The sequence below is a fragment of the Vigna angularis genome, chromosome 5 (assembly GCF_016808095.1).
Source record: "Vigna angularis cultivar LongXiaoDou No.4 chromosome 5, ASM1680809v1, whole genome shotgun sequence".
Classification (NCBI taxonomy): Eukaryota; Viridiplantae; Streptophyta; class Magnoliopsida; order Fabales; family Fabaceae; genus Vigna; species Vigna angularis.
In genome coordinates this window covers 2,639,912-2,702,139 of record NC_068974.1, presented here as the reverse complement: position 1 = coordinate 2,702,139, position 62,228 = coordinate 2,639,912, and the positions used below count along the sequence as shown (strand labels likewise).

The 62,228-nt window shown below is 31.5% G+C and overlaps 4 protein-coding genes across 6 annotated transcripts; 2 read left to right on the top strand and 2 right to left on the bottom strand.

Annotated features, from left to right (window-relative positions):
* Positions 1 to 12,023: 12,023 nt before the first annotated feature.
* LOC108340065 (uncharacterized) lies at positions 12,024 to 12,821 on the bottom strand. The gene has a single exon (XM_017577292.2). It carries the CDS (start codon positions 12,590 to 12,592, stop codon positions 12,239 to 12,241), a length of 354 nt encoding a protein of 117 aa, XP_017432781.1. The 5' UTR covers positions 12,593 to 12,821; the 3' UTR covers positions 12,024 to 12,238.
* A 19,844-nt stretch (positions 12,822 to 32,665) lies between these two features.
* LOC108338971 (uncharacterized) lies at positions 32,666 to 37,428 on the top strand. Of its 2 annotated transcripts, XM_017576063.2 has the most exons (9): positions 32,666 to 32,763; positions 32,880 to 33,111; positions 35,788 to 35,931; positions 36,024 to 36,139; positions 36,239 to 36,330; positions 36,469 to 36,490; positions 36,571 to 36,639; positions 36,801 to 36,869; positions 36,956 to 37,428. In XM_017576063.2, the coding sequence occupies exons 2-9, from the start codon at positions 32,925 to 32,927 to the stop codon at positions 37,034 to 37,036; spliced, it is 780 nt and encodes a 259-aa protein (XP_017431552.1). In that variant the 5' UTR covers positions 32,666 to 32,763; positions 32,880 to 32,924; the 3' UTR covers positions 37,037 to 37,428. The 2 variants fall into 2 exon arrangements, with proteins under 2 accessions (XP_017431552.1, XP_052734399.1); XM_052878439.1 differs by lacking the exon at positions 32,666 to 32,763 and having other exon boundaries at positions 33,000 to 33,137.
* A 581-nt stretch (positions 37,429 to 38,009) lies between these two features.
* LOC108339067 (uncharacterized) lies at positions 38,010 to 39,966 on the bottom strand. Its single transcript, XM_052877588.1, has 4 exons — positions 39,688 to 39,966; positions 38,703 to 38,924; positions 38,374 to 38,483; positions 38,010 to 38,280 (listed from the first exon to the last, which is right to left on the bottom strand). Exons 1-4 carry the CDS (start codon positions 39,964 to 39,966, stop codon positions 38,190 to 38,192), a joined length of 702 nt encoding a protein of 233 aa, XP_052733548.1. The 3' UTR covers positions 38,010 to 38,189.
* Positions 39,967 to 59,149: 19,183 nt separating this feature from the next.
* On the top strand, positions 59,150 to 59,924 carry LOC108339741 (albumin-1). 2 transcript variants are annotated; one of them, XM_017576941.2, is made up of 2 exons: positions 59,150 to 59,267; positions 59,490 to 59,924. In XM_017576941.2, the coding sequence occupies exons 1-2, from the start codon at positions 59,216 to 59,218 to the stop codon at positions 59,711 to 59,713; spliced, it is 276 nt and encodes a 91-aa protein (XP_017432430.1). In that variant the 5' UTR covers positions 59,150 to 59,215; the 3' UTR covers positions 59,714 to 59,924. The 2 variants fall into 2 exon arrangements, with proteins under 2 accessions (XP_017432430.1, XP_017432429.1); XM_017576940.2 differs by having other exon boundaries at positions 59,151 to 59,267; positions 59,382 to 59,924.
* Positions 59,925 to 62,228: the final 2,304 nt, after the last annotated feature.

The following is a 62,228-nucleotide window of genomic DNA, read 5'->3' as shown; positions in this document are numbered from 1 at the left end:
ACGTATGATCATACTAACATCTATAAGTCTAAATGACTTATGAAATACCATATAATGTTGAAAAATATAATATTAACACATGTATATAACTTATGATATACTTTTTCATCAAACTTTTTTCACAATTTCATTCCTAATTGGTAGCTAGCATAACGTTTCTTTTTATAACTACATTTGTCAGGTTGCAATGATTTTTAACTCTTTGAATAAGAAATATGAACTGTAATTGATATTTCATCACCTGATATTTTCATCAATATAATTTAGGTAAGTCTACATGTCACATTTTAAACATTTCATACCTTAATGCTTATACTATATAGTTAACTAAGATCAAGTTACTCTCCTAGTACTCACCTCTAACATAATCATATCAATGTTTTTATCATATTCGAGTCTAAATTATTAATTCATCTACACTCCAAAAAAAAATGTACAATAAAAGATGTTAACATAAAAAGACGATTTTAAACTTTGTTTAATTTTAAAAACCTAAATTATGAAATGAAATTTATATATTCTTCATGTATTAATGTAATAAATATAACTATTGGATGTGAGAGTTGATCCAATTTTTTAACTAGTTGAAGTGAAATAAAAGACATTTAAGAGGTATGAAAGTAAATAACAAGCAACACCAATCTAATTAACATTGTGTTTGGATTTGGTGATTTAGTATTCACACGAATGGAAGAGCGAATGTCTCTTATGTTTGGATCTGCTGATTTGAAGTGATTTCAGAGCACCGATTTGCAAGTGAGTATCAATTCTTGGCACTCACTAAAGTAAGGAGATCCTTAGGGAAAACATCATCATTATAATGAATTTACATATTTGTCCTTCTGATGCAATGTTATTCTCTGGGTAAGTTTTATTTTCTTTTCATTGTCCATGCACATAACTTAATACAGATTCACTTGGAGGGATTCTTGACCACTGAAACTCAACAGTGGAGATTCTGGTGTGGTCAGTGAACATTTAATTGGGTGGGTGGGCTGTGTATTTATGGTGGTCATAGTGGAGTTAGAAGGATATGCAAAGATGAACTATGAAGGGAGGTATGAAGAGAGCTGAAATTGTGAAGGTTGCAATTGTGAAGATAGTTACAGAGTGCTATCATGAGGGTAGTAGCTGTCAATAGAGGTGGTTTGTGTGGTCTAAAGCAGGTCGTGAAAATGCCATTTTTGAGTGATGGAAGTTTGAGGTTTTTGTGGTTCATATTGGAACGGGTAGAGGTTTAGAAGGAGAGAAGGGATGAAGATGAGGCATGGGGATCAATTCTATGAAGGAGAGAATCGATTCTCTCGTGTATTTGCATCGCCGAATGATTCAGGCTAAGTATAGAATTGATTCTCGTTCAATCAAAATGATACTCAATCGATTCTCATTCAATAAAAGTCACACCAAAACGATTCCCACCTCATGAGAATAGACCTCATTCTCCCACATTTCTAGCCACAAAATGTTATCTTCCCTATGATTCAATACCCTATAACTTATTAACGATTTCATTTTGGATTGTTCATTTGTCTCCATTATTGATTTGTTTGATATGTTTGTGTTGTGTTATAGGTGGTGGCTGGTGGAGATGGTCGACGGTGGTGGTGGAATGATCGAGGTCGTATCCAAATTAAATTAATGTGCAATTACAAATGCAGTATACTAGGCAGTGATTTTTAGGTATATGGTTTAATCATTAGATCAAACACATAGTGGGGTGAGGGTTGTAATAGATTTGTAAATGAAAACCAACTGAACAATTAACGCAGATTAAACACGTAGAGATTAAAAACAACGCAGATTAAACACGTAGAGATTAAAAACAACGCAGATTAAACACGTAGAGATTAAAAACAGGTTGGCATTAGTTCTATTACAATTGTTTCCAATCACAGATTAACAACAATTACCCATTCCTCTAACCCTTCATCCAACACGAATTAAACAACCAAGTGAAGTATAAAACAGTTTTCATAAAATGCGAATTAAGCAAACACACTCATATATATTTATCCAGTTCTGCGCATCACAGATTAATCGAATAAGCGAAGATTAAACGCATACAATTTATACCACTAAACATGAACCAAATTGAACCGCACATAACAACTTTCATATGATGCAGGATACACAAGAACAAAATCACAATTAAGCTCCAATAATCTCAAAAAAACCTTAGCAACCTCACTAATCACCAACCCATAAAATTAAGCTTCCATTAATTACAAAACGAACAACACAATGCAGCAATACAAAGTACAAGATAGAAAATGAAACCCTAAACTAATTGAAACATAACTCAGTAAAACGAAATTCAAACCAGAAAACAAAATACAACTAGAATACGAATTTGAAATCAAGAACGAAATTGAAAGGGCAGAGACAAGAAAAATACAAGTACAAAACCAACAACTAAACTGCAGAAATCAAAAGGAAATGGAATTGGGACTGTAAAACGAAATTGAAACTGTAAAACAAAATTGAACTATAAAACGAAATCATCAAACTGGAATGGAAATGGGGAACAAAACAGAAACGAACATTGAAGAGAAACCCAAGTGCAGAAAAGGAAATCAAATATGGAATTACAATGAAAATTATAATATGAATTCAATACAGAGAAAGAGTGAAACGAAAAATGAAAGATAGGACATCATTCTTGACTTCCAAGAGCTTCCAAAATGAAAATAGAATGAATGAAATGTGTTGAGGGTGGCTGCTGCATGGGCACCAAAACCTAGGTCAATCCCACAATTGGGCTTCTTCCAAATAGACCAAAATTAGACCCAATGTTTCCAAGTCTGATCCAAAAGTCATAAAAATAAAATTACAGTTGAATTTAAACTAAAATGCTGATGTGGAGAGTAAAGGATGACATGACAACTCTCTTTATGTCCTAAAATATGATTCCAAAATTTGTCCTAAAAATAAGAATAAAAATAATTAAACTTAAATAATTCAAATTAATTAAAATAAGAATTACTGGTCGAATTAAGCACAAATAACAAAACTTAGGAATTATTGGACATTTAAGCACAATTCACTAATTAAATTTGGTACAAGAAGTTAAGTGAATGGGAGAAAATATTGATTCATCACGGAGCTACTATCATTTTTGAGAGGTTGGGATGCACTTATTGCAGTTGGAAGTGGTTGTCATGGGTGTGGTATTTCTTTTGGTGGTTCCCTTTCTTGAACAGGTAAGATCTCGTATTGTCTCTTCAATCCCAACAATGATAAGTGTGATAAATACTTATTATTCATGTTTATTGTTATCCTTAAAATTTGTATTTATGCATGATTTATGTGTTGTCTTCATGGAAAGATGTAATTTTTTTTTTGTTTTGTTCATGTTTTAGGATAGTTGACCCTTTTTTTGTGTGTAAGAAAGTAAAGATCTAATTACGATGGAAGTTTGCTGCCAAGATTTTCTCGCTCAGTCACAACTTGTTCACTCATCCAAGAAGAAAGATACTCACTCAACGAGTATATTGTCTTACTCAGCGAGCATGATAAATTAATAGCAAAATAGTTGATTTTTCACACAACGAATGCGTGTCTACTCGCCCAACGAAAGGTTAATTTCTGCAAGTGGTTATTTAATTGAGAAAGAAGGCTAATTTTATTGTGGAAACATGAAGAAACTGAGGAATTAATTAAAGGCTACTCCCAAGACATCAAGACGTCTTTCTTCCATTAATTTTCATCAAACTTGTATGTTCTAGATGACTAGGAGTAGTTAAACTTTATTTTCATTAGGACTGAATGTAATCTACTCAAACTAATATAAATTTCCTGTGCAATAGAATCTTTGTCTTCATATGTTTTTTTCTTAAATTTAATGTTTATGTTTAGAAATTTCATGCATTTGAGTGTTTCAAATTACTCGGAAATGATTTAGAACATGGACATAGATAAAGCACCAAAGAGAATTTGTTCTAGGAATGGTTTCAAGTTCTCTTGGTCATTCTAGATATCTGGACTTAATACAAAGGATGGAAGATGACCTATCCAATTTGACAATAATTGTGAACCAAGATTCAACAACTCAAACACGATAATGCAACATTTGAAAGATTGAATTGATGAACTCTATTAAATAATTTTCCAAAATTGTTTTGTATAGTATATTTATATTATTAGTAACTAAGTGTGTACTGTAAACTTATTTCTATTGTCAATTTATAACTTCTAAATTATTTACAATTGCTTTGGGATTCTTTTATATTATAGGTCACATACGAAAATATTTTAGTAATCTATTACTTACAAGTTGCATTTAATTAGATATTATTGTGGATGGATTGGGACACCTTATAGACTTGACACCATAAATGCCATCATTGCCAACTACCAAAAACCTAGATGGATGTCCTTATCAATGAATTGTGGGACACAAACAAGCAAATCAAAAAATTGAATTTCAATAACAATCGACTACATCATGCAAAAGAAAAAAACAAATAAACTCCTATAACAAAAGGTTGAACTGGGTGTTAAGACAAAATCGTCTATGCGCATGAACACTTTCATGTTTTGAAGTTTAATAAAATAACATTAAACGGAATAATATTCTGAAACCAACATAGGATGAAAACATAAGTCTTAGAACCAAAATCCCCAACATAGAAAAACCTTAGGAAAACACTTAGGATTTTAAAAAATAGAAAAACAACTAAGTCAAAACACATAGATGTAGTGCTAGACGATTGATAAGTCAAAAGCGTCAAAGAGAGTTGAAGCTAAATGTGTAAAGCTTATCATACCTAAAAGGTATTCAGTTTAGATCTCGGGAAAACAAAACAATGTCAAGATGATGTCATTGACAAAACACACTAAAAGACTAAAACTTAAAACACAGAAGATAACACAAACAATGTTAAACGTTGTTTGTCCAAACAGGAAAAATCACAAGAAGTATTTACATTATTTAAACGATACTATGAGCTAAAACATTATTTCGTCCAAACGATGAAGTTTTTACTCAACACTTGGTATCTTTAGAAAACAAAGCTTAATTGTCAAATGTTACCTCAATGGTAGGAAATAAAAAAGTACTTTGTTGTTCTAAGCAAGCATTAAATGTCATTAAATGCTTAACGTTCAAAAACAACAAAAGTCATAAGAAAAGACATATGTGTTGCATGTACAATCTACTTTATTCATTGTAGATGAGTTATTCTACATGCATCCACAAGCTTTAAATCAAAATATCAAAAGTGGACGTTAGAGACGAAAAAGATATTCACATAATGTTCTTCACTTGAAGCGGTGTCCAAAAGAATGTACAACGTACTTCAAGAAAAGTAATGAAAACACATGCCTACTCCGACAAGTTGACTTTATCCAACGACTGTTGTAAATAAAGAAAGAAAAAAATGCAAGAATCAAGGCCAAGAGCTTATTCTAACAGACATTTATCCAAAAAGCCTTTAAAGAAGAGCTTTCGAAAGAAAAATCAAGAGGATAACATACAACGAAATATTCATCCTAAGAAGCGCTCAAAAGAGAAGTAAAAGAAAGAGCTCAAGAAAAAGAAAATATCTGAGGAGAAAAAGAGAAGGAGAGAAGAAGAGAAAAGAAGAAAAGAAATAATCTTGAGCTTCACTGTCAAATTGCTTAGTGATTATAAGAAAGAGAGAAAACGAAAAGAGAGTGTTAAAATAGAATGGCTTAATTTCTCACACCAAGAGGGGGGGTGAATTGGTGAAGTATAAAATTTAAAACTTTCAAAATCTTTTTCCCCAAAAGAGATGCCTTTATACTTTTCTTAAACGCAAGTTAAAAGATTTTCAATGCAGCGGAAATTTAATCGAATGAGTATAAAGTATAATCGATTGAATGTAAAAGAGTAGGGATAAGAAAGATCAAACGCTGAGTTTTTATACTAGTTCGGCCAAGCCTTCATCCAGTGTCCTTCCAACCATAGGAAGCCAATGCACTATAATGATCAAGGTTTTTACAACAAGGTTTTTATAGAGACCTCACGTCAAAAATATAAAACACCTCTCTAACACTCTAATCAAAATATAGGCAGTATATAAACAGACTAGAAGCAAGAATCCCCTCCCTACAGTCTAACCCCTTTGAGGCACCCTCAAAGTCAAGAACGCATCACGTCCTTCTTCCTGTAATCACAACAGGGAACTCAACCCAATCTTTAGAACCTGATCTTGCAGTAGACACCCAAATGTGCACATATATCAGACTTTGAAACTCAGCAATCTTGCTCTTCAAGAAATCACAAGTAGTTGATCACCACGGTCAAACTAGTTTCTTGGAGCTTTTCCTCTTTCTGCAAGAATCAAACTTTTTGCAAAAGAATATGAAAATGTCAGAATCACAAAAGTTCTTACAGAAATCAAATTCGTGTCATATATAGATAAACTCGTATCAGACGCAATATAATCGACTTTGCTACTAATGCAGTCGAATACATCAATTCAGTTATAACAGTTAGTAGCAGTCAAAGCAATTAATTGAATTCACAATTAATGCAGTCGAATAACATTTAATGTTTGGTCAACACATTTAAAAATATAGTCGTTAGACAGTTATATCAAGTATTAACAGATTTCAAAACAGTAACAAACTTAATCGAATACATATCGCATGCAATCGATTATGCAACAATGTTAAGCAAAGTTTTGAAAACTTTTCTCTTTGAAAAACTCTCACAACACACTTGAAAAAAGTTTGTGCAAAGACACGAGTTTTAATCGATTCACCCCATAATGTAATCGACTTAAAACTATTGTTTTGCCACACAATTATAATTCAACATTAGTGCTTGTGGTTTTTCTCATCCAAAAACATTGTCATGAATTCATGTATAAAATCACATATATAACACAGTGAAATGCAAGGAAATGCAATGAACAACACAACAACAACACAATCATGTTCTCACATATAACATGTAAGCATAGAACATGTAGCACATAATTCACATGTGTTATTAATTATGCGTTGTCATCATCAAAAACTCATATATTACTGGGATTGTGGGTTCAGCTAAACCAGTGTTCCCCCTATCAACAATCTCAACAGAGAGAAACATCTACAAGTGTTTAGACTACATTGTATTGTAATCACATCCTCTCTACGAGAGTAATAGTCTAAATGACATGTAAGCAATCTTTGATTACAATTCTGAAGAGATTAAAACACTTGTTGAACTCAGTTGAGTTAAGGAAATCTAGACAAGGTTGCTTAGTACCAAAAGTGATGCGAATACTCATCAAGTCTAGGGTAACAAATGATTATTCATTGACTATAAACAAGGAATGGTGACAATACTCATCTAGCCTAGGGTAACAGGTAGTTATTCGCTGACTAAGGAGACTAGGAGTGGTGCGAATACTCAATTGTAATCTTGTTGAAAATTACAGTGGAACCCTCTGCGGAGGAGACTAGACATAGCTCACTTAGAGTGAACTAGTATAAAATATTTATGCATTTATCTCTTCTCTTGCCTAAATGTTTCTCTTACAAAACTTGTATTTGTGTTTTATTTCTAAATATAAGAATCTTCCAAGTTAAATGATTACTCTTTAACAAAAGAAGTTCTTACAAACTTTGTAGTGTACATTCTGAATAACACGACAAAAATAATTTGTTGCAATCTTTTATTAGGTTGAAGGTTTAAATATTTAAAAGAAAATCACAAACTTGACTATATGCTATATCATAACAAAAGGATTGTGAAAAAAAAAATCCTATTGAACACCCTTTTAGTGGTTTTGATATACTTCAGTAAGTTCAGAATGTAACTCATCCCTTCGATGTGCATAATACGACGTTATCAACATGTTACTTACATTGAATATTGAAGATGACAATGGGTGCATTAGATTTATTGTCAAATTTAATTATAATTTATGCATTTAAATTTTAATTTAATAAACCCAAATATTATTTTATTTCAATAGTGTATACAACGTTGATTTTCATTTTTATATTATCTAGAACGTAATTTTATAATAACACTCCAAATAAACCTTAATAATATTGTAATTATAAAATTAATAACAACAATAATAAAATGAATGATTTATCTCTCTCTCTCTCTCTCTCTCTCTCTCTCTCTCTATATATATATATATATATATATATATATATATATAAATGATATTTTTTATGTTAAAATTTATTTTCCAATTTTATCTTTTAATATTTTTTAAATTAAAATAATTATTTTATTAAGTTTATCCTTTAAGTAACTTATTTGTTTTTAATTTAACAGTTTTTCTCGACTTGACCATAACTTTTTAAAATTTAATCAATTTTTTATTTATAAAACTACTTACAAAATAAATAAAAACTGTTTATAATAAAATTATAAAAATTATTCATATTTAATTCTTTAATTCTAATAATAATAATAATAATTTTATTATTTTCTATTATCATAAAAAAGTAAATATACATACACATGTGCTATCATTATTATTATTAATAATAATAATAATAATAATAATAATAATAATAATAATAATAATAATAATAATAATAATAATAATAATAATAATAATGTGATAATAATAAGGGTTAAATATGTTTTTAGTCCCTCAACTATCAAGCGGTTTTGTTTTTAGTCCCTCTTTCAAAGTAAGGTACATTTTAGTCATCCTCCTTAGGAAAACTTAATTTTTGGTCCTCCAAAACTAACACTTTTAAAAACCAACTGATGTGGCTAACGGTGGTGTGCCACGTCGTTTTTTTTTTCTGACACCCGTTAATCTTTCTCAGCTCCTCTCCCTGCCTCTCCCTCCGACTCTTCCATAGCCACCTCTGACGTCACCTCGAACATCTCTGGTGTCACCATCAATCGCGAAACCCCCATGCGCAACCACCCTCCACCACACTCACCTCCATAGCCAACATAAAACATTCATCTCCACTACCCAGAAATCCAGTACCTGTTCTTGCAATTGACATTTGATATTCTTCCCCTAATTTTAATCCTATTTTAATTTCAGAATAAATAAGGTAATAATAAATTATCCTTCCCTTTTATTTATTTATCTCGGGAGGGGGGGGGGGCATGAGTGGAAATTGCAAAGAGGACCTTTCGTTTTAATTGTTGTTAGAGAGAGAAAGAGTGTGTGAGATTGGAGATGAGAGAGAGAGATGGGGGTGAAAGGTAAGGTGAGAATGTCAGTATCAGTGATGAAGGCGGCGATTTCGTGAGAGAATTGGGTTTTGATGTGTGCTTGCAGGTTGGTTGCGCGACATGGTGGCGATGGTTGAAGATCGATTCACCATTGTTGATGGTGTGACGACGAGTTGGTGGCGCGATGATTAATGATGGAGGTCGCGGCGTGGTTGCGACACGTTACTGGGTGGTGTGATTTGGCTGATAGGGTTTTTGGGTTTCCTCTGGTTTTTCTGAGTGCAGGTGGTGGCTCTCGCAGAGGAAGATGGCGATTCTGACTTAGGGTGGGTTCTGTAGCGGAGCGGCACGGCAGCGCGGTTTCATGGTGGCGGCACAGCATGGTGGTGACGAGGGTGGTTGCGCGAGAAGCGTGGTGATTCTTTTGGTTGCCTTTTGCGGCGCGGCGCTTCATGGTCTGGCGGAGGCGGTACGACATGGTGGTTGTGCTCTCGTAGATGGTGGCTTCGCGATGAAGAAGGGGAAGTGGTGACGTGATGAGCAGCGGTGGTGGTCTGGCGAGAAAGGAGGGAGAGGAGCTGAGAAAGTCGGAGGGAGATGAGCTGAGAAAGATTAACGGGTGTCAGAAAAAAAAAACGAAGTGACATACCACCGTTTCCACATCAGCTGATTTTTAACGGTGTTAGTTTTGGAGGACCAAAAATTAAGCTTTCCTAGGGAGGAGGACTAAAATGTACCTTTGAAAGAGCGACTAAAAACAAAATCGTTTGATAGTTGAAGGACTAAAAACATATTTAACCCTAATAATAATAATAAATCATATTTTTTATAATATTAAATAACAATTTCAATTCCATTTAACATTATTTACCTTATTTACATTTAAATTTATATTACATTTTTTATTAAAGATAAAATATAATCATAAAATTTTATTATATATCTATTACATTATATATAAATTTTTACAAATTTTTATCTCAAATTCGTTTAAATCACACTTTTTTTTTCTTAATCCAATCAATCTTAACTTCACCTCTAAATTCACTTAAATTGCAAGTCCATCCAAATCTACAAACAAAAATATGTGAATACAAACTATGCATCGTATATATACATATCAAGTGCAATTTCTTCGTTGTCAAGTTTTCTTCATTGCCAAGTTTTCTGTGGTGTGTCCTTGACTTAACCATCTAAATGGAAAACTAGTGCAACATTGATGTACGTTGTCAGCACGCAAACCCTATTCATAGGTTCATAAATCCACACTTTCTAGCCCTTCATTATTTGATGCTCACAAATGAAGGTTCTTCTCATCTTCATCAACAAAGAAACAAAACCCTATCTATTCATCATAGGCTTAATGCATAGGATTAACCTACTTCATAGTATCATTTTATATTTTAAGCATCTTAAATAATATATTCGTATTTTAAAAAAATATATTTTTATTTTTTAATTTTAGTTCTTATTTAGTTATTTTCATATATATATATATATATATATATATATATATATATATATATATATATATATAATAATTTGTACCTTCAATTAGTTCTTATAATACTTTTATTTTATTTTGAATTAATCCCTCTAAAATATATTTGATAAAAGCTAAAAGACAATAATCAACATAATACAAAGACAAAACAAAAAGAAACACATGTTTAGAGAAACAAATATAAAAAAAAATACTAAAATAAACAACAAAATATAGTGACTCATACAAATTTGCCCATATTTTTGAAGAAAAACATAAATAATTATGTAAGTACTTTGATAATTTGATTTTTAATTACTTTATTTATAAAATTACTTTTTAATTATTATTAATTATTAGTGAAATAAATAAATATTATAGTTATTCATGTTCAGTGAGTCAATAATTTTTATGGTACTATAACCAATATATAAAAATAAGTTAGGAGAACAAAATATATTTAAATGGGACAATTCATTCCACTTCTTAATTTTTTTTACTCAAAAAACAAATTAAATTAAATTGATTGATTCTAAAATTAACTTAGGCTAACTCACTTCATAGCCATCAGTGAGTGAGTAGAAATATATGCTTATTTGACAATAACTCACATATATTTAAGTAGCTTATGTAAAAAAATATAAAATTAAAATTGCTACAAATAGTTTTATGATGATATTGGATTGATACTTAAAACATTCATTTTAATAATTTTTGTATCTACTTCCATCATAAATTTTATTAAATAATGTTACAAAATCTTTAAACCAATTTTGGTGAGAAAAACGTCCTTGTCAATATTTAATAACATAAAAAAAATTACCTATGAACGGAAATCAGTCACATCTCGTTGTACATAACTATCCTATTTCTACATCAAACAAGTGTCGGCATTTAAGTATGAATTTGCAACAATTATTATTCCTTTGTACTTAAAGAAATCAATAATTTCATAAAATATATTATTGAAATATGTCTTCTTTATATATTTACACAATAACACTCGTATACTAAATTTACACACGTAGCTGATGATAAATTGGGAAAGCAGCATTCTGAATAGACACGTTGTCCTTTTTCCTTTTTTTTAAATAAAAAAATATTATTAGGATATTCAGATTTCCTCTTCCGCAAGGAAACATAGGAACTTGGTTATATTATTTAAGTCGATTTCGAATTCCGTAAGCTTAATTTCCAATAGAGTTTTGTAGGTAAAAATATATAATTAAGAACATAAGTCATTAAAATATTTTTTTTATTATTTACCTATAAACTTAGTCAAATTATATATTCGGAAGAAGTTTTGAAACACTTAAAGAAATCTTACAAATAATCTAAGTTTTGAAATACGCCGATGAAAAAAAAATCGTAACATGTGGCACTAATATCATTGCAAGAAATAAACAATTTTTAAAAAATAACATATTTTAAAAAATTGGTGTATTTATTTATTCATTCATCGTTCTCCATCCCACAATCTAAATAACTACAACTAAGAATCCGTATACATACACGAACCCCTTTTAATTTCTATTCACATAATCACTAATTCAACAATAGATCATAAACCAAGATCAAAATCAAACATAGAGGTTCATATATATATTATATATCAATGCATATGGTACAACAACCAAAACCTACGACATGTCGAAAGTCATCAAATCGTATTGAAGTTGTTGTTGGTTGAATGGCTCCATGAAGGATCTCGAGAGAAATTCATTATACTCAGGTCTGATCATGAAGTTGGTGCCGTCATCCACCCTCCATTGTTGAGGCTCACTTTGACGAGTTTTACGGTGAACGAGTCTCTCCAAGTGTTCATTTTCGTCTTCCATGGGCATGGAGGTTTCAGCAAGATTGGAGTATTGGCCAGTGAGTTCTTGCACGAGTGCCCTAAAATTAGAGGCACTAGTCTTCACCTTCACGGGGCTCGAAATATAAGTGACTTTGATCTCCTTTTTGTCCCTTCTACTTGCCCTTTTGTTCTTCATGGTCCAATTGGGGGTGTCAATGTGCTACTACGTACTAGACACAACACAAACAAGAACAAAACCAAAAAGTGGAGATGTGTGTTTATAATGTCTCTATGGTTCACAACACACAGCATTCGTTGAATATAAAATGAACAAGTTGATGAAGCCTTTTTATAGAGGTGGGTCATGGAGGATGTTGGTCAAGGAGGGAGCTTCCAGGAAAGAGGCTAAGGTTTGAAAAAGTTGGATGATGATTTTGACTATTGAAATCATGAAAGAAATAGTTTGGCATCAATTTTTATTATTAGTTTTTTAGTTTTTTTGTTTTAAATGCATAGATCTTTCATCCTTTCTTTTGTCTCCATCCGTACTCTAAAGAGAGATATTTTATTTTTTTATTTTATAAATCTACTTTTTCTTTTATGTAACCATGAATATTTTATGAACGAAGTTAAATTGAAATATAAAAGGGAACGTAAATATCATCTTATATATTATTTTTTTAAGATTAAATTTGATTTAAATTACATTTCTTAATGTAGTATTAAAATTAAATTACATGTGAATTTTATAGAATTGAATTAATATTAAAACTCACTTTTTAAATTTAGAAATTTTTAATATTGTTTTACATTAAGATTAAGATTCTAATTATATTTTTTGTAAGATATGATTAAGATTTTTATGAATTGATATTAATATTTTGGGGACATTGATTGATCTAGAGGATGAGATCTTGGGATGCTTACGTGACCCGCAAGTGCTGTGTGTATACCGAGACTTGTGACACCACTTTCTTAACGTTTGTTTAATGATTATTGTTCTTGTTCAATGAATGATTCTCGCACGTGCGCAGCCTTGTACGACCGGGATTCAGATAAACTTTGGAAACCCTAGAAACTAAGTGACGTTTGTTTGTTTTATTTTTCCTTTTGCTGAGATAAGATTTTAAGAAAGGAAACTCTGTTTTTAAATTTCTATGGAATTTACTAATGATAGAAAAGAAATCAACCTTGTCAATTTGTGGGCTCATTGGAAAAGTTTAAGTTTAGATACCCATTTATAGATTATTCCATATTATTTAATGTCTCTCTGTTTATAAATAGGATTGTTAACATTATTTTTAATCTTTTTCTGTAACACACTTTATAGTGTGAACTTCAATTTATTAAAATTATTACACTTTTTAGTTTCATTTTTAATTTGAGAACATTATATTTTTATAGTTTTTAATAAATGTTAACACATACTATGTATGAAAAAATAGAAAAATTATTTTTGGGGATTATTTTTAACCAAGTTTAGAAAATTTTCTTGATCTCGTGTGTTATAATCTATCCCTTTTTTTTATATTTATTTTCAAATTATTATGTTTAAGTCTTAAATGTTTTAGTACCTATAATACGTTATGGATTTTTGTTTTAGAATACAATTTTTAAACAAATATCACTTTGTTTTAATCCAACGATTTTATTTAGTAACACACTTTTTATAGTTAAATTAAGAGGACTATTGGTACCAAATGGTCCAAAATTATTTTAATTCATCGTCTCAAAATCAACGAATGTATTTTATGTTCAAAAGATAGGAATTTTTAAGTTTTTATGTACAATTGATGTCAAGTTATTCTTAAACTAAATTAGGAACTATTCTCTTTTTTTTCATTCTAGAAACATGTTCTGGATAAAGAGAGACTTTGGAAGTATGCATAAATATTAGTATACTTGGAGAAGAAGGACAAGAAAATTCTGGTAAATTTATAATTTTTATTTTCTCAAGACATGCATATCATAAAAAAGTATAGTAAGTTATTTTATTAGACAAAGAAAGAAGAACATCACATATTTTATAGGCATACACCAGTCTCCATTGTCGAAGAAATTCAAAGATTTGTTCATTAAGGATAAAAAAGGATGTTCATATTCTATTTTTATAAACTAATATATATCAAATCTTTTGTTTTTATCAAAAGTTAAGCTTTTTTTTAGAAGTTCTTCATGAATGATATATTTTTTCTTTATTTCTTTGAGTGTAAGTTGGATTGTTATTACGCTAAAAAGAATTAATTTATTGATAATTATAAAAATTTATTAATAAATCAAAATTATTAAAAGTGAAAAATTTTGTTAGTAAAAATCTTGTTGATATTAATGATTGATATTTGTCGATAATCAGTAAATATTTGTTAATAATTATCTATTAATAAATATTTGTTAAAAATTATCAACATATTTTTATTGTTCATAATTATATTTTAGTAAATAACATAAGATTATATTTTTCTTATCTTCTTTGTCTTCTTTTTTATTTTTTTTCTTATTATTTTTTATCTTTTTTCTCCTTTCCTCCTCCTTGGTTGTTTCATTGTTGCGTACTGCCTAAGTTGTTGGTAAAACCTTGTCATCAATAAAGAATATTATCATTTTTATCCCTAAGAATCACTCTATTAACAAATAAATAAATCAACATAAGGATACACACAAGAATATAACATGGAAACCTCAAAATTGGAGAAAAAACCATAATTATTGTCTAAAGACAACCAAAGAATAACACTATGAGAAAATTTATGCAACACATAGATCATTCTCTCATGCCCTTTGACCCTAGGTACACTCATACTCTCTAAAGCGAGAATTTAATCAAAACCTCAAAACACTCTATTACAACTATAAAAAAAGTCAAATACAAGCTTAAAGTGTTTTTGACTTCGAACAAAAAATACCATAGATTTAGACTCCATTATATAACTACTATCACTCACTCCCTTACTTATATTAAGAATATTATTTTCATCAGCCCAACAAGTTTTTCCTCCTCCATCGTTGTTGTCGTCTTCTATGGTTGTCTCCCCAACTGTTATCCTTTTTCTGTCTCCTCTTCCTTCTCCTCCTCTTTCTTCTTTTACTTTTTTTTCTCTCAACATATATGTTGTTGGATTTGGCAAGAAAGTTTACGTCTATTTTATCAATGGAATCATTGACGAATTTAAAAAAACACAATTACCAATAAATTTATCGATTTAGTAACAAATTTTGTTACAACATAGTTAAAGTTCAAACGAAAACTTTGACACATATTTTACTAACATAATTTACCGAGAAAATATATATATCGATGATAAAAATTATAAATTATCAACAAATCCGTTATTAATGGATATTTTTATTGGTAATAAAAAATTTAAATTACCTACGAGTTTTATTATGAATAAATTTTATCAACAAATTTATTATTAACAAATATTTTAGTTTGTAATAAAATATAAAAATTAATAACAGATTTTACGGAAGAATCTATTAAGGAGGAGAGATATTTTCTTTGATAATAAAAAATATAACAAATATTGATAAAATTTGCCGATAAATTTTATTTTAGTGACAATGTTTATCTATCATTAAAATTTTTTCGGTAATATGATAATTTCTTTTAGTGTTGTAGACATAACACCGAATAAATATTTTTCTGCAAATGATATATTTACTTTATCTATCAATCAATAAATAAATATTTAAATACGGTTTTTTATTCTCATTGATTTTATTCAATTCAATCTTAATAATTTTTTTTTTAATTTGGTCTCAATTTTCATCAATTTTGTTTAATTTGATTTTATTTTTCTAATTTTATTTAAATAATTAATGGACAATATGTTACGTATCAATTTGTAGCTTTTCTATTTTTTTTTTGTTAATTTAAGAAAAAATGTTCACATATAAGCCAACATCATACAACATGTCAGGGCCAATGACATTTGTCATTAATGTTTTATATTCAATTTCATCTTTATATTTTTTATTTTTATTCAATTTAATCTCATTTTTTTTAAATAGAACAAATTTTTCATTTTTATAAATTAAAATCAAATTTAAATTTTATATAAATGTTATGTTGATATTTTTATTAAAATTAACATTTTTATTAAATATTTTTGGTTTAGTGTTACAATTGATTTAAAATTAGAACAAAAATTTTAAAAATGAAGACTAACACTATTGATTAAAATTTTTGAGAGGGTAAAAATCATGTAATAGTGTTACTTATCACTTTTTAACCTCTTACCATTTTAAAAATTGCATGTGATTTTTAACCTTTTAAAATTTTAAACCAATTATGTTACTTCTCACTTTTAAGATTTTTATTCTAATTTTAAACTAAATATAATCCTAAACTAAAAATATTTAATTAAAATGTGAATTTTAATAAAAATATCATCATAAAAATTATATAAAAATTAAATTTGGTTTCAATTTAAAATGAAACAAAATTACTCAGATCTTTAAAAAAATCAGAGCTAAATTGAATAAAAATAATTAATATAAAAATCAAATTAAATATAAAACATTGACATTGATACGATACTAGCTTGATACATGAACTTTTTTAAATTAAAAAAAGTTAAAATTAAAAAAAACAAAAAAAAAATTATGAACTAATACATAATAGAAACGGTCTACTATTCGTTAATTATTTAAACCACATTAAAAAGATCAAATAAAATAAAATAAATAAAAATTGAAACTGTCGTATGAAATATTGACCAATCGGTTATTGAAAAAGGTCGATCGGTCTATCTGCCATTGGTCAACCTGGTTAAATGGTTTGGATCGTAATTGGACCTACAGTGTTAATAAATTACTTCAATGGTAATTCGGCCAGCACTTAAGTTGTTACTAGACCAATTATAGTCCAGTGATAATAAAATAATTAAAGATATTTGGTTAAAGATATTTGATAAACCAAATCCAAAATATTTGGTTGAAGATATTGATAAAGCTGTTTTTGGGTAACCAACCGGATCTCCAGGTAAGGTTGTTTTCATTTGATCTATGAAACACTTATAAATACATTGACAGGGCCAAAAGTCAGGTACGTTCCACTTACGCTCTACTTACACTTGATTCATTCTCCAATACTCTCAAATACTCAAACAATATCAACCATTCACTAAGTATTTCGTTAAGAGCTAAAGCTCTTCAACAACACGCCTAACTCGTCAGAGTGTCTTTTGCAGGTACATCCCCCTCGTCAAGAAGGAGACCAATCGGTTCACGCTAATACCGATCGGGCAACAGCAGGAGATTGAAGGTGGCCGAGCAGTCCAAGCTGAAGGAAGGCAGGCGATCCAGGCGTTCGGAAGCAGGAAAGACACGTCAGAAGGTTAGTCTCTCGATCCCGAAAATATTTACCTTCAATCTCTTGTTGTTGCCTAATTGGTCTCCTTCTTGACGAGGGGATGTATCTGCAAAAGACATTCTGACGCTCAAGTTAGGCGTGTTAGTTGAAGAGCTTTAGCTCTTAATGAAATACTTGGTGAATGATTGACACTGTTTGAGTATTTGAGAGTATTGGATAATGAATCAAGTGTAAGTAGAACGTAAGTGGAACATACTTGACTTTTGGCCCTGTCAATGTATTTATAAGTGTTTCATAAATCAAATAAAAACAACCTTACCTGGAGATCCGGTTGGTTACCCAAAAACGACTTTATCAATATCTTCAACCAAATATTTTGAATTTAGTTTATCAAATATCTTTAACCAGATATCTTTAATTATTTTATCATCCACTGGACTATTAGCCTAGTAACAACTTAAGTGTTGACCCAATTACCATTTAAAGTAGCTTATTAGCACTATAGATCCAATTACGGTCCAAACCATTTAACCAGGTTGACCAATGACGGATAGACCGATCGGTCTTATTCAATAACCGCTCGGTCAATATTTCATATTATACAGAAACCAAATTAATATTTAATTCATAAATAAATAAATGTAAATGTTGTCAGAGATGTAATAAATAAGTAAACGTAAATGTTGGGAATGAGTTGCAATTTAAGGGTTTTTTTTATGAATATATATAAAGTTTTTAAATTTATCTTTAACTATAAATGATATAATTATATTAGGTTACAAAATAATATATTAAAGATAATAACTTATGCATTCAATTCTATCTCTTGAGAATTATATAAATAAAAGATAAGTTATATTAATTGTTGAATTTTATCTCTTAAAATAACTAAGTATCTGAATCTATAAAATAATTAAGCAAGTATATTATTTGTGAGAAGATACACCAGTCACCAGTGAACAGTGAGGAAGGTTAGAAAGATTACAACAAAAGGTGGAAAGATTGGGCAATGAGAAGTATCTAGAATCATCTAGAAGCCGAATTGTTGGAGAATCCTATGCAATTGTTCGAGGTTGTGATGATGTTTAGGAATGGTGTATAGCAAAAGTTCAATTCTGAATCCCTAATTTTATGTCTTAAAGCACTTGGGACAGAGGGTACTGCTAAATTATTGAGATGGGTGGAAAGCATTACTTTGGTATAAGGGTAAAGGGAGACTATTACATTGAAGATATGTACATGTATTATTTATGAAGTATTTAAGAGAATTAATTAATCTTCTGTTGTACCAGTGTTTATAATTTGTTTTATATCATACTTTTTTTGCTAAAAAATAATATAACTCATATGTAAGTTAATTTAGGTTTGAAATCTACCTAAAATATGAATTAAGTAAGTGATGCTTTGTTTTAATTTACATTTTATAATAAAGATGACAAATTATTGAATGGTTTTAATAATCTTTTATGTAGATGTAATGTTTCAGCTCAATAAAAATTAGTACATGGCAAGTTCTTATTTTTCTTTATTAACATCATGAATGACTTTAAAAATATTTATGATTAGTGATGAACTTTGGATTGAGTTATTGTTATTGATATTATTATTTATAATAATTTTTTAAACTAATATATTAACATTTCTTAATAAATTTATGAATCCTAAAATGATAAGAATTTTAAAATGATTATATTTGATCTTTAATTTTTCAAAGAGTCGTTTTAAAACATTGTGTTTTTGAATAAATCTAATTAACGGAAAGTAATCCAAATTGAATAATGTACAATAAAAAACATAAAAAAGTTTATGTATCAATAATGACAAACAGTTGAAAAATCAAGTTTATAATAAATTTGTCATTTGAACTACATTTACGATATTCACATAGCATAAAAATTAAGTTTGAGAATTAAATATCTCAATTTAAATTTTAAAATATAATCTCAATATATTTTTAAGTCATAAATAAAATTAGAGATTCGTTCACATAAGTATGAAAACACTCCTTAGTATAACGATTGCGTTAAAGGTTTGTCCACTTAGTTGTAATTCGGATTATATGAATGTTAAAGGTACGAATGAATCACATCAAAGGTTTGACTCCAATAATATAAGGGTATCCAGATGGGTGTGAGAGACATTTTACCATATAAATTGTTTCAGAAATTCAACCACATGCATGTGAGAGGTCCCCTAAAAAGAGAAAAAAATGTAAAAAAATTCACTCATGAAAATGTGACTATAATTACATGAGTGTGAGAACCATTAGTATATAAATTATATTACAAATATATCCAAAGGATGTGAGAGGCAAAACTTTAAGAGCAAATTGCATCAAAATCTTTTTACATTAATATGTTTTTGGTCATACTAATACGAAAGGTATGGTAATATAAGTTGTGTAAGATTTATTTAGGTGAGTGTAGTTTTTTTTTTATATGTTTACAAAAATTGTATATTACTGATAATCACTATCATATTTATTGATGGACTATCAATAAATAAAAATTCATTGAAAAAGAAGTTGTCAGTAAAATTTATCGACATATACAACTAAATTGATAATCACCTATGATCCTAAATAATTGATAATAATATTCGTTTGTAAAATAGTGATATTATTTTCTTCTTCTTTTTTTGTTTCGTTTATTTTTTTCAATAAGTACTGTCAACTGGTATTACTATCACTAATTCAGGTCATTTTCATCATTTCGGTTTCACTCCCCCTATTTGTCTTTCTTTTCCTCCACTTCCTCTCGCTCCACCACCACATTTCCAACTTCCTTCTCCAACTCAGGTCATCATCATTAACAACCTTAATTTCTCATCATCAACATCATCAATGCGAGCCACTGACAAGCTCTGTCAGTTACCAACTTTCACCACTTGTCCAACCATCTCTTCATTCTCCTTCTCCTTCTCATCCTCCTCTTCTTTTTCTTCTCTTCTTCTTTTCCTTCTTTCCACTTATATATCCTTAATATAATAGAAAATTTTATACATTAGGTGAAAAATTTGTTGTCCAAAATATTGATGAATTTAAGGACATAAGTATTCGTCACTAACTATGAAGATAAGTTATTGAATGAGTAAAATGTTAGAATTTTGTGACTCAAAGAACATTTGGTTGAAGGAGTCAAATAAATATATTCTTATCCTATTTTTTTAAGAGGATTTTATGTATTTTTTAATTAATTAAGTTTAGTAGATATTTCTGAAAGTCGATTACAAATTTTGTAGTATAAATATTTAATACTTATGCTCAATAAAAAAAATTAGTTTTCCTTTCATTCTTTTATCTCTTATATTTTAAAACCCAACATAAAATTGTTGGTAATTGTAATGATAATTTACAGACTTATTTCTTTTCAACAACAAAATCCATAATAAATTAAAATATGAAATTCGTATCCATCAATGAATTAGAGTTTATCAACAAAATATAAGCCCTCAATAATATTTCATTGGAAATAATTGAAATTTTTACTATAATGAGTTTGAAGTGGAATTATACTATTATATTATAATTTTAATATTATTTAAATATTTATATTGATTATAACATTCGAGTCTCCTTTCATATATTTAGCAGAAATTGTTCACATACCCAATTTTATAAAATTTCCTAGGTGACAAATTAGATTTGATCTTTGTGTGCTCCCATCATTATAATATTTGTCAAATGCACATTATAAGAAAAAGGTAGGATCTTCATAATTAATTTAAAAGAGAACAAATGTTTTTCTTTATTTCTATGGTCAAGAAAACTTTTATCTCACGATCCACAATAGATATCAAATGGTCTTTTTGAAATTAAACACTCTTGGGTCAAGTACGAGAGATGAGAAATGTTCTTTGTATTAGAGTTGAAAAATTAATACAACATAATACCCAAGTCCATAAGTGAATAAAAATAAATTAAATAAAATTATACATATAAATATTGAAATTCAAATCTTTCGTTTTTTCCTTTATATAAACTTATAACCTTAATTCTTAATTAGAAATATGATTATCATATATATATATATATATATAAAATAAATTATAGTATTGAATTTTGTCTTTTATAAAAATAATAGATTATTTAAATGTATAAGCTAATTATTTAAATTTATTTATTTATTATTTGTTGAAACCGTGAGCATCTCATGATGATATGATTGATGATGTATCTGGTCTTGAATTTTGAGAAGAACAAAGTTGCTGGAAAGCCTAAAAGGTTCTAGATCGATTAATAAAAATGTAAAGTTACAGGGAGTTTGTTTGAATATTATTTCTACCATTTCTTCTATATTGTTTAGTTACATGTGAACGCCAAAATATACTTGTTAGTACTGTAAACTGCATATTTGATAAAGTATTATTATTGCAATACCTTTATTTTATTTAGTCTTTCGTTTCCTGCGTACCAAATGAATGACTCTAATATTAACTCCATCCTGACAAATAAAATTGTTCGTATATAAATGAAGAGAAGTGATAGTAATTGCTAGAAAAATAATGGAAAATTAGTGTTGTTGATTGTTTGAAAATTTAAGTGAGTTTAGAGAAATATATTGGGTAAAAAAATTCCATGATTGTTATATTAATATTTCAACCATAACAATGAATACTTGACTTATTCTTTTAATTTAATTTTATCAATGATATATAGGATGAGGACATATTCATTATTATAGAAAAATAGTTATAATAATTTATAACTGATGCATATTTTAAAAGAAAATATATGGAAACTCATCAAGTTAGTAACTCCCAAACTTTTTCATCAACCACTTAAATAGTATACATTGAACAATCTCAATCTAAAGTTTCGTAGAGTAGAAGAAAATGAAATTATATCTCTTTACTAGAGAAAGATCCAGAAAAAAAAATATTTTTATTTGACAATATCATGTTAACCAATATGACAGAGCTTATATAAAAGGTCATATCAACCTTCCAATATAATATTGAGCGTTGTTTCCTCCATCACCACACCATGCTTCCTGCACCTCTTTAAATTCTTTTATTTTCAAAACTATCCTTAAGTTAAAAGATAAAACTTTTTTACTTTTGTCACGAATTTTTAATTTATTTCTCAAATCCTAATGTTACCTTATTCATATTCCCTAAAGACGAAAAGTGCACCCCCACCTCCATATAAACTCAATCTTCTTCTACTTACTTGTATCCACTTCATATATGAATTTTTAATTATCTTTTGTTGATGAAGTATATAAAACTATTATGTATTCGATTTTACCTAATAATTATTATTGAATTTTGGTTAATTAATCTTTTAAATTTGAATGATGAAAATTCATATCTGACGTGAATACAAGTAGGTAGAAGAAGATTGAGTTGACATGAGATGGAGGTGCAACTACTGCATTCAGGGAATATGAATTAGGTAAAATTAGAGTTTGAAAAATAAATTAAAAATTCATGATAAAAGTAAAAAAAATTTAACCTTTAACCTAAAGATAGTTTTGAAAATAAAAGAATTGAGGAGGTGCAAAGAACATGTGGTGGTGGTGGAGGGAGCAACACTCTATAATGTTTCTACCTTTTTAATATTGGAATTCATCATTGACACTTTCAACTTTCTTAACTTAAAAAGTTTCCTCGTTACAATATTCACCCCAATGTTGCATTTTGTTTACCTTACTACTTGTTTGATATGTTAAGACAAAATCGTATAGAAAAGATACTAGATCATTTAAAAGTATCTCATGTTTTAAAATTTAATAAACAACATTAAATGAAATAATCATAGGTAATCAGATGTCTAACAAAATGGAAAGAACATAGATATATCTCGCAAAAGAACAAAATTTCATTGTGTTAGCATAAAGCTGAAAAGCAGAAATTTTGATGATGTCTTAAAGTCAAGTCTCAAGTGTACTTATTGCAGGAATATCTTCATGAAAACTTCGTTTTATGTTAAAGCTTTTTTAATTTAGTAGATTTATGTATAGGATGTGGTTTATTTTTGATTCTATGTATTGTTTGTCTTAAGTTGCGTTAAAATTTATTTTGAATCAGAAAACCCCATTTTATATTCAAGATAATTAATTATCAACTTATAATAATCGATTATCAATAATCAATTATGACTTGCTATAATTCATTATCACGAGCAATTATGAGAATTTTTAAGCAAGTTTTTTTTATTGTTGTGTATTCATTAAATGCATAATCAATTACCATAATTAGATAATTGATTATCACACGTTAATTAGTTGACAATGAATTTTTGGAGTATCCTTGAGTGAGATCTCTATAAATTAGATTAACATTCTCATTCCAAAATACGAAACATACAAAAAGGTGTATTTTCGAAAATATTATCTGCAGGTTGTGGTGATAAGTGTTCTAGGGTTTGCTAAACCCTTGTGTTGTGGCTTTGGGAACTTGGTATGTTGGCATAGAGTGAGAACTTTCACAGGGAGTGTGATTGAGTGTTGTTGCTGTTGGCATAAAGCAAAAAATTTCACAGGGAGTATGATTGAGTATTGTTGTTGTTGCTGAGTTAAAAGCCTATCATCCTTCGTGGAGCATTCGAAGGAGGTGTTCATCCTTTGTGAAGATTCAGAGGAGGTGTTCATCCCTTGTGGGTTACAGGGGAAGTGACTTTCATCTCTTGGGATAATAAAAGAGGTGTTCTAACCTTCAACTTGTTTATTTTCTTTGTGATTGCAACAATTTGTTGGTTTGTGCTAGAGAAGCGTTAATTGTTAGTTGAGATTAACAACTGGATGTAGGATCTTTGTGATCCGAACCAGGATAAAAATTATCTGTGCAATTTTCTCTCTTCCTTACTCTTTAAATTTGTTTAAAGGAATTTTTATTTACGAGAAAATTTATTAAAAGAACGATTTGCGATAAGAAACCAATTCACTCCCCTCTTGGTTTGTTGAATGTGTTAACCATTCCGTTGCGCCACTCTAACATTATGAAGTAGTCATAAGGAAATAGGATCATCTAAGAGCAAAGCCAAATCAGAGTGAGAATTAAAGGATTTATACTGGGCCACACAAAGCACATAAATATTAAAAAGCGAAAGAGATAAGCTAAAAAGACTTAAGATATCCCCGAGCAAAAACATCTGATCAATAAGAAAAACCTACATAGGTTTGTCAAGACACTATGCTTAAAAGATACATACACACTCACAAAGTGATAGGTGTAAAAGTGTTTAAGTGAATCTCACTATGCAAGAGGCGCAAAAATCTGTCAAATAAAACAAGTGTTACAACATCACCTAAAGAACATATGCAAAAAATGAAAGAATATAACTTTAAGTCTAAAGGACAACACTTCATTCCTAAGAAGAGATTTAATACAAAACGTTGTTATCACACAATTAATCAGTGTTATAAGAACAGAGGAAGACTAGTATTGTCATATGTTTTGTTTTGAGGTTTAACGAACAACGATAAGCAAAATAGACATTTGACAAAGTATTATCTTTGTGAAAAATAGTATCGTTGAAAGAGAAGAGTCTTATGAAAAAACATTGTGAGATGTGAATGCTTAAAGAAAAGCCTTAGCAAACACATTGATATCTTAATAAACGCACTAATCAAATGATATTTCAATAAACGCGTCAATATGTCATATGAGAGTTTTGCTAAACGCACTAGTGTTGTATCTTGCTAAACAATGCTAAAACAAGATCTCATTATATCTTCCAAAGTGTTGTTTTTGGTATACGCGCTAAAAGCTATAAACAACGCTCCAAAAATAAATGTGTTGAGCAACATTGTTCTAAACGCCCTCTTGAATCATATAGAAATCACTAAACAAAGTGTTGATTAGTAAACACTTTGTATAGCCTAAATGATACATTGTTACAAAATGATATTTTCATGCAACAATGAAACCTTTATTAATTGCTTGGTATTCTTTTAGAAATGCTTAAACAATCAAATCTTTTTTGAACGATAGAAAATTTTGAAAAACACTTAGTTGTTCTGGACATGCATTAAAGAGCATTAAATGCACAACGTCTCAAAACAACAAAAGTAATAAAAAAGGACATATTTTCCTGCATGCATATCTACTCTACCCTTTATAGTTGCTTATGTCAAATATCCACCTACTATATCATATACAAGTCAGAAGTGGACGTTAGAGACAAAGAAGACATTCACGAAATGTTCTCACCATCCTGAAAAGTTCATACAACCAACTTTTGATAAAGTACTAAAATATCATGACTGCTCTGACAAATTAACTTCAACCTATGGCTGCCACCTATGAAAAAGACTACGAAATTTTGAAGATCAAGACAAGCATCGTCTAACCGATAAATTCTTAAGAAGCCTATAAGTAGAAGATCATTGCATGAGAAGATTAAAAGGATAGGCACACAAGGAACATAAAGTAAAAATTATCCTCGTGTAAGAACAAAAATTCTTGTTAATACACTCCGAGCTATATAGAGTCATAAGCTTACATTTGTAAGAATAGTGAAAAACCTACAAGGTTACTAGATTGAGTTGTATTGTAAACACATCCTCTTTGCGAGAGTTATCATCTAGAACTTGTAAGCAATTAAATTGATTACACATTCTGAAGATAATACAAACACTTATTGTTTAACTTGTTGGAATTAAATGATAGTTAGGCAATGTATCGGGTAAATACAAGGATTATCTTGTGGAAACCATGAGTGAGTGCAACTCAACTAGAAGCGTATCAAGAAGGTACCAAGATTGTCTAAGAATACCAGGAGTGGTGAAGAATACTGCACAACCAGGAGTGGATGATACTTGGTTCTAGTCAGTGTAACAAGTGTTACTAGGATTGACTAGGGAAACCATAAGTGATGCTAATACTCAGCTAGTCAACATAATAGGTGTTACTAAGATTAATTAGGAATACCATGAGTGGTGAAGAATACTACACAACCAGGAATGAGTGAAACTTAGTTTTAGGCAGTGTATCAGGTCGATACTAGGATCGTCTAGTGAAAACCAATAATGATGTCAATACTCAAGTGTAACCTTATTGAAAATATAGTGAAACCTTGTAAAAGGTTTTTAGACGAAAATTGTACATAACTCAATTGAGTGAACCAGTATAAAACAAGATTGTGAATATTGTCTTAGCTTTACAAACGTCTTACTTATAAATGCTACAGTTGCTCACACGAGTCAACCATTGTCAAATGCTCATGCTGTCAAACACCATTATCTTCAAGAGCTATCTGTTTTGAACAGTGAAGTAGATTTGCTAAGTGCCTAGAAAACCTTAAGCTTTGAACGCTTTGATTTAAATATTGTGTTATAAATCAAACGTCTAACAACTTGTATAAATCGTCCAACCATCACCAAAGTTGTCAAGCATCACATGCGAATGTTATCTAAAAACACTATTTTACTCCCTTATAGTATTTTTCTGCAATTTGACTATAATAATCATGGTGATCACACGTAAGAAATTCTTTTGCTGAAGTGGGATTTAGGAATTGGAAAAAAAAAATCAATGATGGGAAGAATTGTGCATTTTTTATGTCATGAAGGAGTTGACCCTAATTCACTATATAAACGATGTTTAAAATTTTGTGATGATTTAATGGTTCAATCTCATCATATTATCCCACCTCATATTAAAAAAGAAAAACTATATATTTTTGCTAGAAGGGTATGTGTTGCAATAGGTGAAGAGATTGGTGATTCTAAGAAGTATATATATATATATATATATATATATATATATATATATATATATATATATATATATATATATATTGTTTCTGCGGAATTGGACCGGGGAAGTTTCCAGCCGCCTCCGTCCTGAAACACTCCTTCTCCTGCGTTCTGAGCTCCTTCCTTCGCCTCTGTGCTCCTCCTCCTGTTGCCGATATCAGTGAAATGGGGGGACCTGCAATAAAAACTCCGACGCTCAAGTCAGAATGGTTTTTCAGCAGTGTATCATTATATCAGAAAAAGATTACTTTACCTTCTCCGTTTACCCCTTATTTATACTAGTTTAAGGAATATTCCCCAATCATTTCTGAAAGATGAAAGTAAAGACGGGATTTCCCGTAATAGCTGGAGAAATAAAGGTGGAGGGTCCCTCCACTGTCTCCTTCAATTATTTGCTAATTACACATTCATTGTGCATTAACTGTCAAGACCGACCGTAGAAGACCGACCGAAGAAGACCGACCGCAGAAGACCGACCGCAGAAGACCGACCGCGAAGGCTATGTCGAGACCGACCGCGGAAGCTGTCGAGACCGATCGGAAGCTGTCGAGACCGATCGGAAGCTGTCGGGACCGATCGGCGAACTGTTGAGAATGTATTCCGATCGGTTGTCCAAGCATGCTGGGTATTCCGGGCGGTTGTCCGTCCATGGTAGTAACATATATATATATATATATATATATATATATATATATATATATATATATATATATATATATATATATATATATATAAACTTTGCGTAATAAGAAGTATAAAATTTACATGTTTGTAAATTTTATACGTGAAATTGAATTTTTATTTTTATTTGAAATTTTGATATTTAAATTTTACAAAAAAATTAATGTAATTTTTTTTAATTAATTCATATTCTATTTTGTTAAATAACATTTTAAATTAATATTTAAGTTAAAATTTATCCAACATTAAAATAATTCAATCGTGAATTTAAAATACTGTCCAAAAAATTTAACTAAATTTGATTAGAAAGATTATATTTGTTTAGTTTCAAAATTAGGAGACAAAACTATTATAAGATTTCAATTTCACCTTAAATATTAAAAATTAAATATATATTTAATTTAACTTTTTATAGTTTCGATGATAAATATGTTTATTTACTGTCTAATTTTCACATATAGTAATATATTTTGTAAAAGAAAAATACGACATATCACTTTTCTCTGTCTTGAAGAGGGTAGTGTTAGTCAAAGGCATGACTTGGAAAGTAATCGGATTTGAAAACATAAAGGGAAGTTTGACGGAGAAGACAATAATAAGATGAAAGAAAAAGTAATAAAAAACACATTAATATAACAACATTAGGTTTAGGTGAAGACTCACGTTAAATTGTTGAGCCACATATGTATCCTGTGACCCCACAAGACAACTGCAACCTTTAATTGGCTTTTGGATTTTGAGGTTTCCATTCAATGTAACAAACAACTTGGCGGCCACGACTAAAACTGACTTTTTTAAGCACGGTTGAAACTAAACACAAAAAAGTTTAGATTTTCTTTTATATAATCTTTAATACTTTCAAATATTATTGGTTTAATCATCCTTATTTTTTGTGACTCTATTTTTTTTACTGTATTAACATTGTTAAAAAATGTCACTGTTCGTGATTTTTATATATTTTAAATATTTTTAATTATTACTTTTCATTTTTTTTTAAAAAAGAAAAAATTATCACATCTCAAATCACAATTGTGTCATGTGGTAATAAGAGTGTAACGTGACACTAACGTGTCATTGTTAGACCACGTGTCATTGCATCCATCTCCATTTGGTCATGTAATAAAAATATTAATTTTAATCAAAATATTTATATATAAATTAAATTTTATTTAAATTTGGAGAGGGACAAAATTGTTTAATTTTTAAAAAATTAGCACTAAATTGAGATAAAATAAAAATACAGGAACCAAATTGGAACAAAATAAAAATAGATGACTAAATTGAGACTAATACAGTGATATGTAGCCTGAAAGTGACATGTTACATTGTTTGTATCACGCCATACTGTTATTGTCATGTGACAAGTCAATTTGACATGTGACAATTTTTAAAATTTTAAAAAATAAAAATAAAAAATATATTTTTTTTAAATCACGAACTAACAGTGTTAGTAAAAACTAATGACAATGATCTAATTACTTTAATTTTTTTAAAAACAGAGACCCAATTGAAAAAAAAGAGAGTAAGAAACGTATTTTAAAAAAAGTCACCTAAAATAAAAGACTATATGATTAACCCTAAAATTTAAGGTAGAAGTTTTCATATAACTAAGATCTTTCTTAACAACCATTACGATTAATTAATTATATTTAAGGGAACAACTATTTCATATTAATCACCTTGGAGATTTAATTTATCTGACGTATTTTTTTTATGTTTAATACACAAGCACAATGACTTAATAACTATAACAATTATATTATATTATATTAAAATTAAAAAAAATTCTTAAAAGTGTAATTCTATTTAGATTAATATATTAACAAAATTCTTAAAGAAAACTTTTTATTTTAATTTTGTTGACTGAAAATAATGTTTTTGGACAATACTGACAATGCATTCTATGATAAATTCTCTAACATACCATTTTACTAGTATAAAACTACTAAAATCAGTGTTACAATTATGATAACCGACAAGAATCTTTAGATTTCTAAAGTTGAAGACTTATACTTGGCGAACCAAAATCTAATTATGTCATTGCTTCACTCGCACCCCACATTGAATTAACTAAAAGGACTTCCCCTTAAGCTCACACTATTTAGGTGATCATTGCAAAAAAAAAAACAAATACACAAACAAACGAAAATAGTAAGGATAAACTGATATTGTAAACTAATCAAATCAAACAATTATAATTCAACATAGAACATATTTACTTTAAAATCAAACAAGAACCTAAACATGTATCTAGACTTGACAAATCCAGATATAATATATTGATGTTGAGCTATGACAGATGATGCACTTGTGGTGATGGAACAGTTGTTCCCCTCCCCCTCTGAAGCTACCACACAAAGTTAGTCTCTCAACCACCTATAGACAAAGAACACCATATCATAGACTAGGACTTCCTACTACTCATCACCACGTAATTCCCTTCTCTATTTGAGATGGAACGATTATTAGAGTGTCAGGATAACCCCTAAGATTGAGTTCCCTACATCAACACCTACACTATAGGGCACCACCATGGAATCTTCCCATGAGAGTTATGGAATTAATTGATTATCATACCTGATAATCGATTATTCTAGAAAGTTTTGAAGAAAAAACAACATTCTAATTGAGATAATTGATTATTAAGTAAGACAATAGATTATCCTTATTAGTTTTGACATTTAACATGATGTTTCTAATTTGGTTGCACCTAAGACTCATCCAAATGATACAAATTAGCATCCCTGACCCTAAAATTGATTCCAAAACATGTTTATACTCAAAAGAAGATACCATTTTGATCTTTTGGCCATAACTTAATTGCACTAACCCATACCAACATACCAAAAACTAAGATATCATATTTTTACACATTACCAAACTTATTTCTTGAATTAAGAGTCCAAACAAGTTTTAAATAACCTAGAAATAGACCTTATGCTGCAGGTTTTTCCATTCAACCCCTATCTCAAAATCTCACATATCAAAAGCTCATTTTTAGATAAAAATTAACCTATAGCTCTACCTATTTGTTACTTCCGAATTTAAGATTATATTATTGTTATTTGAAGTTCTAGACAAGTTTAAAATGATCTAAAACCAACTCACTAACCTCAATTTTCGTTCCAAAATCACTCTTATAAAAATGCACCTACCAAAACCCCAATTTAGACCAAAACAAACCCAATAACACTCCCTTTTTACTACTTTCAACTCCACAACAAATGTATACTTCATAAAACTCCAAAACATCAACATCACATGTCCAAGCAAGCATTATTTTATAAGCATACACCATAATATTCATCAATAGGCAAACATTCACTCATCAAGATACAAAATTCATACAAATTGCAATAGATTCCACCAAGTATACATATCAAACTGTATCAAACATGATTACATACTTCTTAATATGAAATTAAAGCAAATATTAGCTTCCCTGACCTGTTAAAAGACCAAACGATCCTAAAGAATCCCAAACAATTCTCATATATCAAAGAATACTAACTGTGTCTACAAACAACAAAATGATGATCAGGGTATGCCGTTAGGACTACTGATTGACAAAGAACTAACAAGAAAGGTTGAATGACACATGCGAGAAATCCCCTTTTGCATGTGTCTTAAATTGAAAACTAAAGAAAAAGAGTAAAAATTGGCTTATTCTATATGGAAGACTGGTCGGTAGAGAATGGAGGACTCATTGTCGTGATCTCCTAGGCATCTCTTGATCTTCGAACAAATGTCTCAGAAGTTAGAAATCTTAGAGAGAATGGAGAGAGAACTTAGAGAATGAGTTTTAGGTAGATGACGAATGTTTTAGATGATGAGACGTGTTTATGAATTTATATTATATTTTTGAATTATTTTAACACTAAAATGCTCGATTTTATTATTTTAAAACACTTATCAACCCTAATATTCCATTTTCTAAGTTATTACATATTCCATCATTTGCTTTGGATTTTTTGAAGTTTGTAATTTTCTTCATGTAATCAAATAGTATTTTTATTTTATTAATTATTGCTATGATTTAAATTAAGGGACCAGAAATTTTTTTTAACCCTTCATAGTTTTCTTGTGCACCATACGGGTGTTAAAACATCAAACTGCTGCCTGCCTTTGCTATCGTTATATTTTGTCGCTAACATCTTTTATTGTTGTTGTCCTCTTGTCATCACAACATCTTTTTTTGTAGCTGTAATCTTTATCTATGTGTTGCGTTGTAGATGATTTTATGTTTTGTATTATGTAATTCGAAAAAGACTATCAAACTTTACAATTTGGAAATGATTCTTTACATTAAAAACACTTTTTTACACAATCCGAAAAGTAAAACAAACTTTCAGATTCTACAATGCATAAAAGTTTTCTTCATGAAAAAATATAATCTATATATATTATACACAATATTGAAGTCGATTTTTAAGGATAAGAGGGGAATTTTAATATTTATGAGGGTGCATAAGAAAAATAAGGGTTACAGAAAGAAATCCTTATAGATTTTGGGCCGACGCAATGGCCAGCCGGCCGGCCGGCTAGCCCATTTCAATACCGCTCTGCAAAACCCCATAATCCCTAAAATCCCATAAACCCTAAAACCAATCCCGAAACGCAGAAGCTACAGAGACAAGTCATCGTTTCGATCATTGGAATCAGATCATCAACGTTAGCGATTTTCTCTCTCTCTTCACACAGATATCCACTTTCCATAATTTAATTTCACAATATTTGTAAGAAATTGATTCCTGTGTAGCGTTACATTCGTTATCAATTATTGGCAGACACTGAATTTAACAAGAATCAAAGAAGCGTTCGTGAACACGGCGATGTCTGGTTACGTTAGACGCGCATTCTCGTACCGAAACATGTTGTGGGTCCGAGCCTCCCGTGTTGTTTGTGCTCGTGACGTGTCTAGCATTCAAATGTGTGATAGCAGCAGAGTGTTCACCATTCCGGCCGAGCCTAATTTTTTTGCGGAAAGTCGCAGAGCCTACGCCAAAGGGCGAAAGTCAAGTACGTCTTTGCTTCTCTAAGGAAAAGTAATGTTTTTTCTTATACCCTTTTGTTTTTAGTTTTGAGTTTGATGATTTAGTGGAAGGAAGGGTGTTGAATTTGGACTTGTAGAGGCAGTTTGGTAGGTGATTTTAGTGTTGTTTTTCATCTAAAATTTGGGTTTTAGCTAGTTCTTATAATGATGATTTACTTTAAAAAGTCTTATAATAAATAATGATTAAATTATATTTTTGGTTATTTATCTTATTTTTAAGATTTATTGTGGTCCTTTATATTTTAATTTAGGAATAATTTGAACCTTCCGAAATAGTAATTGACTTCAATTGTTAAACAATTTTTTTACTACTCTAACTTATAAACTTGTCTCATTAAAATTCACTTGTATGAAAACTATGAAATCCAATTGATGTTTGAACCAGAAAGGATAATAAACAATGTAAAGTTTGTGTGACAATTGAGATTTACAAATAATCAGAAAATGATCTTATTCCTTTAATTTTCCGGATGCTCGTTAGACTCAATTTTTCACCTTGTTATAGCTATTATTTGGTTTGAACACCAGTTGTGTTTTATTGTTTTCATGTGTGGGAATCTAGTGATTTTTATATATCGAATCAATAAAAAAAGGGTTCAAAATCATGTGCAAAAATCCAAAAGGACTACCATTTCAGAAGGTCCAAAGTCATCCAAATTTTTAAGATAAATGAGCGAAATAAGTTTTTTTAGAGATAAAGGGACAAAATGAACCTTAAAAGTAAGATAAAAGAGTAAAAGTATATTAGCCTTCGATTATCTATTAATGTCAACATTTATTGGATATCTCACATTGACTAATGATATGTAATGGCAAGTTCACCTTTGGTGCGGAAGTAGACCTAAATTCAAATCCTAATGTTATATCAAAGTCTATCCTGCTTGTTGTTAGACCATCCATTGCCAGACCACTTGCACACGTTTGTTCCACAAACTTCATGTTTGAAATTATTAGTTACCAACATGGAGGGTGTGTTAGAGATCTTAGTGATATGTCTAAATTCGGGTATATAAGTGGGGTTTATTCTCACCTCATGGGCTAGTTTTGAGGTTGAATTAAGCTCGAATCTAAATTCTAGGAACTTCTAATGTCAATGATGAATAATGAGTTGTTTTAATTTTGACTGGAGAATAGCACCAAATGTGCTTAAAGAATTGCACCTACATTTGCTCCATTGAATGATAAAAACACTCTACTCCTTGGATTTTGATTTTCTGTTCTTAGTGAATTTTGTTGGTGCTGATTCGTGTTTTTCATGGGAATTTAGTTTAAAAGCATGACGCATAAATTATAGGTTGCTTGTAGATGAGAAATATTTTTGAAAACTGAATGAAACTATGAAAGTTCTTGAAAATGAAAAATAAGAGAAATTTGGGACAGTTTCTTAAATTTCCCAGATTTGTTTTATGAATTGGATGCACGAATCAGGAGTTTGTTGGTAAAATATTTAGTTTGTTGCTTATACAAAGGTTCTTTCTAATCACCTTTTATTAATCAATACACATCTTAATCTCAGTCTATCATTTTTCACTTCTCAACATTGTGCCATGAATTCTAATATGATGTAATAGTGATGCCACATGCCTTGAAGATGTTTTTTTTCACTGCAGTGAACACCTTTTGCTCATTTTCAGTCATTCTCTTCTCTAAAGGTTTGATCTTAATTTTTGCCTCACATTAAAAACACAAGAATCATCTAGCGTTGCAATCTCTCCCTCTTTCTCAACCTCAGTATATTGTCAAAAGAAATTATGTGTTTTGTTACCAAGGTGTTGGTGTTGGGTTTAACATGTTAGAAGATTTACAGAAAAGTTTTTCTGCATCTGCTGTTTTATTGCTTTGAAGTTTGAAAAAAATGGAGTTGAGAAAACTCTTCATCTTTGCTCTAGTCAATGGTTTTTATCTCCCTGGAAGCTATACTCATGCACACTCTGATGAAGATCTAATACTAAGATCACATCGAACATGTAATGTTTATTTTACATTATGTTCCGCTGTAGTCGCTGTTAATTTTGGATAATTTCTTCATACATTGGGGTTTTCTCACTATTGTGGGGTCTATTGGAAGAATGGTTTGGTTGCTACTGGCAGTGACACCCCTTTTGAAGAGTGAAAGAGGTTGTCTCCATTGATGGTTCAGCTCTATTTCAGAGTGCTTTTATTGGACCTTTAATTGATTTTGGTGATTGCCATTGATCCAAACTTATCTTTAGCGTGTTCGTGACTACTTCCCCTTGGTTTTTGGTTGTGTCTGTGGCAATTTTAGTTGCAAGGTGTAGGGAGTACCTCTGCCTCGGTAGTTTCCTTCTTCTGGGTTGTCCATTCTGTTGTGGTTGCACTTCGTTTCATTGGTGGCCATGCCAATATGTGCTGATGGAGAGATGTTACAATTGTTTCCATTTCTTTTGACCAGCTGGTGTGGATATGACGTTTGTTGAATTTTCTCTTCAGAATTTGGTTGCTCTTTTTTTTTTCTTGTTTGAAAGATGTTCCTGTAGCTATTTGGTTTAGTGAGTCAATGTAGTGCCCACAGGGTGTTTATGAAATAACATCAGTGAAGGCGAAGTTGTATTCTTGTGGTTCATAACAGTTTCTTGGTGGTTAAGCATTGTCTTTAATTATCAGCGGTTTGTACATTTTAGGGGATGAAGGGGGTGTTAGTACAATTGAAGTTCCACCAAACGTTGGTCCTACCATCAAGGCAAACGCTGTCTCACAGATGGAGGCTGCAATGGCTGCATTATCAGCAGAACTAAGCAAGCTACGAACAGGAAGGGCATCCCCAGGTATATTAGCGTTAACCATAATTGTTTATAGATCATCTGTGTCCCTTGATAGATAGTACTCAAACATGATAATTGCACGCATGCCTCTACAGGAATGCTTGATCATATTATTGTTGAAACTAGTGGTTTGAAGATGCCTTTGAATCGGCTTGCTGTTGTTTCAGTCCTAGATCCAAAAACCTTGTCTGTTAATCCATATGATCCAGAGGTACATTACCTTAGAAGTTGGGTTTGTTATTTCTATTTTTTAGAATGCTTAGTACTGAACTAGTATTACTTTTTAATATGGTATTCCTAACTTCTGCAGACACTTAAACAATTAGAGAATGCCATCGTTTCGTCTCCATTGGGCTTAAATCCGAAATCAGATGGTGAAAGATTGATTGCTGTTATTCCACCGTAAGCACATATTCTATTGACATTCAGTTACTCATGCCTGCCAGAGTGAATTTGGTTGGATAATATAGTACCTATTAAAGAATTTGACTTTCAAGCTCAATATCAATTAACTAATTTACTTCACCGTGAAATGACCAGATTGACCAAGGAACATATGCAGGTAAACTCGTTACACTCCATTTAGTTATTGTTTACAGATTTATCATGCTGCTATATCCTTCTGTTTGACATTTGTTTCAGGCTATGACTAAGTTGGTTGCTAAATCATGTGAAGATGCTCGTCAAAGTATTAGAAGAGCTCGACAAAAGGTTTGGTGTGGCTTTGGTATTTCTTCATTTATCGGAAGGTTTACCTTTCAATAATATAAGGGATTGCGAAAAGAGTAATTGTGGAAAAAACTGGAATTCTCTCTTGCCGTAAAAATTTGCCATAGCTTTCTTTAAACTGATTCAACTTTTTTATTTGTTAGGCAATGGATGCGATAAAGAAGTTGTATTCAAGTCTCCCCAAAGATGACATAAAAAGACTGGAGAAAGAAGTAACTTACATATGCTTATTGCAACTTATGAGATTACCGAGTTCCACAGCTTTGGTAGTTTAGTTTCTGATATTTCCTTCTTACAGGTTGATGATTTGACCAAAAAGTTTATCAAGACTGCGGAAGATGTATGCAAGGCAAAAGAGAAGGAAGTTAGTCAAGGCTGATTGGTGCCATTTTTTGGGGGAGAATTCACTGCTTCACTGCTTCATTTCTCCTTATAATTTGAGAGGGCATGAAATTTGTCTGGTCTATTAGAATTAAGGACTATTCTTCTGATGTTCTGGCAATTTTTTGAATACATAAGAGATGAGTCCCCCAGTTTCAACCTATTTGGTATGGAGTTGCCACCTTGGTGCAGGTCCCTTTGTATTGTCGTTGATCAAAATCTTGTGCTTATGGTAACTCCCTTCTTAGTCCAAATTTGTTTATTTTCTGTTCTAACCATGGAGGCTGTGTATAGATTTAAGTGGGGGGAGGATATAAGCTAATTGAATCTGACACTCAATTACGAGTTAATGATAGCATTTGCTGGCATCAAGTCCAGTGTTTACTTTCACGTGTTTGGTAGACTTGCTTCAATATTTTCTGGAATTTTTCACTTCTGTCATCAATTATAATGTTTGTTACCGAGAGTTCAAAGGATCGGTGACAAATTTGATGAAATTTTAATTGCATTTATGTGCTTTTTTAGCGTTTCATTAAGCAAACGGTTTGTGTAGATGAAAGATACTTCACTAATGCTATTTTAAATTGAGGGACCTACTAATGTAGGATTTAAATAAATCATATAAGAATCAAAGTAGTACCTTGAAATTTTTTTACCACACTCTGAGAGAATTGAGTGGTTTAATAAAATCCTTTCATCTCATTCTCTCACCTGTAATGATGTAGACAATAAGTTTTTAATATATTGTTAGTCCTTTATTTTAATTTTTAAATACTAATGTGCATTCAAATATTTTGAAATTGTGTAAACATGTGATATCCACCATCTTCTGGAAATATAATATAAAATATTTTATTTTAGTGATATCCACCAACTTCAAAATGAAATATTTTATATTTATTTAAGAAACATTAACAATAAGAAAAAGTAACGGTTGAAGGTGTTCATCCATCAAACAACTATTTCTCATATCAGCACAGAGATGGCCTTCATGAAGATATCCTCAGACCAAAGTTTCAGCAGGATTAAGAAAGTGTTCCATAAAACAATGGACCAAGCCTTTGAATATTTGGTGAGCAAAATGCACCAAACTAGGGAATAAACTACCGGGTCCAAATAAGTAAGGTTTTGCCTTTCAAAATTTAGCAGAGTCATGCTGCAAAAGATTGTGGGTCCCATGATTGAATGCTGTGCTCCAGATCATTTATCCCAGAAAGGTCCAAACTGTTTATATGGTAATATCTACAGCCAAAGAATCCCAAAAAGGTGACAAAAGAAAAAAAAAAGAATAGAATAGAAAAGGAGGTGGAGGATTATCTGGTAAAAAAAACTTACCCTCCAGAATAGCCTGCCCTTATAAGGCCATAAGAAATAGGACCATACTTTCTTGAATCTAGACTTCGATTCTTGTTATCTCCTTCCACCCAAACAGCACCCTTTGGAACCTATAAATGGAGGGTAAACTTAAACAACCAAATAATCTCAAACACCTTCAGCAATGGAAAAAAAATTGAATTAATGTCAAAATTCTCTATGCACCAAAAGCTATGATATTTCAAGCCCATTCTTAATGTGTAATCCCAGGAAAACAAACATGAAAATATTATAGCAAGGCAAATGGTCACAAAAAAGGGCAATTTTATTTCAAATAAGAAATTGAACACCACAATGGTTTCAGGTTCATCGTTGTTCTGTGCAAAAGAATCACCCACCAATATATTGGTGTCAGCATTGGAACAGTGTCTAAGCCTATCACCCTCCAATCCAATCAAACGTTTGATGATCCCTTTATTAGGGTTGCGTAAGCTTACAACTTCTCCACGATCAACTTTCCCAAATCTGGTTGAGATTCTTTCGACTATGAACGCATTGCCTCTCTCAATCAGCTACAAGTTCCAATCCCCAATGTAGTTACGCTATATGGAAAACCAGTGCTCTATTCACCATTCCTTCAGATGCGAGTGTTGGGGAATGCTGAAAGCTTTACAAGAAAAATACTCAATTAAAAAAAGTATTTACAAAAATCAGATCAATGCCAGAGAAAAATGCAACAATCTTCCACAATTTCCGTAGCATCACTGAAGGGGAAGGATCCGTTTGATTTGGAACTATATTTTTTTTATCATGATGGGCAAATATTTGTTTTCTGGGATCCATTATCTTCATTTTCCTACAATCTAAAACAGTTAAATATTACTTTTAGTGATATTATATTTTGCTATATATCATTTATATTTCATCTTTATACTTACAAATTCTTAGACTTTTCTCACTATGATTATTAAATCTCATCTAACTTATGGTTAAGTTGCAAATTCAATTTTAAATTAGTTAAAAATAATATTTGATATTTTCAATGTTTCATTTATAACAAATTGCTTTATAATATACTTTAGGTTAAATATGATTTTAATCCCTAAATTATAAATAAAGTGAATTTGTTTTGTCTCTCTTTCAAAGTAAGGTACATTTTAGTCCTCTTCTTTAAGAAAACCTTAATTTTTTGTCCTCCAAAACTAATAATGTTAAAAACCAGCTGAGCTAGTTAACGTCTTGCCACGTGTGTTCACCGTTTTCCTTCCTAACTCTTGGTACATGTGATGACACGAATCCACCCTCTACACCATGACCCGCCCCACCTCCATTTACCTCCTCGACTTCTCTTGCTGCCGTCCCCCAAATCACCTCATCGTCCACTTCCAAAAGTTCATCCACCACTCTACCCTTACCGGCGATTTCCTCCCATCCTCCCTCGATTTCCAACGCAAGATTCTCCTCCGCTCTGGCCTCGACAAGGAAACCTACCGCCAGGGAAGAGGTCGAGCAGGTCATGTTCGGCGCCCTTGACAACCTCTTCGCCAACACCCGCGTCAAACCCAAGGACATTGGAATCCTCGTCGTCAACCCCACGCCCTCCCTTTCCGCCATGATGGTCAACAAGTACAAGCTCTATGGCAATGTCAAAAGCTTCAACCTTGGCGGCATGGGCTGCAGCCGGCGTCATCACCATCAATCTCGCCAAAGACATGCTTGTGGTTCATCCCAATTGCCTATTCCGCGTCGGTGGGGTTGCCATTCTCCATCTTGGTCTCCATTTTCAGTTTCTCAGCTTATTCATTAGATCTCATCTTACACTCACCCGACCACCCTTACTCGCACCACCCTCCACGGCAGCTCCGACAACCACCTCTGGTTCCATCGCTTTCTCTCTCATTTTTTAGGTCCCCCCAATTTTCGTTTTTTTACAGGGTTTGATGTTATGATTTTTTTGAATTGCTTGCAATTCTATGATCGTGTTTGGCGGTGACAGGGACGAGGACGACGTGGACCGTTTGAACCAGAGGAGTGGAATCGGCGAGGGAGGTTTCTCCCCTGGGAGAGTTCAAGACTCGGAGGGGAGGCGGGGTTTGAGCCAATCAGAGAGGGATTGGGGAGATGCGAAGTTGTGACGGCGCGAAGGTAAGGTGTTGAGGGCAATGACTGTGGTGGTATTTTTGAAAGGTGTTACGGTGAAGGACATGGCGGGGAATTTGAGGAAGCGACGCAGGAAGGGGCAGCGGGTGGAAGCGATGTTGGGGTTGGAGGAGGAGACGAGGAAGCAGACGGATAGAACCGTGAGGAGGAGATCCGGAAGGGAGGGGAGGGTCGTCGGTGGCTGAGGGGCGGTGGGAACATCTCAAGCGCGACAAGAGGTGGGGGTGCATTGCGCCGTGTGGGGGTTGAGGTCCATGGTGGGGGAATGGGGTTGGGTTGGTGGAAGGGGAGAAAATCTGGTAGGAGTTATGTCAAAAAAAAAATGATGTGGCACTACACCGTCAGCCAACTCAGCTGGTTTTTAACGGTGTTAGTTTTAGAGGACCAAAAATTAAGGTTTCCTTAACGAGGAGAACTAAAATGTACCTTACTTTGAAAGAGGGACTAAAAACAAATTCGTTTGATAGTTTAGGGACTAAAAACATATTTAACCCTTTACTTTAAACATGAAACTAGTTGATAGAGTTATAATTGTGCCCCTCTAATCCAATTATGGATTGTGTATTTGATAATAGAGAGAAGGAGAAAAAAAAAAGATTGTCCATCTTATTAATATAATAAATCACTAGATAATTATTAATTTATAATCATTTTGTCCTTTTTACTGTTGTTGTTTAATGAGATAATATGATATGATAGTGTCGCAATCGAGATCGCGATGACGGGGAGACTAGTGAAACTCTTAAAAATATTTTATTAAGAGGTTGAAAATTAGAGTTTGGAGTCGCCACCATAGTTTATTATGGAAAACTACGGAAAAACCATAAAAGTAAGACATGGTCTACAAAATCAGAGATTATGAATTCGGGAGTCGGTTACGCGTAAGGAAGGTATTAGCACCCTACAACGCCTGCCTTAAGGCACTACCTTTAGGCTTTGTTCACTTGAATAAATTTGGGGGAGAGTGATTGAGGGGAGGATTTGAAGATAATTTTTGTTGTTGTTTATTTGAGTGGATTTGAAAGTAAATTTTTTTAATCTGTCATGTCAATCAAATCTTACACTAATTCTCACAAACTTTACTTCCAAATTCACTCTCACTTACCTCCAAATCCACTCAAATAAACAACAACAAAATTTATCTTCAAATCCTCTCAAATTCCCTCAATCACTCTTCCTCAAATCCATTCAAGTGAACAAAGCCTTAATCAAATGTGCAAAGTTGATGTGGTTTTCAAAATGGTTAGTTTTCCCCCAAAATAAAAATAGCAATACAAGACAACACAAATGAAACAAAATGTTTTTTTTTAATTTTTAGGAAGCCCGACAAGGATTGACCTTGCTCCTACGTATTCTCATGTGAGAAATCAGGGGTACGTAGTTCTTTTGAAAAATATGTTTGAAAAGTTTAAGAAGGAAAGTTTGAAATTTTGTTTGAAAATTGAGTTAGGATAACTTTGGATTTTTAGGGAAAATGAAACTAACAAGGATGATTTGAAAGAAATTGATACTTTTTTTTTTTATTTTTGAAGATTTTATGATTTTTTTGGTGTTTTTGAATTATTTAAAAAGTGTCATGACATGAATAATAAGTTAAATACAAAACAAGTGGAAGATAAAATTATTTTTGTGATTTTGAAAAGTTTTGTATTTTTTATGATTTTTAATATAATTGGTATGATTGAGAAAGAAAATAAGATGATAAAAGAAACCACACGAATGTTTACATTTAATTGCAAGAATTTTTTTTTAATTTTTGATTTAATCATCAAGCAAATCCGAGACTTGACATGATAATCAAAATAATTGTGAAAAATATAATTATCAAGCAAGTCCGAGACTTGACATGACAAATAATTGTGAAAAATATAATTATCAAGCAAGTCTGAGACTTGACATGACAATAATTATTATTATGAAAAATTTAATTATCCAAGTAAATCCGAGACTTGACATTATAATCAATATATTTTTAAGCTTTTACAAGAAAAAGAAAAGGAATTATAAATGAAAATGTAGAATAAAAACACATTAAAATAATTATGAAAATGTAAAACTTAAACATAAAAACAAACTTTAACAAAATAATTCAAACTAAAGAAAAAAAGGAGATGCATGAATAAGAACCTGGATGGAGAAAACAAGGATAGTCCCATCAAGATGGAAGTAGAAATTGAAGCTTTGGGATATGAAGAAGTTGATATGGAGGAGAAGAGATGTTGAAGTGTTGGATGATGATGGAGTATGAAGAAGAGATGTATTGTTTAAGGGAAGAATGAAGTAGAGTTTTGGAATAGAAATGAAGAGGTTTAATATGAGAGAGAAGAGATTGATATTATGTAATTGTATGTGTGTAAAATGGAGTGAAGAGAATATGGGTATTTATATAGATATGGATGGAGAAAGTTGATGAAGAAAAATAATATAATAAGTGGGTGGAAAAATTAGATGAAATGAAATATAATAAAAAAAGTAAATAGTAAAAGTTGGCGTGGAAAATAAGTGAAATAAATAATATAAAAAGTGGGTGGAGAAATTAGGTAAAGAAAGTAGATGGAGAAAATAATAAAATGTGTTGGTGGAGAATGTGGTAAATAAAATATAATTTAGAAAAGTGATGGAATAAATAAAAGTTAGTAAGAGAAATTAATATAAAAGTGGGGTGGAAAAGTAGATGGAGAAAAATGGATGAAAGAAATAATAAAATAAGTTGGTGGAGAAGGTGGTGGATAAAATATAATTGGTTTAATTGATTCGAAGATCCCTATTTCTGCAGATTTGCGTCATTTAGGTCCCCCTATTTTGAAAGAGCTAAATTTGGTCCTTTTTTACGTAAAATTGAATCGCTCTGCCGTTAAATTTTGTGGACGGCGTTTAATGTGAGACGCGTACTTTAAACTTAAATGATTACGTGGACATAAAGACCTCGTTGGGTAGACTCAAATGATTTTTAATTTAAAAAATATTCTTTGAATTTCAATAACTTTAAATAAAAAGAAAAAAAAACCGTTAGAAGAGCAGAGGAAGAACGAAGGTTTCCTTAAGTGTAATTAATTAATGATGAGGGTTTCCTATTAATCCTAATTAAATTCTTTAATTATAATTTATTAGGATTTCTTTAAATTACTATTAATTATTAATTCTAAAATCCTAAATCTAATACGAGTGAACCCTAAATCTGATTTACGCAACTCAAACTTTTTTCCCCAAAAATTCTTTTTGGTGCCTCTCTCACGGACAATAGGTCCCCTTCCTCTTTTTTGTTTTGATTCCGTAATCAGAAGCCTCAAGCTTCTTCTCCTCTCTGATCTTGCTGACCACCCAACCTTGAGAAACTCATCAATGGCTTGCGCATACGGAGAGGCTTCGTGGGGGTGAATACGAAGGCGCGACTGAAGCGCAACGGAAGCGTGACTATGGCGCGAAGGAGGCGCGGTGAGAGCTTCTGCGTTTCACGGATAGGGCCTTTGCGTGTTGCGACGATGGTGTCGTTTGGGGATTTCTTTTGGGTTCTTTGTTCTCGCCTCAGGCTAACAATTTTGGGTGGATGATTTTGGTTCACTTTTCTGTAGATTTTGATTCACAGCAAAATCCTCCTCCCCCTTCTGATTTTGCGATTTTAGGATTTCAGTTGTTCATCAAATTTTGGGGGTTTTTGTGATTTCTTATGATTTGAGATGTAGGGTTCATTCGAATTGAAATGGGGATTTGTGTTTTGTTTCTGCGTATGGGAGGGCGTTTCTGGAAATAAAATTAACTAGAAATCAAATTAATTTACTGGAAAAAGAAATTAATTTGGTATAAAAAGGAAAGTAATTGATTTTTAAATTAATTATAAATCAAATTAATTAGAATTAATTATTTAAAGTTATTGAAATCCAAAGAAAGTTTTTTTAAATTAAAAATTATTTAAGTCCATGACGTCTTTATGTGCCACATGGTTATAAAATGCCACCTCACCATGCTACCACACAATATATTTAACGCCGTCCACAAAATTTAATGGTAGAGACTTTATTGATTCAATTTTACGTGAAAAGGGACCCAATTCAGCTCTTTCAAAATACGAGGACCAAATTGACGCAAATCTACAGAAATAGGAACCTTCGAATCAATTAAACCAATATAATTTAGAAAAGTAGATGGAATAAATAAGTTAGTAAGAGAAATTAATATAAAAGTGAGGTGGAAAAGTAGATGGAGAAAAATGGATGAAAGAAATAATAAAATAAGTTGGTTGATAAGGTGGTGGATAAAATATGATTTAGAAAAGTAGATGGAATAAATAAAAGTTAGTAAGAGAAATTAATATAAAAGTGAGGTGGAAAAGTAGATGGAGAAAATAGATTAAGGAAATAATAAAATCTAATGGTGGAAAAGGTGGTGAATAAAATATGATCTATAAAAGTTAAAAGAGAAATTAATATAAAAAGAGGGTAGAAAAGTAGATGAAGGAAATGGATGAAGGAAAGAATAAAAAAATTTGAGGAGAAGGTGTTGGATAAAATATATAATTTAAAAAAGGGAGTGGAATAATTAGAAAAGTTAGTATATAAAAATTAATATGAAAATCGGGTGGAAAAATAAATGAAAAAGGTAGCCGTCTGTGGCGTTGCCAGTAACGACGCGCGCTGTCGGAGCCAAGGTCATCCCAAACACCAGTCCGCCAACTCCTTCTCTTTCCGTGCGGCGACAACCGCCCACCGAGCTAATGCGGCGCTCCCGGGACGCGTCCTCTCCGACGCCGACGAGTCCTATCGCCGATGATATAGGGAGGGTTTCTGTGAACGAGTCGTTCTGTAAACTGAGGACTCAGAGCTGGTCCAGTCGCGTGAGCGTATTTGGAAAAGAAGCAGTGGTCGTTGAGAAAGTTGATAGGTGGGGATGCCTGGTCGGAGTGTATGGTCTCGTAGAAGGGCGCGACAGGGAGATGCTCATGGCGGCTGGCGAGGGGATTGGTGAATTGAATGACACGGAGCTTGGAGGCCACGAGTGGTGTAACACCCAAATATTTTAAAGGGTATTACTGATAGTAGAGACTAAATTAATTTGATATCTCATATAAACAATCAAACTTTATTTCAATTACTCCAAAGTACAATACCAAATTTACAAACTTTAAACAATATAGTCTTCATCATTGAAATTTCAACTTATAAGTTTTACACAACATAATCTTCCCAATACAAATTTATTCTTTTTACAAAAATCCCTGAAAGTTTTTCCCCGCATCTCTCTCATCTCTAAGCTTTTTCAACCGCATCTGCAACATTATCTAATCACATATAACATGAGTTATATGATCATAGAACAAACAAATAAGGGTAAGCCAACCATATCATATCAATCATTAAACTTGTAATAAGAATAGTTCAATCATGTATTTCTACAATTACTAAAATATCATTACCCCGATGTCATTAATTCATCATTATCAAAATCATCTTCCTCAATTTCATAAGCCTTACAATTTTACCATGCTTACTCACGAAGCCTTATGGTCAGACCGCTCTCTGCCTGCTTCCTTAAGCCTCACCGGTATACTATGTCTTACTCTCTGAAGCCTTATGGTCAGACCTCTCTCTGCCTGCTTCTATAAAACTTATGAACCACATATTTATGTCAAAGACTTATGGTCAGACCACTTGCTGCCTGCTTTCATAAACCTCAGGTGTTACTTTACTCATATCAAGCTCTCATGGTATAACCGAACATACTACTTCCCGTAGGAAACATCATTTCATAAGCAATAATTTCTTATATCCATTCCAACATTTCATCAAATCAACATTTCATAACCTCTTCTCCCCATAACTCAATCATGTTCATTCTCTAATCATAATTTGACAATAACCTATTTTGGTGTCAATAAATTAAACATATTGCCAGATAACATACTTTATATTATAAACTCATTTTGACCATAACGAGTATAACTCAACATATTTTCACCAATCAAAGATTCATAAATCAGTCAAAACATTTCAACATATCTTAGCAACTACGTATTAAAGTCTGAGCTCAATGTAACGATAAATAAAATATATATGAAGTTTTTACCATGATAACTTTATGCATCTACAATTGACTTATTTTATTTTATTTTCATCCTATTAGAGATCTTTCTTTACCCCAATTGGTCACCGGAGAGGACCCAGATGTCTGAACGCATCAAACTCACCTTCGACGCCAACACATATGACTAGTCACAACTGACTGGACCAGGCCAGGGCTGCTCTATGATCAGGGATGTGCCAACTCAGGTTTTTAAGGTTCCTCTATCCTACCAACAAAGGGAGGTCCTTAATAATTAACAATTTATTTATTTAATTTATCTACCTTGTTTTCTTATGCTCTAAATCTAAAATGCCTAATTTTAATATTTTACTTCCTCTCACAACAACCTCAAACAGTATATGCATATCTATTTAATACCCATATACAAATTTATTACAGAACCCTTACTCCAAACCTTCCAACAAAATCAATTTCAGCCAACAAACTCATTCAATAAATTCATCACAATAAACATCCATAATAGAATTCATACAAGATAATTATAAACAATTAACAAAAATAAAATATTACTATAAATGGTCATAGAAGAATACAATCATAAAAATAATCTTAATATAAAAATTCATGGGGAAACAAGAAGTTGAATCTGGCAGAGCCGGTTAGACAACTTCTAATCCATCCAAAAATACAATATAATTAAATAACAAGAACAATAACATGTCTGGGGAAATAAGAAGTTGAATCTGGCAGAGCCGGTTAGACAACTTCTAATCCTTCCAAAAATGCAATAAAATAAATAAGTAAAGCAATAAATAGTTTGGGGAAACAAGAAGTTGAATCTGGCAGAGCCGGTTAGACAACTTCTAATCCTTCCAAAAATGCAATAAAATAAATAAGTAAAGAAATAAAAGTTTGGGGAAATAAGAAATTGAATCTGGCAGAGCCGGTTAGACAATTTCTAATCCTTCCAAAATACAATAAATAAGGGAAACAATAAAATGTTTGGGGAAACAAGAAATTGAATCTGGCAGAGCCGGTTAGACAATTTCTAATCCTTCCAAAATACAAAAATAAACAACTAATAACATACAAATGGCATAACATAATCAACATCACATTTTACAACTATCACACTTGGATATCAACACAAAAGCATACTCTCATTTAAAATTCAAGATCATACAGAAACAAAATATTCCATATTCAAGATTTAAGGTCAGACAAAAGCAAAATATAGCATATTCAAGACTCAAGATAATACAAAAGGAATTACTCAAAGTTAGCTCCCCTTACCTCTATTACAGACTTAATTCCCTCGCCCTCTGAAAACTTCCAGAATATCCCCTTTGCAAAATTTGAAATTCTTCCAACTCTCTTCTCTAAAAAATTTTCTAAGTTCTTTGGTGTAAATTTTTCAGCCTCCCCCCTTGGCTATTTATAGCAAAAAAATTTACTATTCATTTTTTACTATTCATTTTAACTATTCATTATTTTATTCATTTTACTATTACAAAATAATTTTTTATTTGCAATTTGATAAATTCTGATCTCAAAGCTACGTGGAACACTTATCCTTTCCAAAAATATATTTTTTTTTACTATTCACTTTTTACTATTCACATTTTACTATTCATTTTTTTTTATTTAACTTACAAATATTTTCAAGGATCTTATAAGTGGTGGCTCCCTCCACGTCTCTCTCTGTGTTCTGTTTTGTGTTTGTTTTGTGGTGAATGGGGGATCTGTTGGAGGTGAGGAATTGAGAGTGAAAGGGAAATGTGTTTGATGGGTGAAGTTGAACTGGATGTTGATTTGGCCTTATTTGTTTTTGTTTTTTTTTAATGCAGGGGAAATAGGAGAGAAGGATGAGAATGGAAAGGGTGGAAGGGTGTTGGTGGTAGCCGTGGGTGTCAAGATGGCTCTGGAAATGGGTGAATATGGATGATGGTTGATGATTGGGTGAAGGGAGTGAAGGAGTTTGAGGTTAGGCCGTGGTATCAGGTGTTGGAGATGATCTTCCAGCGCTCTCCTCTCCTCCTTAAATTGGCAGAAGATCAAACTATCGGCATACTTTCATTGGAGGATTGTGGGAATTTGTTAATTGTCCACCATGACACCTCAATTGGTACATATAAAAATAGATTGTGGCTCCTTTTTTTATCAAAGCTTTGTCGAAGGATGAAAACACTTTTCTTTTTGCTCCAGGATGTAATCAAACCATTTTAAAAAGGTTTAATGTCTCCGTAGGTCCCTATTTTGGTCATGAATTTCAAATAGGTCCTCTTTCTTTTCGGCGTATCAATTGAGTCCTTGTTTTTGTAAAATTGAATCAATTAGAGGTCTGCCGTTAAATTGGACAAACGGCCGTAACAATATTGGTTACGTGGCATGGTCAGTGCAGTTACTAATCAGACGTGTGCCTGTTTTAATATATATTTTCTTTAAATGCCACGTCTGATTAGTAACTGCACTGACCATGCCACGTCTGATTAGTAACTGCACTGACCATGTCACGTAACCAATACTGTTACGGCCGTTTGTCCAATTTAAGGGCAAACCTCTAATTAATTCAATTTTATAAAAACAAGGACTCAATTGATACACCGAAAAGAAAGAGGACCTATTTGAAATTCATGACCAAAATAGGGACCTACGGAGACATTAAACCTTTTAAAAACACGACATATCCCCAGATCCGGGATCTTCTTTGTTTTGTTTTTTTTATTATTTTTTGTAAATAATGCATAAAACAACTGAAAAGGAAGATAAAAGGGGAAACCTTTGATAATTTAAAACAAATAAAAATAAGTAAATAAATATATACATAGATAAACAAAAATGATAAAAATATAAAACAAAGGGGAAAACAAACACTAAGGGATAATAATAAATAAAAGGAAAAAAAATAAAAAACACAAAAAATAATAATAATAATAATAAATAATAATAATAAAAGTAATAAATAAAAATAACCGAAAAAGGAAAAGAAAATAACAACAGAAACCTTTGTTTTTATTTTTTCTTAATTCTGGACGTTTTTTATCTATCCGGACGAAATTTGGTATTGACAGGTAGATAATGTGGAGGGTGATGTGGAAGGTGGGGAGTGATAAGAAAAGAAAAAGGTGGTGAGGAAATTAGAAAAATGTGGGATTATTTTGGGCCATTGGATTAAGTGTTAAAAAAATAATTTGGGGCTGCAAAAAGTAAAACAAATAGCATTTTTTTCATTTTGGTTTTTTGTTCTTTTTATTTATTTATTTTTGTGATGAATTTAATTTACCCGGACAAAATTGGGTGTTGAGAGCTACCTTTCTTTACTTAGATTTAACTGGATGATATGAAAATTTAACATTTACATATTATCGTAGTAAAAGATAAGTGAAGACACAAACACTAATTTTGTTCGGGTTTTAAAACGAACAAGAAGAAAAGAAACAATAATAAATTTTGAACAAAGTATATACGAGATGAGAGATTGAGGGGTGCAAACCTTATGGAGGGTGTCATAACCCTATGGATGAATTTGTTGAGGTGCCGCAACCTCGTGAAGGGTGTACCAACCCTATAGATGAAATGCAGTGAGGTGTCACAACCTCGTGGAGGGTGTCCTAACATTATGGATGAATTTGTTGAGGTGTCGCAACATCGTGGAGGATGTACCAACCCTATGGATAAAGTGAACTGAGGTTTCGCAACCTCGTGGAGGGTGTCATAACCCTAGTGAAGAGTGAAGTGAGGTGTCGTAACCTCATGGAGGGTGTCATAACCCTTATGGATGAATGAAGTGAGATGTGCAAACCTCATGGAGCTTTTAAGTTCGACCAATACTTTGCAGAGGGTCGAAATACCAAAGAAAGAAAAATAAAATTGGGCTCGATCAATGCTTTGTAGAGGGCCGAGATACCAATGAAAAAAATTTAAAATTGGGTTTGACCAATGCTTTGCAGAGGGCCAAGATGCCAATGGCAGAAATTAAAAATTAGGCTCGATCAATGCTTTGTAGAGGGCCGAGATACCAATATTAGAAATTTAAAATTGGGCTCGACCAATGTTTTGCAGAGGACCGAGACACCAATGGTAGAAATTTAAAATTGGGCTCGAGCAATGCTTTGTAGAGGGCCGAGACACCAATGATTTGAGTTTGAAAATTGGGCTCGACTAATGCTTTATAGAGGGCCAAAATGCCAATGACATAAATTTAAAATTGGACTCGACCAATGCTTTGTAGAGGGCCGAGACATCAATGATTTGAGTTCAACCAATGCTTTGCAGAGGGCCGACATCTCAAAGAAAGGATTGGACTCGACCAATGCTTTGTAGAGGGCCGATATACCAATGACATAAATTTAAAATTGGGCTCGACCAATGCTTTGTAGAGGGCTGAGATGCCAATGACTTGAGTTCGACCAATGCTTTGCAGAGAGCCGAAAGATTTTGGGTTTGGTCATTACACAACAGAGGGCCAAGATCTAGAAAAAAGAAAACGACCATTGCACAACAGAGGGCCGCAAGATTATGGGTTTGACCATTGCACAACAGAGAGTCAGAATCCTGGAAAACGACCATTGCACAGTAGAGGGCCGCATGATTATGGGTTTAACCATTGCACATCAGAGGGTCAAAATCGCAAAAGAAAAGAAAACGACCATTGCACAATAGATGGCCGCAAGATTTTGGGTTTGGTCATTGCATAACAGAGGACCAAGATCCCGAAAGAAAAGAACGACCATTGCACAACAGAGGGCCGCAAGATTGTAGGTTTGGTCATTGCACAACAGAGGACCAAGATCTCAAAAAAAAAACGACCATTGCATAGTAGAGGAATGCAAGATTATGGGTTTGATCATTGCACAACAGAGGGTTAGAATCCTGGAAAAATAAACGACCATTGCACAACAGAGGGTCAAGGTCCCTGAAAACATATTTGAGAACGACCATTGCACAGTAGAGGGCCTTAAGATTATGGGTTTGACCATTGCACAGCAAAGGGCCAAGATCCCAATGGTAGAAAAATAAAATTGGTTGGTTATTTTGATTTTGAAACTTTTGAATATGGTGACTTTTTTTGTTTGAAATTGGATTGAAATTTTGAATTATATGATTTTTTAAAAAAGAAATTGAAACTTTTAAATTTTGAATTTTGTGATTTTATTTTTTGAAGAAGAAATCAATGGTTGTTTTCGGATAATGTCATGATTTGAGTATGAGATTTACAAGTTGTTAAAATGTTGACATGATGATGAAATTGTGACTTAAACACGGTAAACAAGGTGTTGAAACTTTGTACAAGGATCATGATTTTGAAATGCTGATATGCAAGAGAAACATGATTGATGGTGATTTTGTATTTGAAAGAGAAAAATTTGATGTATGTTGATCTTTTTTTAAGGAAAGAGATTTGATAAACAAAAGTTCAAAATATTTTTCATTTATGAATATATGTACATGATGGAAAACTTTGTACATTGATCAGGATGTTGAAACCCTGATATGTAAGAGAAACATGGTTGATGTGAATTTTATATTTAAAAGAGAAAGCTATGATGCATGTTGATATATTTTTTTTAAAAGGAAGAGTTGTTATAAACAAAAGTTCAATTTTTTTCAACATTTATCAAAATATGTATGCATATCTTTTTGTTTTTCTTAAGGAAAGAATAACCATTAAAGAAAAAACAGTTCTGAAGATATGTACATGATGTTGATTTATTGTAACAATTTCCTTTTTTTTATTTTTATGCATGATGCAAGACTAGGAAACTATTTGACATTCTTTTTTTTTTATTTTGACTGAGCCAATTTTTTTTCTTTGAAATCATCAAATTTATGAAGATTTAGAATTTTTGCTTATTTTTTTACAATGGATGTCAGAAATTCTAAAGTCAAATGTCCCAACTTGTGCGCTTAACATTTTCTATTGAAATATTAATGTATGCATGCTTGGTATTAGAGGTTGGTCAAAAGGGTAAAATAAATGTTTGGAAGGGTTTGGATGAGACTGAGATGACTACTTGGGCATGTCATTTCTTATACAATCATCGATGGAGATGTAATATTTGAATGTCAATGTGAAAAATAATATACCTAAAGGTTGCCCTAGTTTGGTGTTTGGGAAAATGAATATGGGGAACTAGGTCATGGATGTGTGAGTGAGAAATTCATGAGTAACTCATAAAATTGCCCTAATTTTGGTGGTTTGGGTTTATGAAAGTCAGGGTGAAACAAGATCATGTGAGGCCCAACAAGGGTGTCTTAGTTTTGAGTGTGGGTTCAGATGAAAAATTAGTACAAGACTGGTAAAGTTGTCCCAATTTTGAAGGATGGGCGAAAAGGTCATGCAAAACCTTCAAAGTTGCCCCTAGTTTAAGGATAGAGGGAAATGTCTGAAAGAAATACGAGTTTTGTTTCAAAAAGTGGTAAGGGATATGGAGATGATTGACTAAACAGATTGCCCCTCTTTGCTTGATTTTCTTTTCCATGATCTTAATCAATAGGGAGTTCCATTCTTCCAAGGACATTTTTTATTCTTTTATTGTTTTAACTGCATTGTTAGTCATTTTGTCTTGTCTCAAAATTAAGCTTTATGAAAATTTTAGCAACCACCATTCAATCTGTGTGGATTTATTGGGCTTGTAATGTGGCTTAGGCTGAAGGGTATTGAAAGAAAAGATATAAAGGCTCAAATGAATGTTTATGGGTTATTTGAAACAAGAGTTATCATCTACAACTTGTATCAGCTACTCGTCAAATTTTTTGACTATTTTTCTTTTTTATTCTTTGTTTGTCAACACTTTGTGATTCTATATATTTTTGCTTTACTTTCGATGAATTCTCTTCATTTGATCACTAAGTGTGTTTTTTTTGTTTGCAATTTGAGTTCTATTGTTATGATAACCCATGTTTAGGTAGATTTTGGAAAAAGAATTTATTTTTGGTTCTATGAGGGTAACAATGGGTATATTTATTTTACTCATTTTTTGGATGAAGAAAGATGGCCACACATCATTTCAAATTCGGATTGCTTTATTTTCACAAGATTAATTATGAGACAATGCAAGATGACCTCAACACAAGTCATCATTTTTTTAATATTTTTTTGTCCTAACAGATTCAAGGATCTCCCAAATGATAGTGAGGATAATTCTGACCTGGAAAATCTACCCTAGTGTAAAACTTGTGTTTATTATTTGGACTCAAGAGCATGATTGAGGTCAATCCTTAGTTTAGTGAAGGTTGAAGGATGGATGTTTTCAAGCAATGCATACATAAATAATTCATCAGAAAATATAATTTTAGTCATTTGACCACGAAAAATTATGATATCCATTATAATTTTTTTTTATTTTAAAATTGTCTTCATTTTGATGATTTGCAATGGAAGCAACTAATTCAACATGTGATACATTATGGCCTTTTTTTATTTTTATTTTTAAATTTTATGAATGGAGAAATGCAATATGAAGTGAAAATGATGTAACTTACTGAAAGAAATCCTTTTGTTTATTTTTTTACATTTATAACTCCTTTTTTTATGACACACATGTATGCAAATGGGTCAAAATGGACTCGAAAATGGTTCTTGCATTTATTGAAGTGAAAAATGATGAAAATCCTACAAATTTCATTTTCTATTCTTTTTTTGTTTTTTAAAGCTTTGAAATGCATTTTTTTTTTTAAATTTTGACGATTTTTTTTAAGAACAAAAAAACCGGATTGAATCAAATTTGAAGGACATTCGGTTAAAAAAATGTTTGTTAGTGTCACATTGAAATTCTTTAATTAATTTTTTTAATGAATATACATGTCGCTTATATGAATGAAATTGAACATCAATCCCAAGAAGGAAAAACAAACATATCAAGAAAACAAATTTATGCATATGTTATAAATTTTTGTAATTAAAATGCAAAAAAGAATCAAAAATTAATTGTATGCTCAATTTGTTTTTACAAAAATGAGAAAATTATGAGTTTGACAAAGTGTTAAAATAAGTTTTTTTTTGCATATTTTTCATTTTTTTAGAAATTCCGAGAAACTTGATAACAAGAAAAATGAAAATTAAATGAATATGAATTGAAAAATAACATTGTTTTTTTTTAATATTATGAAACATTTATTGTCAAGTATAATGAAAACATGAATAATATATATTGAAACTAATCTCCCTTTTGTGTCCTACTTACTATGAAAAATTTGTTTTGGTATGAGCTTTTTACATGCTAATTCATTGGTAGCTCTAAATAATCTCACAGGCCTCTAGAGTTGAAGTCAATCTCAGGACATAATCACAACGATAGACGATCTAACAGATGTGACATGCCAAAAGGAAGCAAACTCTAGATAAAGTCTTCCAAAGATCCGAGATCTAACATGACAATCGTCGCACCTCCATTCCTTAAGGCTCAGTCAGACCCAGGTATAAGGCCCAATATCAAAATAAATATAACAACTTATTATGTGAAGTGTGTGAAGGGATAAATTTATGACCACTCAAAATCACACATACAAAATAATAAAAAAACATCCTAGGCATACAAAACATGTCTTCTACCCTAGGGTTCAATATTCAACAATTATAAAACGAAGTACACTCGTGCGAAAAAAAATGCACACATGAAATTATTTACAATAGAAAAACAAAATAATACATATGTTCAATGAGAAAATGGGAAAGAAAAACATAAAGAAAAACCACATCAATTTTGCACATTTAGTTAAATGGTCTGACTCTCTTAAAAATGTGTTCCTAGTAGAGTCGCCATCTATCACAATTGGGATCGCGACGGGGAGACTGGCAAAACTCTTAAAAATATTTTATTAAGAGGTTGAAAATTAGAGTTTGGAGTCGCCACCATAGTTTATTATGAAAAACCATAAAAGTAAGACATGGTCTACAAAATCAGAGATTATGGATTCAGGAGTTGGTTACGCGTAGAGAAGGTATTAGCACCCTACAACGCCTGCCCTAAGACAATACCTTTAATCAAATGTGCAAAGTTGATGTGGTTTTCAAAATGGTTAGTTTTCCCCTAAAATAAAAATAGCAATACAAGATGTTTGAGCAGGATTTAGAACCCTAATCCAAAACATTCAAAGTTGTCTGCTCCGATGTCCAGTTGTGCTATCTTCTCTCTTCTCCTTGTCCAAGCCGCGGGGGAGGGTGCTTGCAAAAGACACTCCGACGCTCAAGTTAGTGACTTTGCGTGATAATCTTGTAATCAAGATTTAGTTATCAGAGCTCTAAGTTTCAGTTCAAGTTCAAGTTACCTGTCTCCTTTGCTAGACAAATATTTATAAACTATAATGAGCTTACCGTAAGGTCTGACTCATTAACCACCAATGAATGACAATGTTAATTGTCAATAAATGACAATTATTTTCATTAACTCCCCGACCATTATTACTATTAATTACCTTAACGGCCGATTTAACTGATCGTCTCACTGACAGGTATCATCGGTCGGGCTGATTTTACCGATCGGTTCATTGACCTGAGAGGTATCATCGATCGGACGACTCTTTTGTACTTTTACCGTTCGGTTGGCTATGAGCCCATAGTAACACAAGACAACACAAATGAAACAAAATGTTTTTTTATTTTTAGGAAGCATGACAAGGATTGACCTTGCTCCTACGTATTCTCATGTGAGAAATCAGGAGTACGTAGTTCTTTTGAAAACTATGTTTGAAAAGTTTGAGAAGGAAAGTTTGAAAATTTGTTTGTAAAATTGTTTGAAAATGTTAGCAAAAATCAAAGATGAAGTTTTGATGATGAACAGATTTGCACAAGTCAAGATCCATAAAGACAGATTGAAGATCTCTATATTTTATAAAGCTTTTATAATAATCAAAGTTGATGTAATAGTGCTCAAATATGTATTAGGGTTGATTCTTATAATTTATATTTGATTTATTTACTGTTGAGAATCATTCACAAGCTGTTTTAATCGATTAAACCCAGTTTTAATCGATTAAAACGAGGCTGGCACTAAAAACCCAACTGCCCCTGTAATAATCGATTAAAGCTAATAATAATCGATTAGTTAATCGATTATTCCTGAGAATAATCGATTAACACTAGCCGTTGTGGGTTTTAGATTTGAAAAACTAGCCGTTGTACTCATTGTAATCGATTAATACTTGTGTTAATCGATTAAATGCGTTAGATGGCCCATTTTCGAAGAATGGAAGGGTATTAGGCTGAGTCTATAAAATGGCTCACTCTTGATCTCAAAAACAACTCTTCCCTTGTGCTAAAGATCTCTGAACTCTTTGAGAACTCTGTGAGATTGTTGAAGCTAAGGAAACTCTTGTCTGCAAAGTCCTGAAGTGCTACTGCGGTGACAGAGGATTAGCTTGTTCATCCTTGGTGTATCCGAGGAAGTGCCTAGAAGAGAATCATCCTTCATGAAGCATTCGAAGGAGGTGGCCATCCTTTGTGAAGATTCAAAGGAAGTGTAAGTTCGTCTCTTGTGGTTTCAAGAGAGCTGGTATTTCTAAACTCTTACAAATTGTTATTCTTTGTGATTAATATTAGTAACTGTTTTGTGTTAGTGAAAAAGGTTTATCTTGTTTGAGATAAGCGATTGGACGTAGGATCCGAGTGATCTGAACCAGGATAAAATCCCCTGTGCAATTTTTCTCTTTCCCTTACTCTGTCATTTATATTTAATTATCTGCTCAGTAAGAAAAATTAAGAGAAAAATAATAAAAGACACAATAAAAGTATATAACCAATTCACCCCCTCTTGGTTTGTTCTACGCTAATAATTCCGTTGCAGCGATTCTAACAGAAAATTGAGTTAGGATAATTTTAATTTCTAGGGAAAATGAAACTAATAAGGATGATTTGAAAGAAATTGATATTTTTTATTTTTGAAGATTTTATGTTTTTTTTGGGTGTTTTTGAATTATTTAAAAAGTGTCATGACATGAATAATAAGTTAAATACAAAATAAGTGGAAGATAAAATTATTTTTGTGATTTTGAAAAGTTGTATTTTTTATGATTTTTAATATAATTGGTATGATTGAGAAAGAAAATAAGATGATAAAAGAAATCACACGAATGTTTACATTTAATTGCAAGAGAAATATTTTTTTTTTAATTTTTGATTTAATCATCAAGCAAATCCGAGACTTGACATGATAATCAAAATAATTGTGAAAAACATAATTATCAAACAAGTCCGAGACCATACATGACAATCAAAATTATTATTATGAAAACTATAATTATCAAGCAAGTCGGAGAGACTTGACATGACAATAATTATTATTATGAAAAATTTAATTATCAAGCAAATCCGAGACTTGACATGATAATCAATATATTTTTAAGATTTTACAAAAAAACAAAAGGAATTATAAATAAAAATATAGAATAAAAAAATAGTAAAATAATTATGAAAATGTAAAACTTAAACATAAAAACAAAATTTAACAAAATAATTCAAACTAAAGAAAAAAAGGAGATGAATGAATAAGAACCTGGATGGAGAAGACAAAGATAATCCGATCAAGATGGAAGTAAAAATTGAAGCTTTGGGACATGAAGAAGTTGATATGGAGAAGAGATGTTGAAGTGTTGGATGTTGGTGGAGTATGGAGAAGAGATGTATTGTTTAAGGGAATAATGAAGTAGAGTTTTAGAATAGAAATGAAGAGGTTTAGTGTGAGAGAGAATATATTGATATTATGTAATTGTATGTGTGTAAAATGGAGTGAAGAGAATGTAGGTATTTATAGAGATATGAATGGAAAAAGTTGATGAAAAAAAATAATATAATAAGTGGGTGGAAAGATTAGATGAAATGAAATATATTAAAAAAAAGTAAATAGTAAAAGTTGGTGTGAAAAATAAGTGAAATAAATAATATAAAAAGTGGGTGAAGAAATTAGGTAAAGGAAATAGATGGAGAAAATAATAAAATGTGTTGGTGGAGAAGATGGTAAATAAAATATAATGGATGAAGGAAAAAATAAAAAAAGTTGATGGATAAAATATAATTTGAAAATGGGAGTGAAATAATTACAAAAGTTAGTATATAAAAATTAGGAAATGTCTTTTTTAACAACTCTTTTTTAACAATTTTTTGATAACACTAAGGTGGTGGCTTATGATGGGTTAGTTTCAAATATTTTTATGAAAACAAATTCAAACAGACCAATAAAATAATGACATGTGGCCCATTGTTAAAATTTGTTGTTAAAATATCAGGATCCTAAAAATTAACATGGACGTGGAAAAATAAATGAAAAAGGTAGATGATGCAGAAGGTTACAATGATAAGAAAAAAAAAAAAAAAGAGGTGGTGGGGAAGTTAAAAAAATGTGGGATTGTTATATAACACACACGACAAAGTTACTAGGTGTTAGAATCCTACGGAAAAGTTTTCAAGAACTGATACATGTCTTTTTGCAACAGACTTGATTCATATTCCCTATGCTCGGCGACAACTTCGTGAACGTTCACGTGAAGAGTGATGACAAAACTTTGTGCAGGTTCAGGTGAAGAGTGATGATGACAAAACTTCGTGCAGCTCGAGTGTCGTACAATCAATATTTTAATCATAAAAAATCTTGTTGAAGAGAACACAGAAATGCCTATAAATTGCTACATGCATGAAAGAGTCTATAACACATCACAAAACTCATAAGAAAAAAATCTGCAAAACTAAAGAATGGCTTATGCTAGGCTTGCTCCTTTGGCTCTCTACTTGCTCGCCACTTCCAGTACGTAGCATTTCTTCTTAACCTTTTTTCATCATTTCTTGTTATATGTGTTTCAGAACTACACAAAATTATATATCGTGTTCGTATGTTCTGACTTTGAAACATCATTGTTAGTAATGTTTCCGATGAAGAAGATAGAAGCAGCAGACTGTTCAGGTCCTTGTTTAGTGTTTGATACGCCACCGTGTGGGTCAACTGATTGTTACTGTATCCCTGTTGCAGTACTTTCTGGGTTATGCATTAATTCAAATGGACTTTCATCTGTGGCGAAGATGATAGACGAACATCCGAACTTATGTAAATCTGATGATGAATGCATGAAGAAAGGAAGTGGCAACTTCTGTGCTCGTTATCCCAATACCGACATCGATTATGGTTGGTGCTTTGACTCTGATTCTGAAGCACTTAAAGGCTTCTTGGCTATGCCTGCAGCAATCACCACGTAATACTTGTGTGCCTGTGAAAAAGTGGTCATGCATGATGCATCTTCTACTACTTTATTAAAAAAAAAACTTATGATGCATCTAGTATACTACTAGTATAAAAGAAAGCTTTTGATGCATCTACTTCTATTATTAAAAAGGGTGTTCTACTCGTAGTTGGTGACTGTAGACTCTGGAACATGAGTTAATAAACAAAAAGGTTCTGATGTCTTCATTTCTTCTTAATAGATAAGAAAAATAGAGACAAATGGTTACCATCAAGAAAAGGAAAATGGGTACGTTGGGTACTTAAAATTATTGAACTTAGTAGATGAACAAGAAATAATTCAACAGAATAATCAATCTCAATCACATTCTTGCATTAGTACCTGGACCAATTTCTACTCCGCTCTTTGAATCTGTCAGGGTATGGTTGGATTGCATGGTTATCACAACGAGTAAAATTATATAAAATTTTAAAATATTTAAAATAACGTATTTATAAATTTTCTTCTTTATATATTTATCTTGATTATTCTTATATTATGTAAGACCAAATACTGCAATTTGTATGCAAACACACTTGGACAAGCTAGAGCGAAGACAAAACATAGCACTGGGAACGCAGAGAAAGCAAGCAGAGAAATAAATATATGAAAACTGTAAAAAAAAAAAAAAAAAAAAAAAACTCTCTTATGCATAATGAAGTGCTGTTAATTCATTGCAGTACTATGATCTAGAATGTCAAAACTTGATTAAAGTGTTTTGGAGTATTTCAAAAGATTGTTATTTTAAAATGAACCAATCTTGCATATTGTAGAAAAATTCTCCGAAGAGTGTACAAATTAACGTTTACATTGAGTCTGAAAAAGCCCTTCAGATATGCAAATATCTAAAGAAAATGATATATTGATAAATTGTTTATTCCAACAGGCACGTTAGAGAAAAAAATCACGATGTAACAAATTCAACTTAGGAATGGACATCGTTAACGTGGAATTCGTCTATGACTAATAATGTATTTAAATATAAGTGTATAAGACTTATGGATTCTGATTTATAAGGCTTTGTTGTTTTGATATGATTTGGGAAGATGTTTTGAATGGATTTGAGTGGATTTAAGGATAAAAGTTTTGTTGTTTTTTTAGTGGATTTGTGGATAATTGAGAATAGATTTGGAAGTAAAGTTCGTGAGAATTACTTTAAGATTTGATTGATGGGACAAATTTAAAAAATTTGTTTAATTGATATAAATTAAAGATTACAAAAATGTCTCCTGTTATTAAAGTAATATAAAATGTTATTTGTTAATGTTATATTTAATTGTAAAAATGTTTATAAAGAATAAAAAGTTAAAAATAATAATTAAAATTAATTTTTAAAAAGTAAAAAATATTATTTAATAAAATGAATTTACTTTGAAATGTAGTTTTTATTTGTAATAAAATTTCCTATCTATAAATTTATTTGTTATGGAAGTAAAATTGATTAATTTTGAAGAAAGTTACTACCAACACACAATCCACAAAATCAATTATTATTCAGGCCATGTTTATTTCTGTCCTATATAAGCAAGGAAAATAAGAAAGTAAAAGCCTAATCTATTTTACATTCTTATTTTCTTCTCTTAAAAACAGCAATTTAACCTCAACTTGGGGCCAAGCTCGGGTTCCATCAAAGCATCTAATCCACCTTTATCAATAACCGCAATGAAGCTCTCGTCCTCAAACTGCACCATCCAAAACAAAAGAACCGGTAAGAAAAAAGAAAGTCAAATAGAGCAGCAAAACCAAAAGAGCGGGCGGGAGAGAGACCTGCATGGCGATGATGTCCATGATGCGCCAACGCATGAGCGGGCGATCGTGGACGTTGCGGCGGAGCATGTCGGAGATAACGACCTTGGAGAAGTCAACATTCGTGATGGCAGTGTGGCCGACGTCGTAGAGGAGCAGTGACCTGTTGCCAATGGTATGAAGCACCTGTCGCTAATGGTTATGTTCACCAGAGAGGAGCAGTGACCCCTACCCTACGTGTGGACTCCGGAGAGGGCGACAAAGTCGCGGCGTAGAAGTTTCGCTGGCGGAAGACTTGTAGCAGCTGTTCGAAGTTCGATTTTGGAACCGAATACCACTGCTACGTAACTGAATACCACTGCTTCGCCAACTTTTTCGCTGTGCTGGAACCAGATACCTTCGTGCGAACCGAATACATTGCTATTCAAAAAACTTCGCAAGAGTGGAACCGAATACCATTCTCCTGGAACCGAATACGCCACCCTCATACTTCAATTCAATCACTGTTCATCGTCTTCTTTCGCTCTCAAACCCGCTTCTTCTTCATGCCAGAACCTGCAGAAGCTTTTTCTTCCTCCCATCTACACTACAACTCAAAAACAACAATAAAATTCTACAAACAAGACACTATCTTACTAACCTCACGAGCTTCTCTTCGTCCTCAATGTAAAAGAGCCAACAACTTTTATTTGGAATTGATTCTGTGAAAAACTGTGGTGGAATCCGATTATATATATTAAACTCAT

Coding starts and splice junctions, on each gene's coding strand:
- LOC108340065 (XM_017577292.2), bottom strand. CDS start 12,592: ATGAAGAACAAAAGGGCAAGTAGAAGGGACAAAAAGGAGATCAAAGTC.
- LOC108338971 (XM_017576063.2), top strand. CDS start 32,925: ATGTCTGGTTACGTTAGACGCGCATTCTCGTACCGAAACATGTTGTGG. Junction 36,491..36,570: donor TGACCAAGGAACATATGCAG/GTAAACTCGTTA, acceptor CATTTGTTTCAG/GCTATGACTAAGTTGGTTGC. Junction 36,640..36,800: donor TTAGAAGAGCTCGACAAAAG/GTTTGGTGTGGC, acceptor TTTATTTGTTAG/GCAATGGATGCGATAAAGAA.
- LOC108339067 (XM_052877588.1), bottom strand. CDS start 39,966: ATGGCGGAAAGGGAGGGCGTGGGGTTGACGACGAGGATTCCAATGTCC. Junction 38,925..39,687: donor CAGCAAGAGAAGTCGAGGAG/GTAAATGGAGGT, acceptor TGGAACTTGTAG/CTGATTGAGAGAGGCAATGC. Junction 38,484..38,702: donor ATGAACCTGAAACCATTGTG/GTGTTCAATTTC, acceptor CTCCATTTATAG/GTTCCAAAGGGTGCTGTTTG.
- LOC108339741 (XM_017576940.2), top strand. CDS start 59,216: ATGGCTTATGCTAGGCTTGCTCCTTTGGCTCTCTACTTGCTCGCCACT. Junction 59,268..59,381: donor CTACTTGCTCGCCACTTCCA/GTACGTAGCATT, acceptor CATCATTGTTAG/TAATGTTTCCGATGAAGAAG.